The sequence below is a fragment of the Adiantum capillus-veneris genome, chromosome 22 (assembly GCF_014529385.1).
Source record: "Adiantum capillus-veneris isolate H3 chromosome 22, ASM1452938v2, whole genome shotgun sequence".
Lineage (NCBI taxonomy): Eukaryota > Viridiplantae > Streptophyta > Polypodiopsida > Polypodiales > Pteridaceae > Adiantum > Adiantum capillus-veneris.
Window position 1 is genome coordinate 116,642,387 of NC_140952.1, and position 72,089 is coordinate 116,714,475.

Sequence of the window (72,089 nt, forward strand, 5' to 3'; positions counted from 1 at the left end):
GCTCAGCTCTTAAGACTTGCTTAAAGAGTGACACATGTGCATACGGATCTCCTGAACCACCATACTTCTTTGGCATACACTTGGCTACTTGAGATGGTCTCATACGTCTATGATCTGCTACCAATCTCATTGCTCCTGTGTCCCGGCTAAAGCTTTCTCTAGCACCATGGACTTCATGGGTTACCCTTGTCGGTTCCTCTGCCCTGAATCTACTACTGGGAGGTAAATGTGATGGTTCCGCTTCAAACCTTGGACCTGGAGTGGTATAGGTGGGGATTGGAACTGCACTACCTCGATTCGTCTCCATTGACTCTCTGGAATGTAATGATCCCATTGGTCCGAGCTTCGAGTCCCAAGGTTGACTGAAAGAGTCAGCAACCTGAGTTCTTTGTCCTCCTGTTGTCATTGAGTTTCGCACTCCAGTTGTTGGTGCTGGTCTATGTGAGTTAGAAGTAACATAATACTGATGTAGTGGTCCCCCAAAGTATGTATATCCTTCTAATTCTTTCTTGCCCATTGTTGAGTATTGCCTGCCACACTTATCGTAAGCGGCAATTTTCACTTCCGATCCCTCTGTGTAGGTAAAGACATAAAGTCTTTTTTTGTCTGTCAACTCTCCGGTGTAGGGTTCTTCACATCTATAATAGAGATCTTGCTCCCCATTATTATATTTGTACAGCCCCACATAGATGTTATCAGTGTTGATCCTTATAGTTTCATTCTCTCTTCTTAACCTCGCATTAGGGAAGTTCATTATTGGTGCTTTCTCCTCGAGTTCTTCATCTATTTTGGCTTTGGTGCCCATCAATCCCCACTTGTCCACAATGTTAGGGTTTAGGACTACCAAGTACATGGTACCCTCGTCATCTAGATATCTATCTCCGCTATAGCTCACAGGCACTAAGTCCTTGAACTCACTAGGTCTCTCTTCTATCTTTACACAATAGCGGTCCATTCCATCTTTGTAGATCTTGGCACCTTGCTCATTGTCGTACTGGTATTTTATGAACAATAGCTTCATTGTGGCGGAAGGGTTTGATGATCCTGCTGCCATATTTTCTCTGTTGTTCAGGTTCAAGTGTTCCAAGTTTTCGGTGAAAATCTCGTAAGATCTCTCCGAAGAAGTATCAGAAACACTTCCTTCAAAGATCGGCTCTAATGGTTGCACCCAACTTTGGTTTACACTTCCCTCGGTTGATATGGCACTTGCTGGTTCCCCTTGTTTTGGTTGATTATTCTGGAGATTCCTGCCCGATCTCAAATTCATCAATTCCCCTAAAGGACTTTAACTTTTCCGTCTCGGCAATTTGTTTTCCTCAAGTTTTTGTGGTTAGAATTGATCCAAACTGACTGATACTTGGTCAATTGTTTAATCTTGTCAGTTGGACAACTTCTGTTTCATCAAGTGAGAATTTTGTTACTGTTATGCTGAAAAAGACATTATACGCGTATGATGTCTTTTTTCACAGATTTAGACTATTTTGGTTATGCTCACTCTCAGTGGCCCCTTTATGCTCTGTTCACTCACAAAATTCAATTTGAACTCTGTTTGAGCAAGTTATGGCTAGTTCAGGCTTTTCTTGGCAATTTTCTGCTTTGGACTTGTTCTTTGGGTCAATTGTGATCCAAATGGGATGAAACTTGAAATATAACCTCTAGACAGCTATTACAATGGATCTGTGTTAGCAAAGTATCAAAATATGTCCAAAATTAGGTCAAAGACATCATACGCGTATGATGTCTTTTTCATCAAATTGGGTCCAAATTTGATATTTATGCTTCCAACAGTGATTGTAACAATCTTGTCAGGTCAGATTTCAAAAATATGCAGTGGAAGTGCCAAAAGACATTATACGCGTATGATGTCTTTTGTCCCAGATTTTGACTATTTTTGGTTTTAAGCCTTCTCCAATGTTTATAATTGAGTTTCAAGTGTTTTTGTCAGGTTTGAATGTAAAAACAAGATTTGAATCCAAAATTTCCTATTCTTTGCGTTTCTTGGACTCCGACTTGTCTTTTTGGGTTTCTTTGAGTGTTCATGCTCTTGTTTTAAGTTGATCTTAGGGTAAAACCCCCCTTCTAAACACTCTGGCAATGTCAAATTTTCAATTTTAGTCTCTGTTTAGGTCCTAAGACATCATACGCGTATGATGTCTAAAGTTGCAGATTTAAAGTTTTTCAGCACAGAACTCTTCCAATAGCTCTTTTAAGTGCTCAGCAACAATCAGTTACACAGAAAATTTTTCTGAACTTTGTTTATTGCATATTTCACTACCAAAGAGACTTTTTCAGTGATCTAACATGCAATCAAACACATCAAGCAAATAGAACACCAATTGATAGCTCTAGATCAGGATCAAATCAGGCCCTACCTAAGCTACTTCTAATCATAAAATGGATTTTTTGCAATTGAAAATATAAAGAGATTTACTACCACACAAGGAGTAGCAAATGCTTTTTATGTCAACAACCATTTAACACCATAAAAAACAATCTAATCTAAGCTAAACTAAAAATACTGTCAACACGGAAGACCTAGGAATACACCACTTCCTAGTATCTCTCGAGACCTTCGGAGTCCACCACTCCTAGATCTTTTCTAACTAAAGTATACAAAGTAGTTTATACGACTCACCTCGTAGGATTAGTCTAAGGTCACCTACTTAGGGCTCTCGTCCCCGGCAGCGGCGCCAAATGTTAAGGCGGTTACGCCGCTAGCGGAAGCTAAATAGCGAGAACTCAACCAACAACAGAATTTGTCAGACGAGGACGAAGCTTGACCCGCAGGCGCATGGAAACAACTAGGTGGGTGTCAAATCACCTACTCGACCTTCTAATGACAATCACTACTAAGGAAATCAAATCTACGTTCTAAAATACGCAAGTGACTGAAATCCGTACTACGAACGAATGCTATACGAAACAGGATCTAGAATCATCGAATCGATCTCAAACTCAAGGGGAAGTCTATGCACTAGGTAAGAACAACACCCTAAAGACTTGAACTGTAAAATCAACCTATAATCACTCCGTGCGGTAAACGCGTATGAAGACAGGCCGAAAAATAAAGGTGACCAAAACTTGACCCCGATGGTACTAATGTGTAGCTCTACTCGTTGTGGTTCTATAGATATGCTGCACGCTCTATTCCGACACACGAGTTGGAAGAAAACTCACACCGAAGCTCGTAGGAACTTACCACACGTAGAAGCCGATAGCGCGCACTCTTGGTATCTGTGCGTAGCTCTCACCGTTGCTAACACAATGGCGGTGTCGCTTCTCCAATGGCGGCCCCGTAGCTCGCGTAGCAAGGAGATAAGACTCTCTCTCTCTCTCTCTCTCTCAGACACAGTCACGGCGCTCAAAACTCACTTTGATTAATAATTGAATCTCCCTTTAGGTTACAAAACTTTGGCTTATATACCTCAGCCTTGGAGGTGAGAACATCTCTAATTATTTACATCAGCAGGTGAAATTACGTCGGAATTACAAGCTGGAAACTCAATTGAGTCCCGTTACTTAATGAATGGCTCAAATCAAAATTAATGTCGGAAAGACATTTATTACAATCAATGGTTACAAAATGATGGGTGTGAGCAAAAATGCGGGTGTGATCCTCTGCTGGCTCAACAAGCAGTTAGAGATTGCCACTTGGGTGAAAGTAGTTTTTGAAGATGTCAAAATTGCTCAAGTGCTTTCATCCAAAGATCAAACATGGTGCTAATATCTTTGATGATACGGTCTATCTGGACAAGGTTAAGAGTAGGAAGGTGAAGCAAAAGCTAGAGCTGGGATTGTTAAATCCTGCAGATTATATGCTTGTTGTGGGGGTATTCTATGGTTCAACCGGAGGCGGTGCACATTGTTCAAAGTGCAAAATCTATAAAGGTAAGGCCAATTGTCAATTATGCTCTTTGGAGGCTTCGAGTTTGTAGAGTGCGTGTGCTAGTGATGGATGCACTTGTCAACAAAGATAAGCCTCTTGTCAAAGTGAATCAGTGTGCCAAAGAGGTAGCTGATGTAGAGTGCCAAGAAAATCTTGAAGAGGTAAAGAATGTTCTTGTGAGAAGTTTGCATGAAAAGGTAGCAAAGTGCAAGATGCCAAGATCTTAGAAGTAGATGAAGAGAGCGGGCAAAGCCAAGAGGAGGTCAAGCCTTAGTGGAGCAGCAAGAACACAAAGATGCAGATATGGTGTCCATATATGTTGCTCATGAAGATAGAGATACAAGCTTGAGTTTTTGGGAAATGAGCAAGGATGATAGAGAGGATGACTCCACATCCTATGGAGAGGATAACAATTTTGACGAGACTATGCTGATAAAGGTAAAGCTTCCTTGTTATATGTCTAATGATATGGTGATAGCCAATGTTCAAGAAGAATAGATTGAAGTGGAAAATCTTGTCACGGAGGATATGATATCAATGAGGGCATGCAATGCTGTTGGTGACCATGTTGATGGGAGTTGCAGTGACAAGTGTTGCTGCAGTGCACATGGTTTGGAGCTATGCGAAAAAGGGTAAGGTTGCATTTACGGATAGCCATGTTGACCTACCAAGTCGACAAGAGGATGATGATGAAGCAAAAACCCAAGGGATTGGGAATATTTTTGATTCTCATGATATGCTAGATGCTGACTAGAGGGAGGACTAGCTAGAGGTACCTATGGAGTGAAATGATGATGCTATGGATGAAGGTATGCAAGTGCTTGCCGATAAAAATCTAGCAAGGATACATGTGATGCAAGGGTTAGCCCCTCTACAGGTGAAGATTGCTTTGGATGAGCAGTGTGCCATGGTTATGCTAGTGGAGGCCGATGTGGAGGAGTGTTTGTATCAACCGCAATGCTTTTTGGACGAGGTTTCTTGCATGGAGGCCTGTAGTTTTTTTGGTTGGGAGGGAAGGTATGATATGTCAGGTACATTTTTCTGTGATGGTGACTTTGATGCTGCTTGGCATGGAGTGGGTGCTTGATTTCCAATGGGTGCACTAAGTGCTAAAGGTAGGCCATGGGCATTCTACAAGCATCATGGTCTATGTGCTGGGGTGTAACATTATTTTATGCAGTTACAGGCGGATGAAAAAAATCATTGCAAGGTTTTTGATCTAGGTGGAAGCGATGTGATGCAGGGGGTGGGGCAACCCACTTGAGGTTTGACAGTAGTACACATATAGTAGCTTTTTTTGTGGTTTTCTCACAGTTTTGGATAGCTTAGCCAGTTTTTGCAGTTGGTAGAAAAATAAAGATGTTTTTTGGTTGAACATGAATGTTCAACAAGAGGGGTGGGCAAATGATGATGCAACCAAAGTGTGTCGATCCTAGCAGAGGGCACATGCATGGATATATATGCTAAAATGTGCATGGCACAGGGCTAGAGAAGATGGAAGGCCTCGACAGGCAAGTGGAAGTGGAGATGTATGCTTTATGTGGATTTATAGGCCAAGGAGGGCTCTAGAGAGGTCCCGACAGGATGGCAAGTGAAAATGATCAAATGGCTAGTTTTTGGCTTGGATATGTAGAGCTTGAAGTGCTGAAGGATGAGGTCTAGATGGCTCATCAAATGGAGCTACAATGTGTAAGATACGATGCTTTGAAGTGGGAGATGTTTGCAGATCCGAGACCGATGGGGTAGGTGATGCCAGGTAGGCCGAACCATTTTGGAGCTATGGGTGCATAGTACTTGATTTATGGAGCCTATTGGTCTTTTTAGATCAGCAATCCACGTCCTAGATGCCAAGATATGGCCAATCCAAGTTTTGCCGGGGGCCAGGTTTGTGCCGGTTTGGTCGCCTTGGTCGGCATGCCATCTGATGTTCTTGGAAATTTTCCAGGGATTGTATGCATTCTATGCGGTGTATGGAGCTCTAAAGTGAATGCATAACGATCGGAGTCCAAAGCCTGAAGCTATTGCAAATTGAAGATGATGCTAGTGAGATGTAGTGTGGTAGCAGATGATTCTTTTCCGTTTTGGTGGTGTCAGTTGAGATGCTTGAAAATTTCAAAAAACGGAAATGTTCTGTTAAGTATGGAGCCTGATTTACCCTTGTAATTTTCTATGGTAAAAGCGCACATTTGTAAGGCCCCCATTATGAGGAGAAGCCATCGTGCGTGAAGGAAAATCACTCACCGGAAACAAAAAATTTTCACGGACAAGAATCAGGGGCAACTTTAAAGGGAATATTCTTTTTCGCCGGAATATTATGGCCGGACGGTGGCCGGAAAGTGGTCGGAAAACAACCGGTCGGTTGGCCGGTGGCCGGTAGTCAATGGCCAATGGCCGAATTCAATGGCCGGTGGCCGAATTCAAAAGCGGACTTGTCTTCTCAAGGGCGGCCACACATGGGCGGTTTGGAGGGTCCGATTTGGACTTATTCGCACAAGGGCGGCTACACATGGCTGTCTCTCATAAGAGAGGGCAACCCTTTTGGCCTATAAAAGGAGGCCATTTCTACAGACATTTCATAGTGTGAAGTTGATGCAACAATGTGAGTGTGAGGTGGTGAGAGTGAAGCAAGGCGGGAGCTCCATTAAGGGTATAATCCCTTTGTAAACTACTTCTTGTTTTGAAGTACTAAAGCCATTGAGTGGCTGCTTTCCCATGGACGTAGCCCACATTGGGTGAACCACGTATATCGTGTGTACTCTCTCTCTCTCTCTCTACTCTATAATCTCGTGTATATAAATCTGTCTCTCTCCATTAAGTAATCTACTCAATTATCTATTTAGCTACGTCTTATTTCCTAACAACAGGTATCAGAGCAAGGTTTGCTCGTAGCTAAATTATCTCAAGGAAAGGATTCCTTGAATTGAGTGGGAGTTATGGCGGAGGAAGGGAAGCTCAAGATTGAGAATTTCAACGGAAAAAACTACCAACATTGGAAGATGCAGATTGCAGACTATCTCTACCAGAAGGACCTCTATTTGCCACTAGGCGGTCTTGTGAAGAAGCCCGCAACAATGGCAGATGAAGCATGGATTGTCCTTGATCGAAAGGCACTGGGAACAATCCGGTTAAGCTTGGCGTCAATGGTGGCCTTCAATGTTTTGGAGATGAAGACCACGGAGGACTTGATGAAGTCACTTGACGACTTCTACAAGAAACCATCGGCATCCAATAAGGTATTTCTTATGAGCGCTTGTTCAATCTAAAGATGGCAGAGAATGGTTCAGTTGCAGAACACCTAAATGACTCTAACACAAACATAAGTCAACTTCGATCAGTGAAAATATATTTCGATGACGAAGTGCGAGATCTCCTTATACTATCATCTCTACCGGATAGTTGGGACAGCCTTGTGATGGCTGTAAGTAATTCTATCTCTGGCACAAATACTCTTAAGTTTGATGATGTTGTGGGTGTTCTCCTAAGCGAGGAAATGCGAAGGAGAAGCACAGGAGAATCATCAAGTGCACCACTATCAGTGGAAACAAGAGGAAGGCTTAAGGAGAGGTTCAAAAACCAAAAGGGTCGTGATCGCTCAAGGCGGAGCAAGTCACGCACAAAGTCAGTTCTTGAATGTTGGAACTGCGGCAAGAAGGGCCACGTCAAGAAGGATTGATGGTCCAAGAAGAAGAAGGAGACAGAGTCTCAAGACAACAAGCCAACATCGGAGGCCAATGTGGCAGGTAAAGTAGAGCAAGATGCTCTAATTCTCTCATTAGACAATGTGTCTAATTCCTAGATAGTAGATTCCGGGGCTTCATTCCATGCGACACCACACAAGCAACATTTCCAAGACTACACCAAAGGTAATTTCGGGTATGTATACTTGGGAGATGATGAAGCTTATGAGATTGTCAGCAAAGGTACAGTTTCTGTCAAAACTGCTAATGGAAATGAATGGAAGCTTAAAGATGTTAGGCATGTTCCTTCTCTTTGCAAAAATTTGATCTCTACAGGACAATTGGACGATGAAGGTCACAACATTGCATTCGAAAACAAACGGTGGAAGATCTCAAAGCGATCTTTGGTGGTTTCCAAGGGTGAAAAAGTCGGTACACTTTACTTGTGTACTGTTAGCACGCAACCTTCAGCTTGTGCAGCAACTACAAAAGTTGACAGTGCGGTGTGGCACTACCGACTTGGTCATATGAGTGCCAAAGGAATGCAAATCCTTCAAACAAAGAAGCTTCTACCAGGTTTGAAAGAAGTGGACTTAGAGTTCTGTGAGGATTGTGTTTATGGTAAACAAAAGAGGGTAAAATTTCAATAATCAGGAAATGAAAGAAAAAATAAAAAACTTGAGTTGGTTCATTGTGATGTTTGGGGTCTTGCAAATACACCATCACTTGGTGGCTCATTGTACTATGTAACATTCATAGACGATGCAACTAGAAAAACATGGGTTTATGTCATGAAGAATAAATCCGATGTATTTTCCATATTTCAAAGGTGGAAAGTCTTTGTGGAGAATGAAACAGGTACCAAGGTTAAATGCATCAGATCCGACAATGGAGGCGAATATTGCAGCCAATATTTTGAAAGCTTTTGTGCTAGCAATGGCATTCGGAGGCAAAGGACAACCCCAAGGACACCTCAACAAAATGGGATTTCGGAAAGGATGAACAGGACAATCATGGAACGAGTACGAAGCATGCGGCTACATGTAGGCCTACCGCTTGAGCTTTGGGCGGAAGCTGTAAGTACGTCTGTGTACTTAATCAATCGGTCACCCTCAACGGCATTGGATGGGGGAGTTCCAGAAGAGGCATGGACAGGTAAACCGGTGAATTATGCATTTCTCAAAGTGTTTGAGTGTGAGGCTTTCATGCACATAGATAGAAGCCTAAGATCAAAGTTAGATGCAAAGTCCAAAAAGTGTTTCATCATTGGCTATGGAGAAGGAGACTTTGGGTATCGCCTATGGAATCCTGAAGATGGTAAAATCTTAAGGAGTAGGGATGTAATTTTTAACGAACAAAATATGTACAAAGATTACTTGGAAAGAAAACAAACAAAAGAAACAGGTGATGAGTACATGGAGCTTGAGGACGGTGAAGACTCAAGGACTGCAAACGGTGACAATGTGCAACAACGTCAACCAAATGAGGAGCCTCAACCTATTCCCCGAAGATCTACAAGAGAAAGTAGACATCCAGAAAGGTTTGTTCCTTCCTTCAACCATCTCTTGATCTCAGATTCTGGAGAGCCGGAATCATACAAAGAAGCTATGCAACATGAATCCAAAGAAGACTGGACGAAGAGCATGCAAGTGGAGATGGACTCACTACATCACAACCAAACATGGGAGTTGGTTGAGTTGCCTAAAGGTAATCGGGCACTTCAAAACAAATGGGTGTACAAGCTGAAGGAAGAAGAAGGTGGGAAGAAAAGGTACAAGTCTAGGCTTGTGGTAAAAGGTTTTTCGCAAAAGAAAGGTATTGACTTCAATGAAATATTTTCTCCTGTTGTAAAAATGAACTCAATTAGGCTTGTCTTAAGCCTTGTGGCTGCTCATGATCTAAATCTCGAGCAAATGGATGTAAATATAGAATTCCCTCACGGTGACTTAGAGGAGGAAATCTACATGCTTCAACCAAAGGGGTATGAAGTAAAAGGTAAGGAGAAAATGGTTTGCAGATTAAAGAAGAGCCTGTATGGTTTAAAGCAAGCATCAAGACAATGGTACTTGAAGTTTGATCGATGGATGTTGGATCATGGATTCACAAGATGCAACTCGGATCACTGCGTCTACACGAAGAATTTGGGAGATGGGAAATTCATCATCCTAATGGTGTATATTGATGACATGCTGATTGCAAGTGCTAACATGCAGGACATCAAAGACCTAAAAGAGGAGCTGTCCAAATCTTTTTCAATGAAAGATTTAGGTGCTGCAAAGAGGATACTTGGTATGAAAATATCAAGGGACGAGACGAAGAAGACAATAAAGTTATCTCAAGAAGATTACATCAAGAAGGTACTAGAAAGGTTTGCAATGCAAAATGCAAAACCAGTTTCTACACCTTTGGCCGGTCATTTTAAACTAACGAAGGATATGTGTCCAAAGACACAAGAGGAGATAGCCTATATGTCTAAAGTTCCATATGCTGCAGCGGTAGGTTCTCTAATGTATGCTATGGTCTGGACAAGGCCAGACATTGCACATGCAATGGGAGTTGTGAGTAGGGTCATGGACAACCCAGGTAAAGAGCATTGGCAGGCTGTGAAGTGGATACTTAGGTATCTAAAAGGGACAACAACAAATGCTTTGTATTTTGGAGGAACTGATATTTTTCTAGAAGGGTATGCTGATGCAGATATGTCAGGTGACAAAGATACTCGAAGGAGCACTATTGGCTATGTGTTCACGGTTGGAGGCACAGCAGTAAGTTGGGCTTCAAAGCTGCAGAAAGTGGTTTCACTTTCTACCACGGAAGCAGAGTATGTAGCAATGACGGAGGCAAGCAAAGAAATTCTGTGGCTTCATAGATTTTTAGAAGAGCTTGGATTCAAACAAGACAATTGTGTCTTGTACAGTGATAGCCAAAGCGCTATCCATCTTGCGAAGAACTCAGCCTTTCATTCAAGGACAAAGCACATTGAGGTGAGATATCACTTCATACGCACTCTTTTGGAAGAGGGACAGCTAAAGCTAGGAAAGGTGCATACAAGTGAAAATCCTGCAGACATGTTTACAAAGGTGGTCAATAAGGAGAAGTTGAGCTTTTGCTCATCTTCAATTGGCATTCAAGGATAAGAAGCCAGAATGGAAAGCAGTCATAGGTTTGGTTTGGAGATCAGTCTCCAAGTGGGAGATTGTTAAGTATGGAGCCTGATTTATCCTTGTAATTTTCAGTGGTAAAAGCGTACATTTGTAAGGCCCCCATTATGAGGAGAAGCCATCGTGCGTGAAGGAAAATCACTCACCGGAAACCAAAATTTTCACGGACAAGAATCAGGGGCAACTTTAAAGGGAATATTCTTTTTCGCCGGAATATTATGGCCGGACGGCGGCCGGAAAGTGGTCGGAAAACAACCGGTTGGTTGGCCGGTGGCCGGTAGTCAATGGCCGATGGCCCGTGGCCGGTGGCCGAATTCAATGGCCGGTGGCCAAATTCAAAAGCGGACTTGTCTTCTCAAGGGCGGCCACACATGGGCGGATTGGAGGGTCCGATTTGGACTTATTCGCACAAGGGCGGCTACACATGGATGTCTCTCATAAGAGAGGACAGCCCTTTTGGCCTATAAAAGGAGGCCATTTCTACACACATTTCATAGTGTGAAGTTGATGCAACAATGTGAGTGTGAGGTGGTGAGAGTGAAGCAAGGCGGGAGCTCCATTAAGGGTATAATCCCTTTGTAAACTACTTCTTGTTTTGAAGTACTAAAGCCATTGAGTGACTGCTTTCCCGTGGACGTAGCCCACATTGGGTGAACCACGTATATCGTGTGTACTCTCTCTCTCTCTACTCTATAATCTCGTGTATATAAATCTGTCTCTCTCCATTAAGTAATCTACTCAATTATCTATTTAGCTACGTCTTATTTCCTAACATGTTCACCCAAGACAAAGTTGAAAACCGGTTTTGCATGCATGATTTTATGGCTTGTTAGTTGGGTTCTCAAGCCTCAAATGGACTAGATTGGGAATGAGGGCAAAAAATGCTTTTTTTGGAGTAAAGGTTTTTTTGGTGATTTGAAGGCCTTTAAAGGCAGGTCGATGGGCTGCCACCACGTGGCACCACCTCATAACCCCACATGCGAGCACATGAAGCATATGTGTAGGGTTTTTATCCTAGGGTGGCGTGGCCTCATCTTGAGTGTGAGCAAGGAGGTAGAGCTCCTGGCGTGGTGAACTATGGTGGCTTCCCTACGCAGGTGCTACTTCGGCGGTGACCCAATGTGTTTTGGCTCCTTTGGGTGGAGCCAAGCGGCTGTGGTGGCGTGTTGCAAGCGGTGGACAGTTTGATGGAGCGACATGCTGATGTGGCACCTACCTAGGGGGTGTGTTCATGCGCCCGCAAGGGACCCAATTCGAGGTCGTCTCGCAAAGCGAGCTCGTACAAGATTCCGGGTGCGTTTTCTTGCAAACCGTCTGTCCGATTGGTGATTTCTTTATGATACATGTGGGTTCACGGCGAGTAGAGCTACATTTAGGATCATACAAACCGAGAAGTTGTGACTTGGATTTTGCTGCCTGTCTTTATATGTGATTGTCACAAATTGGTTCTAGGTAGGATATCAAGTCAAAGTCCATAGGGTAATGACCTCTTGATGAGGAGTGTGTTTCCTGTGAGTTTCGGGACTTTTCACGTGTGTTTGGTCTAGTTTCAGACAACATGAACATTGTAGGCTGAGTTGTATTCACAAGTGCATAGGACGTATAGATTTGGCTTCCTCAAGTAGTTTTTTTCTTAGAAGGTCAAGTAGGTGATTGACATCTATCTCCTTGTTTCCATGCGCCTACGATTTGAGCTTCATCCTTGGATGACATAGAGTTGTTTGTCTTGTTCTCGCTATGCTAGCGTCCGCTCACGGCGTATCTGCCGCTAACATTGGCACCGTTGCCGGGGACAAGAGCCCTAGGTACGTGACCTTAGACCAATCCTACAAGGTAAAAGTCTCCTTGAATTGCCAAAATTTTATTGCTTTACTTTAGGTAGAATTTGACGATAGGACTTTTGAGATTGTAGAGAAGTGTGAGTGGCATACGGCTTGCCCAAGTCATCGACGTTTGATAGTTTTGTTGTAGTTAGTGTAGTTAGGGAGTGAGTGATTTGTGAGGTGTTAAAAGCGTAAACTAGTTCGTGTGGTACTAAAGCATTTTTCTACTCATGAATACAAAAACCCCAATAGGATGTGTAGGATTAGGGTAAGTAGAACTTGTGATTGAGATCTAGAGCTGATTATCATATAATAGATTTTCTTGTTTGCTTGTTTGCATTTGCAATCTTAAGAAGTGAATTTGGGAAGAGAATTGCAGAATTTTCATCACAAAGCCAAGAGTTGTTGGTGTAGGCCTCCCCTCTCACAAGCTTGGAGTAAGTGATAAGATTTCCATTAAAGCTTGAGAAGGAGAGAGAGAGTCTTCTTACTCCACACATGGACTTTGCTCATGCTACAACCCTATTGGCCCTTTCCAAACTTAGCCAATGAGTAAGAAGCATAAGTGATAGCCTTCTGACATGTGACCCCTTTTCCCTTTTGTGAGATCTAGGTAATCAATAAATGCAACTAAAATCTCATTGGACCCCTTTGCCTTATGACCAATAGGAATCAGTCAAGCCATTGGGCTGCTGAATGCTCATTGGACCCCCCTTGGGAGACTATCAAATAGTCTTCTAGAGAGATTAATTCTTATTGTTTCTTTTATCAAGTCTTTTTAAACTAATTAAACTAGATTTACTCTAGCCTAATTCTCATTGGTCCACCTCCATGGCCATCCAATAGGATTCGAGTACACATTGTGGGCATTCGGCTAGGGAGCTGACATGTGTCCCTCTTTCCCCTTGTGTGTAAAGGAATCTTGTGAGTGTGTGTGTGTGTGTATTTCTCTCTCATCCCCTACTTCTTGGGCTTGCCCCCTCCTTTGTAGGACTTGGGAAGATGTTTTTACACACATACAAAGCATCCAAATTTCCTAAGCTTTTGACCATTGGAAACAAACTTTGAATTTTGAAACCTTAGCATTTTGGAAGTCTTAATGGGCTGAACCTTAGGGTCTTTTAAGCCCATTGTTGCACATTGCTCTTTTTCAGATGGACCCCTCTTTGGATCCCTATTTTCCCTCCTTTGCTACTGTGGCCGGTCTGCCAGCTTAACCAATATTCTAGCTTTTTCTCCCCTGGCACTTCCCCATATTAAGATGATCAAATTAACATGAGAAAATCATTTAGGACAATTAGATATTAGTTATTATGAAATTCCAAATGAGAATGACGGGAGAAGGAGTCATACGACGGACCAGAGGATGCAAGGAAGATAGACCTAGCAGGACCTGGGGAGGAACCGCAACTAGTCTATATGGCAACCGATCTAAGTAAAGAAGAGAAAGAGGAGCTCGTAAGACTTCTTTGAGAATATAAGGACGTGTTTGGATGGTCTTATAAGGACTTAAAGGGAGTGGATCCTACAATATGACAACATACTATCCCCTTAAAGCTTGATTCGAAGCCTAGTAGACAAAGGCCATACATATACAGTGACACCTTTGCTAAGCGTATCAAGGAAGAAATTGATAAGCTAAAGGAAGTAGAGTTCATCTATGAGATAGAACACAACAACTGGGTATCTCCAATCTTTGTGGTACCCAAAAAGAATGGTAAACTTTGAGTGTTGTAAATATCAAAAAGGTTAATGCAGCCACCATAAGGGATAATTATCCCCTACCAATCATGGATCATGTCCTTGAACGAGTGACGGGCAATCGTGCATAATCCTTCTTGGATGGACTCTTTGGCTACAACCAATTTGCAATTGCACATGAGGCCAATATAAAACGGCATTTTCCATAGAATGGGGCATATTTAATATCGAGTCATGCCATTTGGTTTGACAAATTCACCTGCAACATTACAAAGATTGATGGCTCATGCTTTAAAAGAATACTTGAGGATCTTTCTAGAAATCTATATGGATGACCTATGTGTACACTCTCTCCTAAGAGAGGAACATACGGAACACCTCAAGAAAGTATTTGAGAAGTGCAAGATGTATAGAATCTGTCTTAATCCAAAAAAGTGTGTTTTTATGGTCAAACAAGGACAAATCTTAAGACGTTGTCGTTCTGTGACACGTACATAGTGGGAACGCATGCTACAAGAGTTATCTTGTAACTTTCTAGATACATAATTATATTTTCTATAATGTACATATGCATATTTAAGTATAATAATAAGCCTTCTATCTCATCCTATTATTTTTCTCAAGGGTAACCTATTCCTACTTTACCATCAGAAAATACTATGGGAAAAACGTCAATAGCTCCATCTCTTTAACTTGGGGCAAAAAGCATTGACTCTTTATTTTTACTATCTCATTATCATCTCACATCTTAGCTAGATCCTATATCTAGGGTAAACTCCAATATATATATATTCTATGTATTTTTTATGTTTTTCTTATATTTCTTTTTAAATAGCTACTAGGGGAGAATCAAATCCTAGTGGGTACTAGGTGGCATGATTTCAGAGATATACTTATTTTAATGCATTATTGCAAGCTTGATTACAAAGATTTGTCAAGAAGCAATGTCATGCTTTCATATGGCATGAGGTGTCCTTTGGAATCAAATGAAAGTCTAAGCTAAGGGGACCACAGGAAGACTTTTGCTGCCAGAAATAGACCCTATTTTGATGATTTTTTAACATAAGGTTCCAATCCGAATTGGAAAATGATTTTAAAATGAAAATCGTAGCTAATGAGCTGAATTTTTTGCCCATATTTTTACTTTTTTATTTGAAGCCACGGTTGAGGAGATATGATCAAAATACTGGACTCCAATCTGCCCACATCATGCAGGGACAACTCATTTCCAACTTTTCCAGTTTCTGTTCACATTGGCTCTTCTCTTCTTGTGTAAACCCTTGGGGGTTTGCTTCACCTATAAAAGGGGACCTCTTCTTCCTTGAAAATAACTCAAGCATTCAATCCATTGATGAGAGGAATTCATGAGGGAGTGAGTAGTAATGCCATAGCCATTAACAGAAGCCTAAGCCTACACTTTCTCCTAGAAGAAGACTAGCCATTCTTGCAACAAGCTAACCTTGGAAGATCAACTCTAATCAAAGAAGGTCTTGCACTTGGTGTATCAATCAAAGTGGAATTATCCACTCTTCTTCTCTCTCCATCAATAATGGTACCGAAGGGTTTGTCAAGTAAGATGTGTTCTACATTGATGTTTTCTTGATTTCTTGTTGTTTTCTTTTTCATCTCTAATCCAACATATATATATATATATATATATATATCTAATCTCATCTCCTTAACCAAACCTATCTCTCTCACTCTTAGTAATTCATCCTCTCTACAAATTCTAGGCTCTCTTTGCTACAGGTACATCTCTCCCCGCAGTATCCTTATTGCTTACGGGCAAGAATAGGGCTTGGGAGGGAAACTTCTCATCTCTTCAATTCTCTCATATCTACATTTCTCACATACTATCCTAGATGAATAATCCACATGATGATAATTTCTATCGCTTTCACTCTGTACGATCTATTAGAATTAACATATGGATTAGCCGTAAAATACACTTTCAACAACGTATAGTGTTTCTCTTTGGCCCAGAAAGGCTCAATGAAATACTTCTATCACCAGATCCCATCATACTACCTCTCATAGACTATAACTTTTCTTTTGACGTAAGCGTAGTTATCTTGCTATGAACCAAGAGGATTTGTACACACAATTAATCCCAATCACTAGACAAAATATATATATTATGGTAAGCATAAAACTACAATTCCAAAGAAAAATTCGTAGCCTATTTGGTCAGCCAAGATTGAATGCCATTAACTTATCTATTAACCCTTTCATACTACCCATGATACGATATGACCATAGCCTTGATGTTTTCATCTTTGTGCTGTTTTGACATTCTCTTTTGTGTTCTTTCTTTGTGTGTGTGAGTGCAAGAGAGAAAGAGTGTGGCTTCTTTGATTGCACTTCTTTACAAACCCTAGTCTTCATGGCATCTATGGTGTAACTCCTTCATATAGTTTTTGTTGAGTTCTCTCACAAACTCTCACAACCATAAGCCCGGTGCTTTCCTGGCAAGACCGCAAATTTCTCGACAACGTATTGTCTCAAAAAATGACATATCGACAAATTTGGATAAGATAAAAGTGATTATTGAAATGCCTAAACCAATCAATGCAAAGAAAGTACATTGTTTTATAGGACACTGGTTATTACAGGAGGTTCATTACACATGTATGCAATCATTGCTCAACCTATGTATAGACTGATAGTGATCTTTGAATGGACGGATAAGTGTAAGGAATCATTAAAAAAAATAAAAGATGCTCTCGTATCTGCTCCTGTGTTAAAAGCACTTGATTGGGAAAAAATATTTCACATTCATATTGATGCGTCTGCATTTGCTATAGCGCGTATTTTGGCTCAACTAGGAGACAAGACTATGGATTTCTCAGTCTGCTATGACAATTGACAACTCAACATTGCTGAAAAGAACTTTATGATGCTATACAAATCCACAATCAATCCCAACTTCAAACTAGCTTAACTTCTTCACCGTAGCTCCAATTGACAAGCCATAAAGACAAGCTTGGAGAGCACATTGAGGACTACAATTCTAGTCTATAAACTTTCATTTTTAATCACCTCAAACATAGCCACTTTTAGGATAAAAAACATAGGTTCTTGCCCTTTAAAGCCACAACTCGCATACATTTAGCTCCAACCTTGCCTGTCATCAATGTTAAGTATGGAGCCTGATATACCCCTTGTAATTTTCTATATTAGAAACGCATATTTGTAAGGCCTCCTTATGAGGAGAAGCCATTGTGTGTGAAGAAAAAATCACTTGCCGGAAATAAAAATCACTCGCCGGAAACCAACAAGAATATTCCTTTTTGTCGGAATATTATGTCCGGACGGCGGTCAGAAACTGGTCGAAAAATGACCAATCGGTTGGCTGGTGGCCGGTGGTCGGAAGTCAATGGCCGGTGGCCGAATTCAAAAGCGGACTTGTCTTCTCAAGGGCGGCCACACATGGGCGGATTGGAGGGTTCGATTTGGACTTATCTACACAAGGGCGGCTACACCTGGCCGCCTCTCATGAGAGAGGACAACCCTTTTGGCATATAAAATGAGGCCATTTCTACACACATTTCATAGTGTGAAGATGATGCAACAAGGTGGGTGTGAGGAGGTGAGAGTGAAGCAAGGCGGGAGCTCTATTAAGGGTATAATTCATTTGTAACCTACTTCTTGTTTTGAAGTACTAAAGACATTGAGTGGCTGCTTTTTCGTGGACGTAGCCCACATTGGGTGAACCACGTATATCATGTGTACTCTCTTTCTCTCTCTCTCTCTCTAATCTATAATCTCTTGTGTGTGTAAATTATCTCTCTCCATTAAGTAATCTACTCAATTATCTACTTAGCTACGTCATATTTCCTAACAATTGGTATGAGAGCAAGGTTTGCTCGTAGATAAATTATCTCAAGGAAAGGATTCCTTGAATTGAGTGGGAGTAATGGAGGAGGAAGAAAAGCTCAAGATCGAGAAGTTGCAACGACAAAAACTACCAACATTGGAAGATGAAAATTGAAGAATATCTCTACCAGAAGGACCTCTGTTTGCCACTAGGCAGTCTTGCAAAGAAGCCCGCAACGATGGCAGATGAAGATGGATTGTCCTTGATCGAAAGGCACTGGGAACAATCCGGTTAAGCTTGGCATCAACGGTGGCCTTCAACATTTCGAAGATGAAGACCACGAAGGACTTGATGAAGTCACTTGATAACTTCTACGAGAAACCATCAGCATCCAATAAGGTATTTCTCATAAAGCGCTTATTCAATCTAAAGATGATAGAGAACGGTTTGCAGAACACCTAAATGACTTTAACACAAACATAAATCAACTTCGATTCGATGAAAAGAAATTTTGATGATAAAGTGTGAGCTCTCCTTATACTGTCGTCTCTACTAGATAGTTGGGACAACCTTGTGATGGCTATAAGTAATTATATTTTTGGCACAAATACTCTTAAGTTTGATGATGTTGTGGGTGTTCTCCTAAGTGAGGAAATGTGAAGGAGAAGCACAGGAGAATCATCAAGTGCTGCACTATCAGTGGAAACAAGAGGAAGGCCTAAGGAGAGGTTCAAAAACCAAAAGGGTCGTGATCGCTCAAGACAGAGCAAGTCACGCATAAAGTTAGTTCTTGAATGTTGGAACTACGGCAAGAAGGGCAATGTCAAGAAGGATTGCTGGTCAAAGAAAAAGGAGTCGAAGTCTTAAGACAACAAGCCAACATTAGCGGCCAATGTGTAGATAAAGTAGAGCAAGATGCTCTAATTCTCTCATTAGACAATGTGTCTAATTCCTGGATAGTAGATTCCGGGGCTTCATTCCATGCGACACCACACAAGAAACATTTCCAAGATTACACCAAAGGTAATTTTGGGTATGTATACTTGGGAGATGATGAAGCTTGTGAAATTGTTGGCAAAGGTACAATTTGTGTCAAAACTGCTAATGGAAATGAATGGAAGCTTAAAGATGTTAGGCATGTTCCTTCTCTTTGCAAAAATTTGATCTCTACAGGACAATTGGACGATGAAGGTCATAACATTGCATTCGGAAGCAAATGGTGAAATATCTCAAAGGGATCTTTGGTGGTTGCCAAAGGAGAAAAAGTTGGTACACTTTACTTGTGTACTGTTAGCACACAACCTTCACCTTGTGCAGCAACTACAGAAGTCAACAGTGCAGTGTGGCACTATCGGCTTGGGCATATGAGTGGCAAAGGAATGCAAATCCTTCAAACAAAGAATCTTCTACTAGGTTTGAAAGAAGTGGACTTAGAGTTCAGTGAAAATTGTGTTTATGGTAAACAAAAGAGGGTAAAATTTTAAAAATCTGGAAATGAAAGAAAAATAAAAAAACTTGAGTTGGTTCATTCTAACATTCGGGGTCCTCCAAGTACACCATCACTTGGTGGCTCATTGTACTACGTAACATTCATAGAAGATGCCGCTAGGAAAACATGGGTTTATGTAATGAAGGATAAATCCAATGTGTTTTCCATATTTCAAAGGTGGAAAGCTTTTGTGGAGAATGAAACAGGTACTAAGGTTAAATGCCTCAGATCCGACAATGGAGGCGAATAATGCAGCCAAGCTTTTGTGCTATCAATTGCATTCGGAGGCAAAAGACAACCCTATTGACACCTCAACAAAATGGCATTTCCGAAAGGATGAACAGAACAATCATGGAGTGAGCATGAAGCATGCGGCTATATGCAGGCCTACCGCTTGAGCTTTGGGTGGAAGCAGTAAGTACATCTGTGCACTTAATCAACCGATTACCCTCAACGGCATTGGATGGGGAGTTCCAAAAGAGGCATGGACAAGTAAACCGGTGAATTATGCATTTCTCAAAGTGTTTGGGTGGTGAGGCTTTCATACACATAGATAGAAGCCAAAGATCAAAGCTAGATGCAAAGTCCAAAAAGTGTTTCTTCATTGGCTATGAAGAAGGTGACTTTGGGTATCGCCTATGGAATCCTAAAGATGGTTAAATCTTTAGGAGTAGGGATGTAATTTTTAACGAACAAAATACGTACAAAGATTACTTGGAAAGAAAACAAACAAAAGAAACAAGTGATGAGTACATGGAGCTTGAGGACGGCGAAGACTCAAGGAGTGCAAACGGTGACAATGTGCAACAGCGTCAACCAAATGAGGAGCCTCAACCTATTCTTCAAAGATCTACAAGAGCAAGTAGACCTCCAGAAAGGTTTATTCCTTCCTTCAACCATCTCTTGATCTCCGATTCTGGAGAGCCAGAATCATACGAATAAGCTATGCATCACAAATCCAAAGAAGAATGGAGGAAGAGCATTCAAGTGGAGATGGACTCATTACATTGCAACCAAACATGGGAGTTGGTTGAGTTGCCAAAGGTAAGCAGACATTGCAAAACAAATGGGTGTATAAGCTGAAGAAAGAAGAAGGTGGAAAGAAAAGGTACAAGTCTAAGCTTGTGGTAAAAGGGTTTTCTCAAAATAAAGGTATTTACTTCAATGAAATATTTTTTCCTGTTGTAAAAATGAACTCAATTAGGCTTGTCTTTAGCCTTGTGGCTGCCCATGATTTAAATCTTGAGAAAATGGATGTAAATACGGAATTCCCTCACGATGACTTAGAGGAGGAAATTTACATGCTTCAACCAAAGGGGTATTGAGTAAAAGGTAACGAGAAAATGGTTTGCAGATTAAGAAGAGCTTGTATGGTTTAAAGCAAGCATAAAGACAATGGTACTTGAGGTTCGATAGATGGATGCTAGATCATGGATTCACAAGATGCAACTTTGATAACTGCATCTACACAAAGAATTTGGGAGATGGGAAGTTCATCATCCTAATTTTTTATGTTGATGACATACTGATTGCAAGTGCTAACATGTAGGACATCAAAGACCTAAAAGAGGACTTGTCTAAATCTTTTTCAATGAAAGATTTAGGTGCTGCAAAGAGGATACTTGGTATGAAGATATCAACGGACATGACGAAGAAGACAATAAAGCTATCTCAAGAGAATTACATCAAGAAGGTACTAGAAAGGTTTGCAATGCAAAATGTAAAAACTATTTCTACACCTTTGGTTGATCACTTTAAACTAACCAAAGATATGTGTCCAAAGACACAAGAGGAGATAAATTATATGTCTAAAGTTCCATATGCTACAACAGTAGGTTCTCTAATGTATGCTATGGTATGGACAAGGCCAGACACTGCACATGTAGTGGGAGTTGTAAGTAGGTTCATGGACAACCCAGGTAAAGAGCACTGGCAAGCTGTGAAGTGGATACTTAGGTATCTAAAAGGGACAACAACAAATGCTTTGTATTTTGGAGGAACTGATATTTTTTTAGAAGGGTATACTGATGCAGATATGGCAGGTGACAAAGATACTCGAAGGAGCACTATTGGCTATGTCTTCACGGTTGGAGGCACATCAGTAAGTTAAACTTTAAAGCTGTAGAAAGTGGTCTCACTTTCTATCACGGAAGCAGAGTATGTAGCAATGACGGAGGCAAGCAAAGCAATTATGTGGCTTCAAAGATTCTTAGAAGAGCTTGGATTTAAACAAGACAATTGTGTCTTGTACAGTGATAGCCAAAGTGCTATCCATCTTGCAAAAAACTCAGCCTTTCATTCAAGGACAAAGCACATTGAGGTGAGATATCACTTCATATGCACTCTTTTGGAAGAGGGACAACTAAAGCTAGGAAAGGTGCATACAAGTGAAAATCCTACAAACATATTTACAAAGGTGGTCAACAAGGAGAAGTTAAACTTTTGCTCATCTTCAATTGGAATTCAAGGATAAGAAGGCAGGATGAAAAGCAGTTTCACAGGTCTGGTTTGGAGATCAGTCTCCAAGTGGGAGATTGTTAAGTATGGAGCCAGATTTACCCCTTGTAATTTCGTGTATTAAAAACGCACATTTGTAAGGCCCCCATCATGAGGAGAAGCCATTGTGCGTGAAGAAAAAATCACTCACCGGAAATAAAAATCACTTTCTAGAAACCAACCGGAATAGATATTATGGCCGGACGACGGTCGGAAAGTGGTAAAAAAAAAAGGGTCGGTTGGCCGGTGGCTGGTGGTTAGAAGTCAATGGCCGGTGGGCGAATTCAAAAGCGGACTTGCCTTCTCAAGGGCGGCCACACATGGGCGGATTGGAGGGTCCAATTTGGACATAAGGGCTACACATGGCTGCCTCTCATGAGAGAGGAAAACCCTTTTGGCCTATAAAAGGAGGCCATTTCTACACACATTTCATAGTGTGAAGTTGATGTACCAAGGTGGGTGTGAGGTGGTGAGAGTGAAGCAAGGTGGGAGCTCTAGCAAGGGTATAATTCCTTTGTAACCTACTTCTTGTGTTGAAGTACTAAAGCCATTGAGTGGCTGTTTCCCGTGGATGTAGCCCACATTGGGTGAACTATGTATATCGTGTGTACTCTCGCTCTCTCTCTCTCTACTCTATAATCTCTTGTGTGTGTAAATTATCTCTCTCCATCAAGTAATCTACGCAATTATCTACTTAGCTACGTCATATTTCCTAACAATCAAGCCTTGGTCACTTCCTTATTAAACACACAGGCTTCAAAGAAGCTTAAATTGCATCCCTTTGCTTATTTTTCCCATCATGAAAGCAGAGCGACACAACAACGTCGAGGTTGGATATCGGAAATCCGGCTGAGTAAAGAGTGTCGCCAATGTTGATGTCAAAGAATCATCGATGTCGAGGACAATGCTACTTGTGCACACACATTGTGTGTGTCAGAGAATGGATGTTGTATATCTAGAGTTGGAGAGACGAGGCCGATGTCTGAGATGTGGTGTCACTGTCTGAGTCGGAGCTCTCTCTCTCTCTCTCAATGCCTAAGAGTGGTGTGGATGTCGATGTCGATGTAGGAAACCCTATTCTCTTGCTCTCTCTCTCTCTCTCTCTCACACACACACACACACACACACACACACACACACACACACACACACACACACACACACACACACACACACACACACACACACACACACACACACACCGCTCTATTGTAACCCTCCGCAATCCCAAAGAAATAGCTAGAGCTTGAGCGAGTTGTGTGTGTGTGTGTGTGTGTGTGTGTGTGTGTGTGTGTGAGTGATCGCGGATTAGTAGGAGCGGAGTCGGGGAGTCGAGGGTGCCTAGAGTTCAATGGGAGTGGGCCCTTGCACACACTTAAAGAAAATTGATTTATGCAAAAACTGTTGAAACCTGTAGATAGTCAATCTCACTTTCGATCTCACAAGCAATGGGAGGACGAGTGTGTGGGTGTGTGTGTGTGTGCGCGCCCCAATCTATGCTCGATTTTTCTTGGTGGATGCAGCTTGTGAGCTCAACTACAAGCTCACTTTGATTCCAAAACTCGTATGGTCTCTTTTGCTCTACTCCCATAGCGCTGTTGATTTCTTTATGAGTGATGTATAAACATTGAATCTTTACAAGAAGCATTTATTTGTAATTGGTGGGGGATAGGTCCACTTGGTGGCCTATCCTCCACCAAGTGGATCTCTCCTCTGGGATGGGGGAGGGCCACACACACACACATACACACACACACAAACACACACACACACACACACACACACACACACACACACACACACACACACACACACACACACACACACACACACACACACACACACACACACACACATCTACATGGGCATACCCACATATGGATGAACGATTCACATACACACACTGTCACAATCTTCTCTCTCATAGTAAATTGGAGTACTAGTTGCTCAGATCTATCGAGAGCTGCTTGGCACGATACATTTAAGTATATTCTATCCAATATACTGGTAAATCTCACATAGAAGGATTTGAGTCCTGTCTGTACCTGACATATAAGTGGAAACAAGTGCTAGTAAACTAGTCCCCTCGTAAAATGAGTCCCTACACAAGGCTTATCATACATGCTGTTTGTGGAATCGTGTTAATTCTCCTTGCTTAGGTTTTTCTATAATAGTATATGAGTATGGAAAGCTTGCTTACAGTGCTAATTTCCTCATGTGCTTTGCTTTATGAGCGAGAGTTACACACACACTTACACACACGCTTACACACAAATACCCTTATGTGAGTATCACACACATGCCACACCCATCCACCTTGGACTTGCCCGCAAGAGATACCCCTCTGCTAGCACATACAGACATAGGTCTCCGGTTCTGTGTACCATCGACGCACCGCACAATCATGCTATGATATTCTTGCATGGGGGATGACCGATAAATTCTCACCTTCTCTTGATGTTTCTCTCTTGGACTTGGCTTGAAAAGATTGACTATCTCAACGATGAGCCATGAACTGTGGTAGATTGCTCTTTGTCTACCATAAGGAGGACAATATGCTAAAAGTACCCGGACAAGGTGCCCATGCTTTGTATAGAGTATTTGGTCATGAACAAACTAGTGTTCAATGATATAACATGTGAAGATTTTTTCAGCTCAATGCTCTAGAATTTGGGAGTTTTGTAGAAAAATTGAATTATGTTGTGCATATCTATGGTACTATGGGTTTGTCAAAATTTCTTTGCCTTAAACATCCCTTGGAGAATCTTGAGAAAGATGGCACCTTATTTTTTTGAGAATAGTTCGTTGTAAAGAGGAAATGATGCCCAATTTGGGTTGACGTTATATGAGGAGTGTAGCTTGGTGGATGCAACTTGTGAGCTCAACTACAAGCTCACTTTGATTCCAAAACTCGTTTGGTCTCTTTTGCTCTACTCCCATAGCGCTGTTGATTTCTTTATGAGTGATGTATAAACATTGAATCTTTACAAGAAGCATTTATTTGTAATTGGTGGGGGATAGGTCCACTTGGTGGCCTATCCTCCACCAAGTGGATCTCTCCTCTGGGATGGGGGAGGGACACAAACATACACACACACACACACACACACACACACACACACACACACACACACACACGTGTGGGTACACACACACACACACATGCACGTGTGGGTACACACACACACACACACATATCTACATGGGCATACCCACATATGGATGAACGATTCACATACACACACCCTCACAGTATTCTCTCTCATAGTAAATTGGAGTACTAGTTGCTCAGATCTATCGAGAGCTGCTTGGCATGATACATTTAAGTATATTCTATCCAATATACTGGTAAATATCACACAGAAGGATTTGAGTCCTGCTTGTACCCGACATATAAGTGGAAACAAGTGCTAGTAAACTAGTCCCCTTGTAAAATGAGTCCCTATACAAGGCTTATCATACATGCCGTTTGTGGAATCGTGTTAATTCTCCTTGCTTAGGTTTTTCTATAATAGTATATGACTATGGAAAGGTTTCTTATAGTGCTACTTTCCTCATGTGCTTTGCTTTATGTGCGAGCGTTACACACACACTTACACACACACAAACACACAAATACCCTTATGTGAGCATCACACACATGCCACACCCACCATCCACCTTGGACTTGACCGCAAGAGATACCCCTCTGCTAGCACATGCAGACATAGATCTCCGGTTCTGTGTACCATTGATGCACCGCACAAACATGCTATGATATTCTTGCATGGGGGATGACCGATAAATTCTCACCCTCTCTTGATGTTTCTCTCTTGGCCTTGGCTTGAAAAGATTGACTATCTCAACGATGAGCCATGAACTGTGGTAGATTGCTCTCTGTCTATCATAAGGAGGACAATATGCTAAAAGTACCCGGACAAGGTGCCCATGCTTTGTATAGAGTATTTGGTCATGAACAAACTAGTGTTCAATGATATAACATGTGAAGATTTTTTTAGCTCAATGCTCTAGAATTTGGGAGTTTTGTAGAAAAATTGAATTATGTTGTGCATATCTATGGTACTATGGGTTTGTCAAAATTTCTTTGCCTTAAACATCCCTTGGAGAATCTTGAGAAAGATGGCACCTTATTTTTTTGAGAATAGTTCGTTGTAAAGAGGAAATGCTGCCCAATTTGGGTTGACGTTATATGAGGAGTGTAGCATCTTATAAAGTATTATGATGATCAACATAAAATTAACTAAATTTTGACTTTCTTGGAACCTTCCTAGGAGATTTTTTAATTATTTAACACTATTTTTTTTAGAGAACGACGTGAAAATGAAAAGTGTAGATTGTGTTGACTTCATATGATTGATTCTTTTTTCTTTTAGTGCATTGAAGAAGTTATGGAATATTCATGATGGATTGAGTTTTGCTTTCAAACATTAAGAAGAAACTTGGTTGTAGCAACTCCTTTAAAAAAAGCATGTATGTGCATAAACTCAAGGAGAAAGAAGTTTACAAAGGTAAAAATAAACTCTCTCCCGAAGAGTAAGAGGCTTTTAGCAAAGACCATAAATGTTTCAAGTGACGGGAGCAAGGACATGACTATCGTTTTTGCCCCAAAAGAATTTCACGCAATGAGACTCCTAGGACTTCCATGGTGCATAAACATCTCAATTGTAGTAGTTCCTCTAACAAAAGCATGTATGTGTCACTGCCAAAGAGCGCGCAAATTTATTGTGTCAAGAGAGCTGTAGCTATCCTGTGCATGTAAATCTATATCCGAGAGTTGTCTCTGAGAAGCTATCAATGACTATGCATAGGTAATACCACAAAGACCATACATCATGTCCAAAATAATATGGAAATCCAATGAAAAACTACTCTAAAAAATTCATGAGACTTCTTTAAGGACAAACTGTAATGTGTCTCCCACTGGAGACAAATAGTCCCTCTATGTTGCTCTCTAGAGTGCTAGAGAGCTTGTGAAAATCTAGAGTTGATGTTTCCAAACTCGATGCTAATGTCAAGTGTCACTCCTCTATGAAAGTGACACACACCCGTGTTGCATGTCGATATCGGAGGAGAAGCTGATGCCGCAATCTCAAAAACGGATGAAATATGTGAGAAAGTCGTCCAAATATTTACAAATCTCAAAATTTTTGTTAGTATTTTCGGTTTTTTTCTTTGTAAGGAGGAAACTCGATTAGGAACCGCTTAATAAAAGAGACTTTCTTGAATGTTAACACTAATTGGAATCAAGCTATAAAATGCAAAACATATAAAACCATGTGAAGTTGTGAAATGTAAGGTGAAATAAAAAGAACTAATTAATATATGTGTGTGTAAAATTTATTAGAATTATGCAAGGTGAAGCTTCACTTTAGCATTCTAAAACAATAGAATACAAAAAAAACATATATGTTGTGTGTGTGTAAAATTTACTAAAATTATGTAAAGTGTAACTTCACTTTAGCATTCTAAAACGATAGAATGCAAGAAAAGTAAAGACCGGATGTGAAATGAAAGGTAAGTCTTCATCATACACTCAAAACTATGAAGTCTCCCTAATCTAACCCAACACTAAAGGTTTCTTTTAGAAATCCAAAAAGAAAGAAAGAAAACAAGGTGAGAACTCACAGTGGCCTGCAGAAAGCAAGGGAAGGTTAGTTTTTGGTGATGAGGAGGTATGTAGTGGAGTGGTCGGACCAGTAGTTGTAGTTAGTGCCGGACATGGTTTGTGACAGGTCATTGCTAACCCATATGTGGTCCATCATAGAGTTGTGTACTGTGGTTGGATGGTGTATCAATTGGTGGAGACCATGCTAGAGAATGAGGCTGGAAAGGGTTCTATATGTGCTGGTTTCCTCAAGTGCGTTAATGTTGAAATCTCCCATTATGATTAGTGGTCGCATGGTGCGGGTTGAATCAAGAAGATTGGAGATGCTATTCAGGAACCGTGGGAGCGATGATGTTGGTGCCCTGTAGAGTGAAATGACTGTCGCTAGGCACTTGTTGGCGCAGTGGAAAGTTGCATGGATCGTTTCAAGTGTTTGATTGATGCAGATGTGTATTTGTGTAGGTATTAGGTTGTCTTTCTGCAGAATGGAGATGCCGTGTAGTTGTGTTGAGGATATGCTGCGGAAGCCTGGAATGGTTGTCGCATGTTGTCGAGTCTCTTGCAGGCAGAGGACATCGGAGGCCATTAGGATTTTGTCGTGGATGATATCGTTTGCATGCTTTGCTCGGGAGATGACGTTAAGTGATTGGACAATGTAATGTGTATCTTTGTGGAAATGTAGTTGCTTTTGGGCGGGGAAATAAGTTGCTTCTGTTCTCAACCTGTGGAGCTCTTTGAGGACTGACGCGTCGGTGTGAATGTTGCAGGGCAGCAAGCTCTCCATCAAATATAGATTTGCAGTGTCACGAATCCATGTGAGAGCAGTGTATGCAAGGCCGTGAGACCTAATCCCTTTGGGGTTGAAAGCTAGTGTGTTGAGTGTAAGCCCTTGCGATCGGTGAATCGTGCGGGCCGCGGTGGGCTGAACTGGGAATTGCTTGCGTGTGAGGGTGTTGAAGTAGTTGTTGCCAATTTGGAATTCGCGTGTGATGCGGAGAATTGGCGTCCAACTAGGCAATGTGAGTGGGTTGCGAAGATGACGGTGGTCGTGCCTTTGTTTTTGCCCTATGCTAGGGTTGGTGAAATGAATCCAGAGGCATGTCGTGTCGGAGAATGTAGTGTAGACCTTGTAGACGCCTTCTGCACGGTTGACAAGGCCGTCGGGAATGTCCAGATTTCCAGCGCATAGCTCGACCACTAGGCCCGGCTTCAGACACAATGTTGCTTGGAGACCCGCAGTTTGTCTGGCATCCAATGGAGTTGCTATTGTTTTGCTGCAAGAGGCGGCACACTTGTCAATTGCTTTGAATATATGTGGCTCACCGGGCAATTGTGCGAAGACCTTTTCATTGTGTTCATCCTTTGCCTTGTTAGAGTAGAATAGGTGTGATATGGTTATGTCAGCAGGCAGCTCTCTGTGGAAGGAGTTGTTAATGTATGCAAGGTCGCTGCTGGTGTGTGAGCTAGTTCTCATTCGGTTGAGCACCTCTATAAACTGTCCATCGGTTTGTCTCATTGTCATCGTTAATTCGTAGAACTTAAGGATTTCATGCTAGTACGAAGGTGCAACCGCCTCAAGAAGAGGCTGCTTGGTTGTGAATATCCAAGAGTCTTTGACTGGGCTAGCTTGGCAGAGGTCACCACAAAGTATGACATCTAGGCCACCAAAAGGTTGGTCGTGTTTTCTCTTGATGGCACGAAGACGCGAGTCGGCCAATGAGAAGACACTTGATCCTATCAAGCAGACTTCATCAAACACTACAAGCTCTAAATCTTGATAAAGTAAGGACAATGCATCTAGCTTTTCTACTCTGAGTCTTGTGTGTGTCGTAGTTATCAAAGGAAAATGTAAAGCTGAGTGTATAGTTGTACCACCAATGTTGAATGCTGCCTTGCCAGTATATGCCATCAGGAGTGCCTTAGAAAAGTCAGGATTGTGGCCCGACTTATGCGTGTAGAAACGAATGAGGGCTTTGACCAGCAAGAGCAGCATGAATGTTTTCCCAGTGCCTGCTCCACTTGTTAGGAAGAGATGTATCTTTTCGGATGGCGCTATGCGTTTTTTAAGCTGACATCGTCGAGGATGAGTCACTGTTGTGGGTTTAGTCTCTTTATTGATGTGTGAAAATCCTCATTGGTCATGCCAATATGTTTGGAAAAATGCAAAGCAAATGGTTTCTTTGTCGGTTGGTTTGATGGGGTGTTGATCATCACATTGGCATTGTTGGAATCGTTCAAGGAACTTACACTTCTCGTGTTGCGTGAGGTTGTGATAGCTGTTGCGAGTCTATCAAGTGGAGCTGGTTCGACAACGAACTATGATTCATTTTTTTTTACCGTCTCAATGTTCGAAGTGTAGACATCGATCCAAGATGAACCTTCGGGTAGGTGCTCATTCTCATGCCTTGATCATGGCAAGAAGAGAAGGCATTGTTCTCTATAGTGGTTGTCAGGGTCTTTGGCTTTGTTGTATGACGTATCGTACGATGTGTGCCCTCTGCAGCAACTTGTCAGGCCTAGAGGGATTTTTCGTTATGGAAGCGAACTGGGCCAAGCACATGGCAAAGAACGAGTGTGGTCTGGAGGCATATTTGTCAATGATGGAGGTAGAGAAGATTTCTGTTGTGTCAGGGTGCATTTTTTGTAGGGCGTTCTTCTTTTTGAGAACGAGAGTATGCTCTTCAGGTGGGTTAGTATTTATGTATATGAATTCTCTAGAGGAGCTATGCAATGGAAGCGAGAGACATATGTAAGCAGCTTGCTGTGAACTAATTTGCTCTGTCTTAAGGATTGTGCTACCAACTTTTCATAGTCTCTCCAACGTTGTTGCATTGTTTGTGACACAGTGATCAACTTGTGACTTGATTGCTCCTATTAATGTATTGTCCATTTTTGTCATGTATGAGGTGCAATAGCTCGCAGCTCCATGCGCATTAAGCACGGACTGTATATTTGTATTTGCATTCCAAAGTGAAGCTATCGATTTGTTGAAGTTGTTTGCGAATATATCGCTTGGTTTGAACTTGAGGAAAATAGTGGGTGTTGAGATAGTTGCTTGCAATGCAAGCAAGTACTGTTCCATGGAGGGTTGTACTTGTTCTAGCCATTCTTCAAACGTAGGGGCATTTTGTAAATCAATTTGGCTGAGTTGTTTTTCGATTTGTTGCAAGTAAAGCTTGCCTTGTCTAGCTATGTTTGCCTCAAGTATTCCTTGTCGGATAATAGCTGTGAATGGCATGGGAAAACGTGGAAATCCAAAACGGCAACTTTTGCTCTTCTTTTGGCAAGTCTTATGATGCTTGTGCTTGTAAGCTTCAGAAAGGTCATCGGGCAAGATGGATCTATCTGTGCTAATGTGGGTATCTAGAAATAATACAATATCTTGATCTGAGTGTGTTGTGAGTGATGGAGCATTTTCTAGCCACAATAAACCATGATCATGTTGGCTACCGCGACTTTGGAACTCCGTGATGAAAAAGAAGTCCTGTATTTTGCCACATTTGGAGGAATCAGTGCGCAACAACCATTTTATTGCGTTGAACCTATTGATGTAGAAACGAGCAGTTGTAATGGGATCGGCACGAACGAGGCGACGTTGATATGAGCTCAGACTCTCGTCAGGCTCTTGGCTCAGCGGGACTAACTTCTCAAGTGCAGCAAGGAGCTCTTTCCATCTTCGTTCTGCGGAGGAGAACGTGACAAAAAATGTAGGCGGTCCAAGTTGTCGGATCATTGCGAAGACATTTTTTTTCATCTTTTCCTTGTAGTCGGGGGACGTGCGTCGCGCCTCGAAGTCTCTAAAGCCTAATCTTGAGTTGAGAAGCCTCTCTATGTTTGTGTCTTCTACACCCTGCCTTGCGTTTAGCATTGCACCTCCTAGCTTTCCCTTGCGCATTCGCACCCAAACAGAGGAAGCAACTTGTTGTGACATGATTTTGATAGACTTGAAAAATAAATTCTCAATGTCCAGGGAGAATCTTCTATCGACGTTTAGGAGCTCCCACTTTGCGATCGTTTGATAATCTTTGGTCGCGGCCTCCCTATGTCTTCTAGGGGACCCGAAGAAAAGAGTCGGGAAGCTCAACTCCTCGCAATACTCGTCCGTGAAGATGCTCAACGGTGAATTGCCCTCACAAGGCACAACATGAAGAATCTTGCCACTGTAGTCAACAACCTTTGCCGCACTTGTGACCCCATGAAGCATGACATCAGTCTGATCATCCTCAAGCTCAACATCGTGCGTATTGTCGTTAAGGGTATTTGCAGGAGCCATACTTAGACTGGAAAGGTGTGCAAGCCACCTGTCGTTGATGGTGACACCTTCTCATGTGTAGAGTGGTATGGAGAGCAACGTAGTGGCTGCACACATTGTGAGCAAGGGTCACACAACACCGCTTAGGTAACATCTATCGTACTCGAGTTTCCGTTTGATGCCCACAAGGACAGAAGCCTCATCCTCAATGAAGCGAGGCAGCACAGCCTGTCTCTTCTCCAAGTTGGCAAGCACATTGACAACACTACCTCTAAGCCCATACTAACCATCATACGTCAGTTCACGTATCTTGGCGAAGGGAATACGAATGGAGACAAAGCGTGCCTCTACAGGGTTTAGATCTGACACAAAGGAAAGCGTTGGATTGAACCCTATCTCTTGCAAGCTCCACAGGCGGTTGCTATCGCTTGTCAAGTGTTTCTTGCACTGGTTGCAGATGTACACATCCGCATAGCGTCTTCGCTTCCTTGAAGTGGATTCCGCAACTAAAGGTAGAAGCTGGCGTGTTAGCTGGCGGCGGAACAACAAGCGTCCACATTTTTCGCAGGGTGTAATGGGCTTGTCCTTGATGCTTTTGTTGTATCTCTTAATCGCCTTGCTCAACTTGGCATGGGTGCGTCGTATTTGAGCACCGATGACCAGGCCCTTCTCGTTCTTCAGGCGTGAAAGCTTGCATTTCACGGCCTGGGTTGTGTGCAGCGTGTGTGGGTGTTTGGCTTGGAACATGCGGACGACCTCAATATCTGGCAAAGCCTCATGCAACAAGGATAGTTGATGCAAAGTGGCCACCTCATCTTCTTCCCATCGAACACGTGCATGGTTTGAGCACGTTGTGAAGGTGGGAAGGTATGTGATGCCGGTGCTTGTTTCGGAGAGCAGAATGCCCTTTGCAAGAAATAGTTTCGATGGCATCCCCAAGATGATTATTCTCACGCTTCCATTTATTTTCAAATACACTTTTAACCTACAAGTCACAGAGCGAGCGAAGGCCGTTAATATGTCGAGGCTAAGGGCAAGTGAGTTGGTGGATGTTGAATACAAAGACGAGAATTTTGTGACTGTCATTGTGCTAGTGGCCCCATCATTATGGAAGAAGAGGCATGCACCCAGGACAGCATGTTTGTCATGTAAGAAGCTCTCAAACAAGTCATTGAGCAAATTTGATCTAAGGTCATGCGGTGCACCTGTTGAGTTTTGGAGATGGTGTAGCACGAGAAAGATGTCTGAATTGTTCGGAAACTGTGCCGCGAAAACGGTATCGACATCATGTTCGGCCAAGAGAGTCATTGGAAAGACACGCAAAGATTGTAAACATTAAGTCAGCTTGTGTGTTTGTTTGTGTACGTGTGTTAGAGAGAGAGAGAGAGAGAGAGAGAGAGAGAGAGAGAGAGAGAGTCTGTGCTTTGGAAGGTTGAAAAGATGGAGAGGAAGGAAGAGTAGAGAGCGAGTTATGGAGAGACACCACGAACTTTCTTCTGAAACGGGATATAGAATGGACAAGCCAAAATTTAGTTCATCAATTGTAGAGGGATCTAGGTAAGGAAGGATAGTTATTCGTGGTGAAAGGCCAAAAGCTATTCAATACATGCTCTCAAAGCATCTAGGTTTCCAACAGAGGAGTGAAAGACATCATAGACCCATTTGTGCCAATTTTGAACACACCCTGGACAATAGATGTTGATAAAATATCCCTCGCCTTTGGAATGCTCTCCATGTACACCTCTTTGAAGCTCCTTGGCAAGCTCAGAAGACGATCCACCATAGATCTTGACACTTGAACCGCCACAACACGTCTGTCAATGCTGCTTCGAATCTGTGCCTCCATTCTGAGCGTCGTGTTGATGACGTGATCTTTATCGCAAAGAGAACAACACAGTCGGCCTTCAAACTTCTTCACCTTCGGCGAGTCACAAAATGAGCACAGGGAATGCAAGAGAGCTCTATTGAAGTTCACAAAGCGCAAAGTTCACAAAGCGCAAAGTTCACAAAGCGCAAAGTCCCCACAACCTACAAAAAAAACAAACGTGTAAAGACCACTAAAGATGTCTTCATCCGGTTGAGTGCAAACCATGCAAAGTCACCTCTCTATTGTAGCCGAGAGTCTCACACTGTCTATGAAATGCTATGGTCAATTCTTCCTTCAAACGTGATCCTCGCACGGGGGCCAAAGTTGTGACATCCAGAACAGACAATGTGCGCACCTTGCCAACAAAGAGGCCAATATTCCTAGCCACAAACATAACAATGTCCTCCCTAGCCATCTGGGCCATGACCCGATCGTAGTCTTGCTTTCGAGAGTTGACAAAGCTGACCTACATATGACAAAAGGTTTTTCAATATCAAAAGAAAGAAATGCTGGAGCCAATGCTTCTAATACGTATAGCTGCTTTGTCGTCTGGGGTCGGGCCATCAACAACAACCAAATCCCCAAATGTAGTACCAATTCTTTGATGGAAATTACGACTTTGCAAGACAACAAACGCCAGTGTCGCTAAGGGCGGACGTGGGCTAGTAGTCTCGAAAATTGCAGCGTCAGTAAGAAATGTGCTTATCTTGGTCTAGGGATAGAAAGCTAAAGTAACAGGGAATGGGTCACAAGGTCTAATGGTTGTCGACGCATCGACATGAAAGGAGAACAAAGTTGACCCAACATCATTATGGTTTTTAGCCCTCACAAGAGGACAATCAAGCCTGACGAACAAGCCGATCTTGAGCTCCCTGGTGTAGGTCTCAATGAAGGGATCCACAACGACGACTGTGATCGTGTCGATGCACTCGGCATCGACGATGTCGAACTTGAAGTAACGTGCATTTTTCTTTTGCCCAGATGAGATGGAATGGTATGTGCCATACCAATTCAAGATTTTCCCCTCTATGGAAAAAGGTGTACTATCCTCATCTATATCACTGATCATGAATAGCGGCAAGGTATCCTTGACTAACAAGCTTTTCCCTTTGTCGAGTAGCTTGCCACTGTCCAAGACATTCTGAGCAGCCGAAGATTGGCCAACTTCAGAAAATGAGGCTGCAGCTTTCCCTAATTCGCGAGATGGGCAAGGAAGTTATTGTTGAGAAGAAGACGGTGCTTTTGCGCACTCCTCTCCTAGTGGAGAGTATCCTTTGCTTGCAAAAAAAAGCAGAGCACCATCTTAACGCAACTCGACACTCAAGAATGCACTGTAGCGAAGAACACCGTAGACACGTTAAGGCTGTTCCACAAAGAATGATTGTGCGCATGGGCGATGCCTGCACTACCGACGGGATCGGTAGAAGGGCTTCCTTGAAGCAATGCACGCCTACACCTCTTCCCAGTTGCGATCTCCTCGAAGGCCGGATCTGGCGGCGACCCGGCAGAGCTTGACACCACCCGCTGCGATGAACATTTGCCTGCAGGACATGGAGGAGACTCAATGAACCTATGCAGTTCTGCAAGAGGGAAAGAAAAGCAAGAATCCAATTAACCATAGCATTGACTAGTTGAGGAAAGCAAAGAGAGAGTAAAAAATATCCTACAAGCAGCACACTCGCAAAAGCAAAGGAAGAACGAGGCGCGGAAACGAACTTATTGAAAGGATGCGAACAAACTTGCACGGAATATGATTTCTTTTTCGGTGAGCAAGCAAACAAGCTATTTAATCTTGGAAAATGTCACGTTTCAAATCCCTCGCCAGGTTGCATACACAAGAAGATTTAGAAATTTTCTCATCCAGGAAAACAGAGTCTCTCAATGTTTTTCATACAATGTATAACATCATGAGCCTCTGCTCGAGAGGCAACGTATATGGAGGCCTCCGAGCTAGGAAGCAACATTGCAAGTTACTCAAGCGAGCATGAACATAAAGAGCGTCAGGTGGAGCCTCTTGATTCACTCCCCTCAGGCGAGCGAGAGATGCGAGCATGTGTAGGGATGCATAAGTCAAAAGCTAATGAAGGACTGATGCTCGAGCCTGGCCTTGCTAAGGCTTGTGAGCTGTTGCATGTAGAGACAACTCGGAAAAGGTATAACCAGAGCATAAGAAGAGTGGGACTATGGGATACGAGACAACTGTTGCGTACACATGATGCTACTGCTAAGCCCCTTGCCCCGAATCGTACCCAGCCAGGTATACGGTGCTCCCCTCACAGAAGCTCATGATGTTGAGGCAAGTCACGCTGTGAGAATTCTCGTGCTTCTTGTGATACGCTACACATGACATGTATGGTATGGCAACAAGGAGTTAGGTGTGTGAATGACTACAGCCTTGCAATGGTCTCCATGCTGACAAGGAGTCTACATTGCTTGCACCCATCCCATCCCAATAGAAATACGGAAAGTATGAAGGCCATCCTTTACCGACCGAGCCCCATTACTCAAGTTAATCAATGCTCACATATCCCAGTTTGAAGCGTAGATTTCCCGGTTTCAATTTATTTCAACCTTTGATTTCCAAGGTCAAAATTTGGGCAATATAGTTCTAAATACCTTATTTTGGACATTGATTCTGATTATCTATTTGAATGGACCCTAAAAAACAAGATCTAGCAGTGTTTTAGATGTAAGACACTCTCTCTCTCTCTCTCTCTCTCTCTCTCTCTCTCTCTCTCTCTCTCTCTCTCTCTCTCTCTCTTACTCACTGTGATACACAATGACAATGTCGGAGCATGCTGTCCTGGAACAAGATACATCGGTGGCATTTGTTGAGCCATGCAATACTTACAGAACAGACGATATGTTCTCAATTTGCAGCAGCTTCAGATCAAGCACGGAGGAGAACGCAAAGCAATCTCTAGCAAGAAGCAGGGTTCTAGTTTTGGAACTGCAACATCCATGGGTGCATCATGCAAAAGGTCTGCACATGGAAACGATGACTGATCCTTTAGTCGAGGAGTTGACGCAGCTGAGTAGTGGGGGGAAAAGTCGATGTACATGTGACAAGTTCACTCCTCATGCTACTCACAACTTTACTTGCCGATGTCCCCTATAGTGTAATTGCACCGGCCTTGCGCAGAATGATGGTTATAAATGCCACCGGGTTCGAGTTCATCATCAAAGTCAAGCTTCAGGCTCCCGAATCCAAGGTTGATTCCGAGATTGAATGTGTAATTGCAGTGGTGGATGAGCTGGGCATCACTGTTGAAATGGTGGGAACAATAATGCAACGTGTCCTGCCAGCTGTCGTTGCCAGCCGCCACTCGGCCATTGCCGAAGCGCTAGAAATTCTGCTGTCCCCTGCTGCCGAGGTAAAGGACTGAAGGAACTTCACATAATCTTGAAACAGTTTCAGTGGGCATGACAAAGAGCAACAACAGATACTGTGCCAGATGATTATTAGTCTAGCTCTCTCTCTCTCTCTCTCTCTCTCTCTCTCTCTCTCTCTCTCATTGCAAGATTCCATATAACGAAGAGCCGGCCAAGACTGAGATCGATAGTATACTGTAGGGCTTAGTGAACAAGGGTAGCATAACTACTTTTATTAATAACAAGTACAAGCAAGTAATATATTTTGGTCTATTGAGGACTTGAAACTCGAAGTGCAGCTAAGGCCGAGAATTAGGCTCGTCATGTCATGCTCAGTTGCCTCATCAAGTGCACGAAGCCGAAAGAAAGCAGGACCAGCAAGAACACCAGCACAAGAAACACTTCGAGTGCATCGCTCGCAAGCGAAAAGAAACCAGGACTGACAGTCAAAATCAACACGAGCATAGCATAAGCAAATCAACAATTATCGACATACATAACTTCACATAATCTCGAAACAGTTTCAGTGGGCATGACAAAGAGCAGCAACAGATGCTGTGCCAGATGATTATTAGTCCAGCTCTCTCTCTCTCTCTCTCTCTCTCTCTCTCATTGCAAGATTCCATATAACCAAGAGCCGGCCAAGACTGAGATCGACAGTATACTGCAGGGCTTAGGGAACAAGGGTAGCATAACTACTTTTATTAATAACAAGTACATGCAAGTAATATATTTTGGTCTATTGAGGACTTGAAACTCGCAGTGCAGCTAAGGCCAAGAATTAGCCTCGTCATGTCATGCTCAGTTTCCTCATCAGATGCACCAAGCCCAAAGAAAGCAGGACCAACAAGAACACCAGCACAAGAAACACTTCGAGTGCATTGCTCACAAGCGAAAAGAAACCAGGACCGACAGTCAAAATCAACACCAGCATAGCACAAGCAAATCAACAATTATCGGCATACATAAGCGTACACGAAACCGTTGAGCAAGCAGGGAAACAAACCTCCGGAGAAGTCCATGCTCTCACCACCACTAGGCGAGGCATTGCTTGCACTCCCTTCACCGCCACTAGTAATACCAGCATCCGATGCCATGATAATAAAGGATCCAGATACTTTAAGCAAAACACACAACCCTCAAACCAATTCGCAACAGATGCCCGACAAATTTCAGCTGCTCATGACCAACAACAACCTCTTCAACAGAATTCGGCAAAAGAAAACGTTCGTTCACATATGGTGACTCAAGTGAACTTAAATTTGGAATTCCAACATATCAGCACATAGAAATTGGATAGTGAAAAGAGAATCTTCCGCCAAATAGTGATAGCTCAAGGCTTAAACATCGAAGCAAAGATCAGCACTTCCTGGCATATTTACAAATGCAGGACACATAGAATCTTCCAGTAGATAGATACATCAAAATCTGAAGCAGTGAAAAAGACTTGAGACTTGTTGCTACATCTACAAAAGACTTGCTGACATATTTAGAAAAGACTTCCTGGCATATTTACAGAGGCAGGATAGAGAGAATTTTCCACTAGATAGATAGCTCAAAAGCTCGAACAATAAAAGAAACTTGAGAATTCCTGCTACATGTACAAAACCATGACACAGCATAATGACGATCGGTTGAGACAGGGGCTTCTTACGACACTGCGTTTTTCTCATCTTTTATACAAGCTACAATGAGCATCTGGATTAATATATTCTAAGCATTGCATCCCAACATGTGCTCTCAAGCACGGAGAATGAAGACGAACGCCATTCAGCACCTAAGGCCACACTTGCTGACGCCATTGAATGCAGTCGCCCCTAAAATCACACGGATCCACAACCTCGAAAAGCATCCAGACAGCTCCCGCCTTCAGCATTGAACACACAACACTGCTGTGTGAAAGATCCGCACCACTGCACACGTCCTTTGGCAGGAGCAACACAAAAACACATGTACTTGCTACGTGCCACCTTCATGGGAGGACGACACCTCCTACACGCGTCGCCTTCTCTGCTAGGAGCATGGCAAAAATCGACAGGACTTGCCAAGAGCAGGCCGCAGCAGGAAAAGACGTTGCAAGTTGTCTCAAACAACCTTTAGTGAACCTAGGGCCACGTGGCACTCATCCAATGGATATATCGAACGGCCAAAAAATTGCAACAACTTTGCAGCCCAAACCCTATGGCCTTCCGCAGGCCAAAAACAACAACAAATAAGTGAGGAAAGTGGGGCTCATTGCAAAGGCTCATGAAGGCCAAGAAAATACGTTTTTGGGAGTGGAATTTGTGAACGTAACTGTTTGAACTTTGAAGGGCAAGACGGGAACCGTGTCAACGGCCTTCACACGCAAGACCCCGTTATATTCACACGCAAATCCCCAACCATAATGCTAATATAAGGTTCACCCTTTGCATCAATTTTACTACACACATAATCCTACAAGACCCTCATCTGCAGGCCCTCCGTTAAATTAGCTGCAGCTTATAATCCTTTACAAGGCGCTACAAGACCCTCATCTGCAGGCCCTCCGTTAAAGCTGCAGCTTATAATCCTTTACAAGGCGCTACAAGACCCTCATCTGCGAGCACTCCGTTAAAGCACAGTTCTTTCTAGTCAATATGCCCTCTCTTGTGAGAAACTCTTACAAAGCAATACTGGGCTAGGAGGACAGTTCTTTCTAGTCAATATGCCCTCTCTTATGAGAAACTCTTACAAAGCAATACTGGGTCTCCTAGCCACACAAGCGGCGCACGTCCTAGAGCAGATCCTATAACACCTGCAGCCATCGATCGGCACGAGTTCCGGCCGGCGCCTGCTGCCAATGAGAGCTCCATTTCTTGCACAGATGCAGATCTCGCAACCGCCACATCCTCCGATTCATCCTCCTGCAGCTTGAGCTTTGATGTTAATAGCTCACTTGATATCTTCCTCCAAACGATGCCACACCTGAACGACATCCAGGATCAAATTCGCATCCTCGACACCGCATGCAATGCCTATTCTAGTGTAGCAAAGCCGATCATAATTGACCGACGTGTTGCAACTGGTTGCGTTGCAGTCATCCTCAACCTTCTTAGTACTCCTGAAGCTCATGCCCACTGCCTCACCGCTCCCATGGGCGCAGAGAAGGCTCTCCTGCTCTTAGATCTCATAACTACTGAATCAGAAGCCGGTTGTACCACCGTTCTTCAACGGTCCTCCTCGGTCATAAATACACTAGGAAGAAAGCTACTGCGCATCTCAGAAACCTGCACGGCATCCGTCATGGCCATTCTGGTCACCCTTTGCAGCAAATCTAATGGGGAGTCTTTTCGCCAGGCCATCTCAAAGACGGCCATCCCCAGCAAGTTGGTGTTGGTCTTGCAAGTAGCCTCCAAGGGCTCCACCAAGCAGAGCGCAGGCAAACTCCTGCAGTTGCTGCACGCGTAGCCACCATGAACAAGATGATACCACTTTACTGAAAGTGGATCATGCGAGTCGCGACTCACCACTTTAATGCTTTAGATTGGATTCACGCTATTAACTAAAGTGCAGGTGCTGATGTGCATGTATTTGATTAGCATCGCACATTGAGCAAAAGTTTGTCCGACATTAAAGGGCCTAGAATTCCTCAGATTTGACCTGGAGAGGTCAGGGACAATTAGGTACTTCACACACTCTGCTCCAAAATGGATGCTTACTCTTGTGACTTACATGGAAGCCAAACATGATTCCTTTACCTAGAACAAGGGCCGCCAAATAGTGCTCCGTGAAAAGGCAATTACCATGCCCGTACAAATTGAACTTTGGGCATCTAAATCAATAGGATATATAATCTAGCTGTCACCACCTTTACTTTATTATAAGCATGTGAGAAATTGTCTATGTATATACCTTGTATAAACTCCACCTAGCTATTTTCGAAACCTGTTGTTGGCGAGGAGCGCTGAGATGTGTCAGTGCCCTTAGACATCCTCACAAAAGTTGTATGCCAACAGAAAAAACCCCGTAGTTGATACCCTCTAACCAAACACATTGGTCATTCAATTGATGCTTAATAGTAATGGAAGACACCTCTTGGAGCGAATTCTGCACTTTGTGTCTCTTTAACTCTCCTATTTATCTCTTGTGCAATATAAAATCTACCATATCAAAGAGATTCCCATCACTTTAAAGAGCAAGTTTGCTAAGTAGAACAACCTACTACCCGACACTTCTCAAAAGCAAGGTAGGCCAAGTGTGAAACTATGAAAAGCTTAACTCCTTAATCACAATACAAACAAGGTTGTAGACATTGAGCATTTGTAGACGGTCCTACAAATAGAACAAACTGTAGAACACAATCTCTTTGAAGACTCTCTCTCTCTCTCTCTCTCTCTCTCTCTCTCTCTCTTTGAGCGAAGCATGTAGTCCTCTCATGTAATTCCGTATTGCAATGGATGTGTAAACGAGAATACAAATCCAGAGCTAAAGCCCTCATCATGATATGGTAGTGATGTGTGTGAACACAATAAAGCCACTTTTCACCCTCACAAGGAACGTTTTTTCCTCTAGCTTCTATATACATCCATAGCCTCTTGTCTAACGTCTACAAGAGATTAGTTTGTAGGTATCAACCTAATCTCCCTATTTCTAATCTCTACCCTATCCATCTAACATAAATTCTATCCTACACCTAATCTTTCTATCTACTTCTCTCTCTACACCCTATCTTTACCTAATCTACCCACCTCTATCTCTCTACACTCTCTACACCTAATATATACCCTCTATATAGAGAGGGTAGGGAGATAGAGAGGACATAGAGAGAGATATATTACACCTTATTTCTCTACCTACCTGTCTCTCTAGACCCTCTCTCTACCTAACCTACTCATCTCTATATCTCTACCCTTTACACATATTACTTCTATTTACTCTCTCTACATCGAATCTCTAACTAATCTACACACCTCTATCTCTCTACCTAAGGTAGATGGAGAGGGCATAGAGAGGGACCTAGATTAAGGTAGAGAGAGAGAGAGAGAGAGAGAGAGAGAGAGAGAGTTAATCTCTACCCTCTACACCTAATATACTCCAATTAGCCAGAAGCTAAAGAGGGCATAGAGAGAGGTGTATAAAGAGAGAGAGAGAGAGAGAGAGAGAGAGAGAGAGAGAGAGAGAGAGAGAGTGGAGCCAGATAGAGAGGGAGTAAAGAGAGAAGTGGATGTATTTTTATCCATCTATCTACCTCACTCTCTACACCTAATATCTACCTAATCTACACACCTCTATCTCTCTACCTAAGGTAGATAGAGGGGGTGCTAGATCAAGGTAGATAGAGAAGACAAAGAGACAGAGGTTGATTTGGCATAGAGAGAGAGGTAACCTTAATCCACTACACCTAATTTGAGGCTAGAGAGGGCATAGAGAGAGAGAGGGTAAATAGAGGTAGATAGAGAGGGAGTAGAGAGATAGATAGATAGATTATTATATCCCATCTAGCTACCTCTCTATCTACACTTAACTTCTACCTAACATAGTGCACCTCTATCTCTCTACCTATGATAGATAGAGAGGGCATAGAGAGGGAGGTAGATCAAGGTAGATAGAGAAGGCATAGAGACAAAGGTAGATCAGGCATAGACATAGGGGTAATCTCTATCCTCTACACCTAATCCGAGGCTAGAGAGGACGTAGATAGAGAGAGAAATATAAGAGGTACATAGAGAGGGCATAGAGAGAGAGGTAAATATATTATTATCCATCTATGTATCTCTCTCTCTAAACCTAATCTCTACCTAATCTAGACACCTCTATCTCTGTACCTAAGGTTGACAGAGAGGGCGTAGAGAGAGAGAGAGAGAGAGGTATATTAAGGTAGATAGAGAGGGTGTAGAGATACAAGATGATACCACTTTCTTGAAAATGGATCATGCGAGTCGCGACTCACCACTAATTTGACAGGCTGGATTCATGCTATTCTCCATTAACTAAAGTGCAAAGCAAAAGGGCAGGTGCTGATGTGGACGTATTTGATTAGCATCGCACATTAAGAAAAAGTTTGTCCAAGATTAATGGGCCTAAAATTCCTCAGATTTGGCATGGAGAGGTAGGAACAATTAGAGGGCTTCCACACAGTGAGGTGAGTTTCGTGGTTTTGCATTCCCACACACATAAAGAAATTCCCTTTATTTGCACAAGACCCAATTATAGAAATATCTTTTCCTTTCAACCAATAGCAAGAGAGACTTTATGAAACTACTCTCAAACTATCCAAACTATTGCAAAAATGCAAAAGTTTCACAAAAAGAACAAAGACCTCCTATATTCACGATTTCAACCCCTTTTTTGTCCTTCTTCCTTTTGAAAAGCTACCGTGTGGGAGCGCACTTAGGTACTTTACATAGTATGCTCCAAAATGGGTTCTTATGCTTGTGACTTACGTGGAAGCCTGACATAATTCTTTTACCTAGAACAAGGGCCGCCAAATATATGGACGGCCATAGTGCTCCGTGCAAAGGCAATTTCCATGTCCATACATATTAAACTTTGGGCACCTAAATCAATAGGATATAATCTAGCTGTCACCGCCTTTACTTTATTATAAGCATGTGAGAAATTGTCTATGTATATACCTCGTATAAACTGCACCTTGCTATTTTTGAAACTTGCTGGGCGAGAAACACTTAGATGTGTCAATGCCCTTAGACATCCTCACAAAGGTCGTCTAGCTATCACCACCTTTACTTTATTATAAGCATGTGAGAAATTGTCTATGTATATACCTCGTATAAACTGCACCTAGCTATTTTTGAAACTTGCTAGAGAGAAGGGCTTAGATGTGTCAATGCCCTTAGACATCCTCAAAAAAGTTGTATGCCAACATATAAAAACCCGTAATTGATACCCTCTAACCAAACACATTGGTCGTTCAATTGATGCTTAATAGTAATGGAAGGAACCTCTTGGAGTGAATTGTGCACTTTCTGTCTCTTCAACTCTCATATTTATCACTTGTGCAATATAAAATCCACCATATCAAAGAGATTCCCATCACTTTAAAGAGAATTCTGCTAGGTAGCATAACCTACCACCTGGACACTTCTCAAAAGCAAGGTAGACCAAGTTGTGAAACTATGAAAAGCTTAACTCCTTCTTAATCACAATACAAACAAGATTGTAGACATCGAGCATTTGTAGATGGTCCAACAAATAGAACAAACTATAGAACATGATCTCTTTGAAGACTCTCTCTCTCTCTCTCTTCTCTCTCTCTCTCTCTCTCTCTCTCTCTCTCTCTGAGCAATGCACGTGGTCCTCTCATGTGATCCCCTATTGCAACGGATGTGTAAATTAGAAGCCCTCACCATGATATGGTAGTGATGTGTGTGAACACAATAAGAACAACCAAGACACTTTTCACCCTCACAAGGAACTTTTTTTCCTCTAGCTTGTATATACACCAATAGCCTCTTGTCTAACATCTACAAGAGATTAGATTGTAGATATCAACCTAGTCTCCCTATTTATAATCTCTACCCTTTCTACATCTCTCTACCTATCCATCTAAAATAAACTCTATCCTACACCTAATCTTTCTATCTACCTCTTTTTGTACACCATATCTTTACCTAATCTACACACTTCTATCTCTCTACACCTAATCTCCCTATTTTAATCTCTACCCTTTCTACATCTCTCTACCCTAATCTCCCCATTTCTAATCTCTAACCTTTCTACATCTCTCTACCCTATGCATCTAACATAAACTCTATCCTACACCAAATCTTTCTATCTACCTCTCTCTCTACACCCTATCTTTACCTAATCTATACACTTCTATCTCTCTACACTCTCTACACCTAATTTGTACCCTCTATATAGAGAGGGCATAGAGAGATATATATTCACACCTTAATTCTCTACCGCTCTCTCTCTCTCTCTCTCTCTCTCTCTCTCTCTCTCTCTCTCTCTCTCTCTCTCTCTCCAACAAAAAACGCAACCGTTTTTTGACCTAGTAGACAACACTCTTTTGATCATAACTTCTTCATCCGAACTCTGATTTGGGTGATCTATAGCCTTAACCAAAGAGAACAAAGCCCTCTACGCATTGATGTAAAGACATAAATTTTCAGAGTTATGGAAGGCATTTCTGTAACAACACTTCCAAAGTAAATAGGTTCAAGAAAATTGACTCTCATATCTTATTTTACATACAATGTCTTCCGGCACTCGCAAGGGTTATTCTTCTTCAACAAGGTACACAACCATTGTAGAAAATGATCCAAGATCTCCTAAGTGTGGAGATAGAAACACAACCACCCAACCAACGACATCGGAAAGCATGATCATGGCATACTTGGTATCATTGCAAGAGACCATAAACAAACAAGGTGAAGACTTACGAGCACTTGCAATGGAGAATGGCACACTAAGGTTACTTATGGTTGAGAATGAGAATCTCAAGAGGAAACATGAGATGCAAACAACACGTTTGATGCAAATTGAAGAGGAAGTCAAGGAATGTAAACTCTCTCTTGTGGACTTGAATGCTTTGAAGGAGCGGATGAGCAAAGTAGAGAATGACCATGTATTGAAAGAGGAGAAATTCGACGCCATGAGCCGAGATGTATGCGACATGAAAAATGTATGCACAAAAAAGTCTTGGGATGATGTATGTGGTAGCAATGTGGCTTCTAATTCCTCACTCATGCAAGATATGGCTCAAACAAAGAATGTTGAGAATGTGGATGTGGAGGAGATGAAGGAACGGGAGCGACGTTCCAAGAACATTGTTATTCGTGGAATTCCCGAAGAGAAGCTAGAGACACTTCCTTCTCTTGCCATTGTTATTGAAGATTTCTTCAAAACCCACTTTGTCATGTCTGGAGTTATGGTCTATGGAGCACATAGAGTGAGTAAGCAAGGAGCTCCTCGCTCGGGAGAATGGCCAATTTTATGCACCATGTCGGATGAGCCCAAGCAAAAGATGCTGGATCTATTTGAGGGATACAAAATAATTTGTATGTGAAGATCGCACTATTAAGCAATAAAATATGTGTCGCAAGGCATATGAGGAAAAGAATAAGAAAAACAAGGAGGTCTCTCATGAAGAAAATGTACCCAAGGAGAAGGCAAGTCCCTCGACCAAATAGGGATGCGTGACCTATGAGACCGAGATAAAATTGAAAATATGCTTTTGGAATTCTAATGGGTACCCAGGGAATGCGGGGATTGGCATTGATGAAGTAGCAAGCAAAGCCAATGTTGTACTTCTTGTTGAAACTTGGAAGCATGATACACAAAGGATTAACGGCTTGGAGAATTACAATGTACATTCATTGATGTGGTCAAATAATCTTAAGCAACAAAGAGGACAAGGAGGAATAGCATGTATGGTTAAGAAAGGATTGGAAGATTTTGTATCAATTGTGAAAGATGACAAGTACAAATGTTATGTATGGATGAAAATTATGACACCAAAAAGAGCACCCATTCTTGTAGTCGGTTGCTACATTCCTCATCATGATTCTCCCTTTTATGCTTGCATGGATAGAGATCAACCATTTTTTGATTTAGAAGAGGAAATTTCTTATTTCAAAGGTGAAGGTGATGTTATTGTATTTGGGGATATGAATGCTTGCACAAAAACATTGCAACATGATACTCAACAATTTGATATGCCATACATTTCAAGGGAGTTGGAGGAAGTTCACTTGTATGATAGTTCTTCAATGGATGAGAAAGATCCGGATCACTATGGAAAGTTTCACATGTGTAATAGCACGGGTATGCTCATTGCCAATGGTGTATCTTTGTGGAGTGGAACCAAAGGATTTACATGTAGGAGACATAATGGGGATAGTGTGATTGACTATATGCTACTCTCTGAAGCCATCATGTATCACATTAAGAGTTTTATGTTTGGCCAATGGACCCCAGAATCCGACCATCACACCTTATATATTGACCTTTCATGTGGAGAAGTAATTAAACATGATAATTTTAGCCAAAGGAAAGAGAAATTATCACTATGTATGGACGGGCACCAGTGTACATTGAAATGGTTGAGCAAAAATTATGGATGAAGAAGCTTCAATATGATGCACCATTGGAAACTAGATGGGAAGCTTTCAAGAAAGTTATCTCCATGGTATCAACAAAGATAAGTCATGCAAAATGTGGTTTGATAAAGAATGTCAAGATGTTTGAAATTCCTTGATAAAGCTTGATGCAACTATGGACAAAGACAACTATCAAAGTCATTTGCATACATACAACGCACTGATTCAAAAGAAGAGAAGAATATGGGAAGTAAGGCAACAAATTTTTCAAGTCCAAGAAAAGGTACATGCATGTGGAAGATTTTGGAGAAACTTGAGGGGCAAAAGGGTTGAGAATTTTGGTAACTTGAGTCTTGTGGATATGTACACACATTGTAGGCAATTATATGAGCAAGAAAATGCTGAAAAAATACAATTTTATGGTTCACTCCGATGTATGCCCTCCTTTTTTACTATTGAGGATGTATGTGGTGGGCTTGAAAAGTTGGCCACTCACAAAGCGGGAGATCTTCAAGGTATCAAGCTGGAGATGATCAAATGGACGGGAGATTTTACCCATGAGTGGATGTGTGATATGTTCAACCTTGCACTTAAACATGGTATGCCTTATGATTATAGTACTAATTGGGTTAAGCCTTTGCACAAAGGAGGGGATGTAAAGAATGTAAACAACTACCGGACTATAATGATTGGTTCTCTTATGGCAAAGTTGTTTGGGTGCATAATGGAGATGAAATTGAGTGATTGGGTTGAAGATAATGACAAGAGTCCAAAGGGACAAGAGGATTTTTGTCAATGCCATAGCACCATTGATCATCTTGTCACTCTTCGTATTCTCATGGAGGAAAGTCGGTTAAAAGGTAAGCAATTGTATTGTTGTTTTGTGGACTTTAAGAAAGTTGTACATGGCGGAGGCAGTTTCACTATGTGGGACCCAGCTCTTGGAAAGCGGCGAGCAGCGGACCATTCAGTAATTACCATGAAAGTTACCACAGTAACTCCAAAGAGCTATAAATAGGACCCATTACATTGTAATCGGGTTGGCAATGGTTGGCTATACTTTTGGTTTGTTTTATCCTTTAACTTCCTACTCTTAGTGTGTGGTTGTAGTCCTCAAGCTGTTCCTACGCTACATTATTCCACTTGTACTCTTACTCTGTAATTTCTAATACAGTAGTCAAGTACACTTCAGGCATATATTCTTTGTATCCATTTCCTCTCAATTTGAATCTGAATCCAGTCATTCAACTTGTCTAATTGTTAGTAGATGTATTCTAGTTCATATAACTGTTCTAGCTCAGTTTCTATTTTTTCTCCAGTTCTATTGATTGAACTAATGAATCACCAGTAGCTGTAAACTCAAACACTGGAATCATCTATCTAAAGAGATCAGCTCCAATTCCATTTTGGCGATCACGGTGGCTAGAGTTGTTACTCATTGACCAACAGACTCCTCTCCCAGTTTGAGTTTCGGCTGTAGTAATGGCACCCAAACCCAGTCGTGGCCGAAAACCATCCTATCGTATTGACCCTATTCTTGAGGAGTCAGAAAGAGACTCTGATCCCAAGGATGAACAAGTAACTGACACTGAGGCTCAGGAGGAGCACAGTCATGCTGATGAGGCACATGAATCTCAACATTCCAGTCAGCCAGACGACACAAAGCTAAAAGGAAAGAACGCAAGGCCAAGAGTTCTCAGACCAAATAGGGAGACAAAGGTGCCAAAGGCAGTAAAGGAAGTCGTCATAGTTCCAATAGAAAAGCTAGAGAGGAGACAACAACTGAGATGGAGGCAGACATTAGTTGGGATGCAGATATGGACTATTGTAAGAAGGCTGCAAAAAAGAGTCAGGATTCCGAGGTGAGAAGAGGAAGAAATGAGGCTGATAGACATGACTACACATCTTCATCGAAAATATCTTTTCCCATGTTCAAAGGGGGAAAGAAGGAGGACTCGGATGTTCATATCCAAGACTTTGAGCAGTATGTTGAGTTAAAAAATATTGATGAAGATGATCGGGGTGACTACTTTCCGCAAACATTAAAGGAGGTAGCAAGGAAATGGTGCTGCCATACCTGGCTTGTCAACTCAGATCATATAATAAATTGCTTTAAGCTTTCCGATTGGAATATTTAGACAACAGAGGGGATGAGGATATACTCTGTGAGTTGGATAAGATAAGGTAGGGAAAATTGTCAGTCAGAAGCTATGTTAAGAAAATCAAGGAGCTAACTAGACAACTGCAGAAACCACCATCCGAAAAGCGGTTGCCAGCATGGTTTTTGAATGGGTTTTGCAATAAGAAGCTTAGGGAACAGGAGGTGCCGACACCAACCAAGAAATTCAATGATCTGGTGCAGTGAGCCCTGAAGCTCGAACAGGAAGCTAAGAAGGAAAAGAGTCATAAGAAGAGAAGGTCCAGTAGTAGCAGTATTTCTACTGAAGATTTTGAGTCCAGTAGAGCCTCCAGTAGCTCTGAAAGTAGTTCAAATGAAAGAACCAAAGACAAGACTAAGAAAGGATCTTGGTCTAGAAAGATTGAAGAGATGGTTCGGCAAATTGCTGAAATTAGCCAGACCAAACAGCCCGGTAAGAAGAATGGAAACCTGGTGTTCAAAGTGTAAATCTAAAGACCATGTTTCAAACGAATGTCCACAGTGTACTTATTGCAAAGCCTATGGCCATTTATGGAACAACTGTGTATTCAAATTCATCATTTTAAAAAGGGAAAAGATTTATCAGTGGTAGCATTCACCAATAATGAACCAGTAAGAGTAGAAACTACCAGTGTTTCTCAAGAGGAGAAACCAGGTGCAAGTGCTGCTCGAGCAGGGCGTGGTAGATACCAAGCGGGTACCAGCCAAGGTTGTGGTAATTTTCAGAATCGAAGCCTGAATTGTTATACATGTGGTAAGTATGGGCATTTTGCGGCTCATTGTCCAGAAACACCTGAAGCTGCGGATACCGGGGACGAAGGTTCCAGAATTGGTTCCTGTACGAGCAGTTACATGAAGCGAAGGGGTGGTGATTGAGGAAATTCCAGAGACCAGCAAAACCAGTCAATCCTGAAAGTAGCAAATGGTCTCAGCAAAGAGAGGTATGGAAGGCCAAGGGTAAAGAAAAGGTGGTTGATGAATGGCAAGAGAAAAGAGCACTAGCGGCGAAAATCATTGAGTATTTGGCCAAGAAACTCCCAGAGCAACCAAAGAGTTCTGATGCCTAGTCATTCATAAGATACCTACCTAGTTGTCTGAGATAGCACAACCAAATTAATCGAAGACTAGGATGCCTGAGACCAGGTTGGCTGCAGTACAAGGGTTGATGGAAGAGTTGGGAACTGCTAAAGGAGCTAGAAGCACTGAACCAAAGGAATGGTATTGTGAAGATAATACCAGTTCTTCAAGTTCTGATGACAACTCTGAGCATGAGAAAGAGGAAATTCATGTCAAGATTTGTGACAGAATTCAGAAACTCACTGTGGAGTTAGATGACATTAGAAGAACTCTACCTGAAGCAGTGAAATTCATCAGGCAGCGAATGAAGGCTGAGGTAGAGGCCATATCAATCGACTTGACAGATGTCAGAGATGATGAAGTGCCTTTGATTCAGTTGGACTACAAAGTGAGGAAACAGTGGGAACCACTCTCAAGAGTTATACTAGATGGAGGAGCAGGGGTAAATATTTTCAGCAAAGGATGGGAATTACTAACCTAAAACCAACACCTTTCAAAGTCTGAATGGCGGGTCATTGAGTGGTGCAGGCAACTGGAATGGTGGAGGATATGCAAATACGAGTGGGCAAAGCAAAGTTCGAAGCCAGTTTCCTAGTACTGGATGTGCAAGGAGCTTATGGGACACCCATGGCTGCGAACGGCACAGGTTATTCATGATATGCTAATCAAATTTTGACAATACAGGGGGCCAGTGGCAGGATCCAGATTCAGACGAATAACACCAGAAGTTGGAGAAAGGAACTGAGACCCAAGGAGCTCTGCCAGAAGTACAAGGTGAAGAAAATTGAGAAAATGTTGGCAGCTATGAATATTTTTCCGTTAATAGAGATAGATCTCAATGCAGTCTTAATAAACAAAGATGAAGCTAAAAAAAAAAAGAAACAATTTCCAGAACAGTTCACTGAACTGAATTCAGGAGAATGTTCATTGAGATTAACTGGAAGACCAGAAGAATCGGTCGAGTTCAGCACACCAACAAAATCAGTATGCTCTGGAGTAGCTACTGGAAATCAGAATGATAATTCAAAGCTCAGGCAATCGTCCTGGGATTATGCTGAGAATTCAACCAAGAGAAAGGGTGGAGGGCCTAACTGGTTGCTTCCAGATGATCAGAAGATAGAGGACTAGAATTTAGGGTCTGAAGAAAACCCTAGAATGATCAAGGTAAATAAACATCTGAATCCTACGATGAAATCGAGGGCGCACAAATGTTTCAGCACTATAAAGATGTGTTCACATGGGAGCATACTGATCTGAAAGGGGTGGATCCAGAGGTCTGTCAACACAGAATATCACTCAAAATCGATGCCAGGCCAGTACGACTGCAGTGCTATCGAATGAATCTAAATTAGGCTAAGAAGGTCAAAGAGGAGATTGACAACCTTCTTAAAGCTGGGTTCATCACTGAAGTAGCCAGTAGTGATTGGTTGTTTCCTATTATGGTTGTGCCTAAGAAGAATGGGAAGCTGAGAGTATGTGTAGATGATAAGAAACTGAATGCTCAAACCATTGAGGATCCATTCCCATTACCCTTCACAGATATGTTACTTGATGAGATTGCAGGATATGAGATGTATAGCTTTATGGATGGATATAGTGGCTATAACCAGTTACAAATTGATCCTAAAGATAGGAAAAAGACCAATTTCATCATGGATTGGGGAGAATTTATGTATCTGGTAATGCCATTTGGCCTTGGAAATGCACCGGCAACTTTTCAGAGATGTATGATGGAAATTTTCAGTGAATTTCTTCATCAATTCCTCGTCATATTCATGGATGACTTCACTGCATATTCCACAGAGGAAAAACATTTACTATTCCTGGAGATGGTTTTTAAGCACTGTCAGGAGAAGCGGATTTGTCTAAATCCATTCAAATCTATTTTCTTAGTCTGGAAAGGACAACTACTGGGACATGTGGTGTCCATAAATGGCCAATGACAAAATCCAGTGTGTCCAACAGGACAAGGTGCCTAGGAATGCATCAGAATTAAGTTCTTTTCTGGGATATATTAATTTTTATAGAAGGTTTGTGCATAAGATTCCTTCTCAAGCATTACCATTGTATGAGCTTACAAAGAAAACCAGCAAGTTCAATTGGACTGCTGATTGTGAGGAAAGTTTTCACAACTTAAAGAGTGCCTTCATCAGTCCCGGGGGATTCACTCTATATACAAACTGGGATGCCACCTGCAAGTGGACAACTTTGATAAAACCCCTATATACGATTCATATTAGAGAATATGATCCCCCCTTTCTACGCTTATACAATAATCAATGCAAAAAACTATCATACCCCTATCTTACATATAAAATGTAGGTCTCACATTATCTAACTGAATAAAACTAGTCAAAGAGCATGTAGCATAGTGAACGGCAACATACAAAGGAACCACTTATGTTGATAACTAGATGTACCCTCAATGTGTCTTAGTTTGACTTTCAAACTATGTGCCCGTTTAGCCTGCACTCTAGCTACTCGTCCAATTTGGACCCATCTAAATTACTCAAAAAACATGGTTATAAAGTTGTGTTAGGTTCTCCGTGTAAATTTGCATCTATACAAGCTCTTTATAGCTTTCATCTCTCAACAAATGAACTATAATCACAAAACAAGAAATTGATACAAACCAATGCTAGTTCTTGCATGTATATTTGTAGCTATTAACTCACAAGTTTGAGGGAAGACTCTTTTGGGAAGCCATGATTTTGAAACACTAAAACTTCCTCTCATCCCCCCCAACCAAATATGATACCCCTTCCCTTATTTTTAAGCTTGGGAGATAAATTATTAGGGGCGTGCTCCCTAACTTATACGCTTATGTAACTTGTTAAAAAAACCCCCTCCCCTGCACTTATGTGGTGCGGTAAGTTTCCCATGGTGAATCCCCCGAGTCATCAGTAAACCAGTTCTTCGCCAACTGAATTGGGATGTCATCTTCCATGTACATGTGGATGCTTCGGGACTCGCAATGGCAGTGATACTAGCTCAGCCAGATGGAAGAACTAATTTTCCTGTATACTTTGCTAATCGCAGATTCAGCCAGGCTGAACAAGGATATACAACTACTGAAAGAGAGGCTTTATGGATGGTTTTCAGTGCTACGAAATTCCAGAATTATTTTCTAGGAAAATTGTTTCATTTCTATGTGGATCATCAAGCCCTTTATTCTTGATTAATAAAGTTATTATTCAAGGCATGCTAATAAGGTGGATGATGTTCATTATGGAATTTGAATTTCAAATTTTCCATAAACCTGGAAAAAACCACTGTGGTGCTGATTTTCTCTTTAGGAGTATGGAGGGCTACTCTGAAGCATCTTAAAGAGACGAACCAGTGGAAGCGGTGGAATCAATTGATCCTGAATTATATGAAGTATATCAGTTTCTTTCGTAGGGCGGATTCCCAAATGACTGGAAACAGAACTAGAAGAAGGCTCTGGTTATTAAAAGTTTAAATTTTACCATTATTGGTGGCTCACTCTACAGATTGGGTGTCGATGGGATTCTTCGTCGATGTGTGCCTATGGAGGGCAGACTGCAAGTTATTTCAGAAGCACATAATGGGAAATCTGGTGGACACTTTTCTACTGATATTACTTTCAAGAAGATTTTGTAGGCTGGGTTATGGTTGCAAACATTGATATCTTATGTCAGAAGGTTTTGCAAAACTTGGGACATATGCCAAAGAATGGGTAGACCCATAGTAACAGACATGACTCCTTCAACACCAGTACATCCACTGGGTGTTTTCATGAAATGGGGTTTGGATTTTATGGGACCTTTCAAGAAGGGTACTCCTAGGAAGAATAGGTATATCTTGATGGCTACCTGTTATGTAACCAAGTGGGTAGAAGCTAAGGCTACCTGTCATGTAACCAAGTGGGTAGAAGCTAAGGCTCTTTCTGACAATACATCAAAATCTACTACAAGGTTTTTATTTGAGAATATTGTATGCCGTTGTTAGAAGTTTTTTCAAGCAAGGGATTGCACATATGTATATACACATGCATGGTGCCTTGAATAAAGGATTGCCCATTTTCCAGAGCCAGGTGGTTACGTGGGGCCCACATGTGTACAGGTAGGACAACATGTACATAGTGCATTGATTTTCACTATCACTAGTACCAGTGTGTTTTTTCTATAATAATGAGGAGTTGGTAGCGTGTAAAACTTCTCGAGGAAGCTATCCGTGGGCCGACGACATGAGGTAAGCAGGCATGTCAGATGACATCTAGTGGCGTCAGGAGGTCGAAGGGGTCAATACTTGCACGTGGGTAAGCAAGGACACAACGTGGGTGTTTTCTTGTGATAATTATGCTAAAAGGTCATCATGAGAATTGTATTTGGGGTCCACTTCATGTGATTGCGGGATACATTATTGTAAAAAGTTGAGTGCCAGGTGTGCGGATGGATGCAGCACGGTGACAACTTTGCACTACGAGGCCACTTTTTGGCCTGTTCGGGTCCGTTTGAGGTCAACTAAAAGGCCAAAGGTGCCCAAGTAAAAAAGCTAAGTATGGAAACTGAAAAACCAGAGAAAAGACCAGAAAAAATGTGGAGATAAGAGGAAGAACAGCGGCAAGTGAGTTTTTACTGTTTTTTGAGCCTGTTTTGGTCGGATTTGAGCACTTTGACATTGTAGACTGGGGTTTTGGGCCGTTTCGGACGTGATGACACTATCCATTTTTCCAAATTACTCACTATTTTTCTACTATTTTGGCTGTGTAAGTTTTTCCTATGAGGGAAACCTCTGCTCCAATTTGTGATTGTATCTGGCATATTTTACCCACATTACCTAGCAAGTTGAGGCTGAGATTCTTCATTAAATCTACCACTTGCCTCATGTCTTGCCTCAACCCATCATCTTGCACTGCTGTAGTGACCATTGCTGGAATAACCTGAGGAGTAACAGAGACCACTGGTTCATGATGAACCCTTGGCATGTGACCTTGCAAAGAATCCATAGGCTGAAATTCAGACCCAATGGGCAAAGACTATACTCCTAGTTGACTCATTCTTCTCAGCTTCCACTCTTTGTTCCTTGCTACCTCCAATGCATCTTCATATGTTCTAGGATTCTTTAGCTCCACTCTCCAACGTATATTATCCCAAAGACCAGCCAAGAACCTGTACTTCTTCATCATGTCAAGTGGGGGTACTTGTGGTGCTAAGGCCTTGCACATCCGCTCCCATGCCAATGAAAACTTACGTATGTACGCATCTACTGGCTCACCTTCCTTTTGCACAAACCTTGTACTTCTTGCCACACTTTGTCAGGATCTTCTGTCTTCACAAACTCCACTTCCAATCCATGCCTTAGATTGTCCCAACTCAATCTTACAGGTGGATCAGCTACACGCAACTCCTCTTCAAATGCTTTGGACCAAACTCGTGCATCACTCTTCAAAGAGATTTGGAGAAGACGTAACATCTGCACCGGGTCATGAATTTGATTGCTAATGCACGCAACCTCCATCTTTTCCAAAATGTCTTCTACATCTTCATCACTTCTTCCATGAAACTCCGGATAAGAGAAAGCCATGGCTACCCAAGTTGAATGCTTTGAGAACCCCTTCAAAGACACGTGCAAGAACCCAAACTTTTGACTGACTCAATCCCTAGAAACTTCAATGGAGCTTAACTTTAGATAAGGCAAACACATGCACATCAAATGAGTTTTCATATTTAATCATTGGGATAACAACAGGCAAAGGACATTCCAATATTTCTCTTAATCTTCTTGGCCCAAACATAAAGACTATGCGCTGCTGGAAAAAAAATCTTTCTGGACACATGAACATTTATCTAGATTCTTTGAGTTAAATGAAAAGGAGTGAATTGAGGTCCGTTTTGATCATCCATTAAATCCAACCATGCAGCTCCCAAGAAGGCACATCTGACTTATCCTCTGATTTTTTCATAATTTCAGCAACATAACAACATAAATGGCTTAAAAGACCAAAAAACCAGCCATCACAACTTGGAAAAATTTTGGTAGAATTTTCCCAGAAGTAGAGTAGTGAGAACCCAAAATATAGACTGTATATGTATGCATAACCTGCCAGCAATAGAACTCCAGCATCAAGTAGGAATCACTAGTACATAGACTATGGAGAGGTCATGAAAAGGGTGCTCCAGCCACCTGTATCACCGAAAGGATCTCACTCCACTTGGGGTGGTCATCGACAAGCATCTGAGCTTCTTCCGCTGTTAGTGCAATGCCTTTGTAACCCCCATCTTTGTTTTGTGGCAAGGCTGGCCGCATCTTTTCTTTCCACAAAATCGCTTCATGGCATAGTAGAGGAAACCGGAGGTACTCATGGCCAAATCCTTCCACCTGCTCTTCTGGTTGTAAGTATGCCAGGGCTGCTGACTCCATTATCTTCTTTTCATAGAGCATGTACTCCTTTGTTGGCCCCTCTGGCATGTCCTGAATGCTCTCATTGAGCTCATCTCTTATATCCAGATCTGGCCCTTCAAACTCATGCTCCTGTTGCCCTTCGTGTGATGTTCCAGGAAAATCTGGCACTTGTTGTCCGGGCAGTAGTTGTGGTTGAGTTTGGGTTTTGTCTGCTTTGATTTGTTGTTGAAAAAGCAGATCTTCTTTTTCCTTTAGCAGCATGTTACCAATCTGCTTCTGAATCTGTAGTTCGGCGCTTGCTTGAGCTAGTTGCTGTTCCATTTCTTTTAGCTTTAGCTCATTTGCCGCCATCTGGGCCACCATTCCTGATACGACCAGCTGTCTTTGAAGCTTTTCTTACTCTAGCTCCGCTTTTAGTGCCGCTATAGTGTTCACTGTTGTGGCATCGTCAAATGTGGAGACCAATGCCCCAGCACGTTCCTGATTCGCCATCAAAGTTGTCAGAGTGCCTTTGACAGTATTGTATGAACTGCTAAGCCTCAGAAATCTTGCGCTCTCGTAGGCAAGCTGTTCTGTTGCTTTCTGTACTCTTGTCGTCACTTCTTGGCACTCCTTTTCTTTGGCGGTCAAGTCTGTCCTGACGTCCACCAAGTCTTTGATCAGAGACTGAGCCTGTTGTCGCTCAAGGTCTCTCTCCTCCGTTATGCGTTCTAGTTGCGCCCTTAGGCTTTCTAACTCCTCTTGCCCAGATGCTTGTTTTTGTTGGGCCTCCTATACCTGCCTTTCCTTTTCACTTAGCACCACGTACTGACACTAGAATTGCCGTTCTAATTTTCTTAGAGTTTTCTTGTAATCAAAACCAGCCACTTTCTGGAAGGCTTCGTGGTATCTGATTGCTTATGTAGGAGGTATAAACTCCTTTTGCGAGGGAGAAGGGGGAGGAGTTGCTGTTTTTTGTTCGATGGAGAAGGGGGGGGAGGAGGAGATTTTGGCGAGGGAGGAGGTGATTTGGGCGAGGGAGGAGGTGGGCTTGATTCTTGTCGTACATGCCTCTTTTTTGAAGTTTCTTCCCCTTGTTGCGAAGCAGATGCTTCCGCTTTTCTTTTCTTTAAAATTATGATGATTCTTTGGCGAGTGAGATCTGCCGCCCGTCGCGCTTCCAGATTCCTTTCTCTTTGGATCTTCTTTAGCTGCTCTGCCTGGTTTGTTTCATCAGCAGCGTCTTTCTCCTTCGTTCCTTCAGTGGACTGCGAAGAGATGTCCACTTCCGTAGCCTTTTGCTCTGCTTCTAACCTTTGCTTCTCCGCACGTATGCGAGTTGCATGATCTATTCTTTCTTGCCTCTCCCTTTCAAATCTTCTTTTTTGTGCCTGTTATGTTGCAACCGCTCTAGCCTGTCTGTCAGCCCGTAACTTGGTTCTTCTTTCCTCGACTCTTTTTTGAGCTTTCGCATATGCTTTTTGCAGGTCCGATTGCGGTACTGCACTTCTCTCCCCTCTTTTTCTCTCAAGCGGCTTTGTGGAGTCTTCCTCCTCGCTTTCTTCAAACTCTGATGGCCCTTTGTCTTTCGACTCTTGAGATTTTCCTTCATCATCTATCTCTGCTTTTCTTCGTCACTCAAGATTTTGTTGGTGGCCTTTGCTGAGCGCGATGATGTCGTGCCAGGGGTCGTCCTTACGGAATGAGCAACCAGCTTGGCTTTTTGGATCAGGGCCGTTTGAGAGTTGGCAGCTGGAAAATCTTTGATCATTCCCAAAGCCTGGTATGCTATTCTAGTTAGCATTGGCCCTGCGTTCATGTAGCTTTTGTTTTTTTCCAAGCTTTTCAAATTTTCTTCAATTAGGTTTTCCAGAATGTAAGAACCGTAGTCGCAGCGAATGGTTCTATTTTCGGCCGTCGCTAGAGCCATGACCACGGCAATGGGCAGGATTGGCTCGGTGTAGCGAGGAGGCTTTTGTACTCTGAAATGCTGAGAGATCAATCTCATAGGCAATTCCAGCTCTCCGTATATCATGTCACTGTATTTGTATTTGTTTCCCTTTGCTTTGACTAATGCCTTCTCATTGTCCAGTGACTTTGTCTTCGCCAGCAAATCGTGTTGCCCTAGGAGGAAATGCAAAGCTTCGTTGACGATTTCCTTCATGATCTTTACTTTCACCTTTGATCCATCCTTGTCCGTGAGCAATGCCTTCCCATCATATTGTATCGAGCTCATGAGATCGTGGGCCCTCATGTAATCTGTTCCCCATGGATGTAATCTGAAAAACTGCTCCAAGTGTACTTCTCGCACTGCCTCTATTACCTCCGGCCTTCAGGGGAGGTTCCATATCTCTCGTGGCATGATAGTTGTTTTTACCAAGTCACCATCCGCATCCTTAAACTTTGAGATGAATATGTGGGCAGGGATTTGAGCAAGTATTTCATCCGAGATGTGAGCCTTTTCATTTGTAGCGAGCTCCTCCACTTCATATGGTGCTACTGTCCACTGCCTTTCTTTCTTTTGGCGAGGCATTCTGTGTCAGGAGAATCACAAGCTATCAGGATTTTCCCTTCGCAATCAATCGCATTTAGACTTTTAGTAAAAAACAGTTCAAAAGTTAAAACTGATCATAACTTGAACAAATTTCATCCATTCTTGTCCATATTTCACCAGTGGGACTAGGAAGGCTAGAGCTATGACTGATAAAAATCTGAGCCAATTCTGGAGCTGAGGTACACCGATCGCGATTGTAGTACAGAGGCCAAAATTAGATTTGATCACATAAGTGGGTTTCTGATAGTTGGAGGGTCATTTTGGTCCACTTTGTGTTTCATTTGAACCACTTTTGAGTTTACAGGTCCCAATTCTGGGTTACAAGGGAGTTTTGGACTAGACTCTGACTTTTTATGAGTTTTTGATGTCCAAATGGCTTGAAACTTGGTTGGTGACTTAAACAAGATGTATACAAGGGATCTGATAGGTTTTGGTCATACTCTGATGCTAAGGTACACCGATCGCGATCGGTGTTCTGGGCCTTTTTTTGGTGAAAACTAGATGGTCATGGACCCCTATGCCTGCCTAGCCCACTGATGATTTATTTCCAAGTTTGAACTTAAAATGAACAAATTAGAGCAATTTTTCATTGTTTGACTATATTTTACTAAGTCTAACCATATTGGGTTTTCCTGATGAAATTTGGTTGGATCCTGGAGTTACTTGAAGTTAGTTTTAGAGCTCCCACTGCTTCCATGAGGTTCTGCTACCATCAGCCTACTCCATTGTCTGATTTTGACTTTATCAGGCACTTTATACCGTGTCTCAGGAGGTTTTCTAGATTTGTGCATTTTTCAGGCATTTCTTGGATATCCATGTGATGCTTGAGTATCCCTAAGTGACCTTTTGGTTTTTGGAATTGGATCGGCTCCAATTCTATCTTGGTGTGATCATTCGAGACTGAAATGACTATGTATGTACTTGTAGGAGATCCTGAGATCCATTCGAGGTTTTCTACAACTGTTCTGACCCTTAGTCGGACAATTGTACCTTTCAGACCATCCATAATTATTTTCAACTGGATTTTGATAGTTGTAGGTCAAATTTTCCCTTTTCGGTTGTGTTTGACAAATTAGGCCCATTCCATGAGCAAAATTTGTGCATTTTCCTTGAAAATTCAAGAGAGTGTACTTTTAATTGAGTTCCAAGCCTGGGCCAGATCAAAAGTTGTAAAACCTGCATATGGGGGCACCGATCGCGATCGTACCATGGAGGCCAAAATTGATTTTGACACTAGCAGATTGTAGGTGAGGCTGAGGGGAGGTGTTTTGCATGTTCTGTCCCCATTTTTGTCAGAGTAAGGTACATAGATCGCGATCGGTGTACCACCACCAAATTGTGATTTGACCATATGTCTTTGTTCCAGACCTTGTGGGGAGCACATTGATGTGTTCTGTGCTTGAAAAAAGTTTTGTTTGGATGCCTCTAAGGGCCCTTGACCTCTTTGACCCGATCCAACTTTGATTTGATCCCTTCGCCCGTTTGTGCAATGATTCGCGCTTGCATGAGTAATAGACTTGATCTTTACTTGATAAGGAACATACCTGTGAAATCTGGTGTGAAATGCTGACTCTGACCGTCCGTACGAGGTAGAAACGTGGCAGCTCGATCTAGGTCAAAAAAGCTCTCTCCTTCTCTCTCAAAAGGTGAAAATGAACAATGAGTTAGAGTTTGGCCTACCTGGCCTATATCGTCCCGAGATTTTCGTGACACAGGGCTGATTTTCCTCACCTTTGATCCCGATATAATCTGCATACCACCTGTGGGTCGAACCGCTTATCGTTCCGGCGTCGTATGACCATTTGATGCGATTTTGGCGAAATGTAGTCATGACTATTAAGGCTGAAACTCGACATCTTCAGATTAGCTTCATATCTTCCATGCTTGATAACCTTATCATGATACTTCGGCGTTTGCTTCGAGAATTTGATTCCGACACTTGTGAGCGAGAGTTTTTAATTTTTGATGTTTTATTAAAACGAAAATCAAACAAAATAAATTGAAAATACTTATTAGCTGGCAAAATTTAGTCAAAATTATTATACTCACCCCTAAGCATATATTTTCTCTAGGAGCATCCCAATGCTCCGGATTTTGTCATTACAGCTCATTATTATGCTGGCCGGATGATACAAAAAACGCTAAAAATGCCAGGTTTTGATCGCATATGTTCGAAACTGAACTCTAAATAATGAAAAAACACACACATTATGTACATATATACACGTTGAACTTCTTAATGGCCCTGAATGTTACTAGATTCATCAATTACTCCCCCCTTCCTTGTCTGAGTTGTCCCGGGTGAAGGTTGGGTGCATGTGCATGGGTTTTGGAATCTGTGTCTATGCATGGCCGTGTAATGTGGCCCTATTCTGATGTTTGAGACAATGCGTTGGGTAACAAGATGCTGTGCAAGATGCGGGGACTGAATGTAGTTTTCAGTGACTTTTGATGGCAAGGGTAGCTGTTTATGGAACAGAAGAGCTTGCAGTCGAATTTCTCTTTCCTTGATTGTTGGTGTTGTGATGGCAACTATTTTTGGAACCCATTTGTATCTGGTTTGTTGCATCTTTACATATTCTGCTTTAGTTTTCACAGGTTTCCAGTGCCATTTTGGAGGTTCAGTCTTCTTGTTTTGAGTTTTGGTTTGCTTTCGAGCTCTGTCGTCGAATCTTTAGTTTTCTCCAGTTTTGGTTGCCATTTCTACTTTGGAGTAACTTCTGAAGGTGTTTGAGATGATGTTGCTGCCGTCTGGAGTTTGTCCTTAGGTAGCCATATCTTGCTCGGTTTGTTGGTCAACAATCTTTTCTTTATCCATACTTTTCGAATAACCTTTTGTGGTGTATTTGGCTGATTAGCCGGTTGCTTTTTGTCGATGGGGATGCTCGGCCACGAGTGATCTATTTTGGCGAATGGAGTCATGTACACGTTAGAGTCGTGTGTGTACCTTAACGCATGTTCTGACCATTCAGTGAGGACTGCATTGTACGTTCTCATCCATGGAACTCCCAAGCATATTGATTCTCTGATTTCTCCGTCTTTCATAATGAAAAATTAATGAGGACAACTATTTTCATCAAGATTGATTGGTAAGTTTACTATCCCCAATGTTGGCATTGTTGCACCGTTTTGCTGCTTGTAGATCACGTGTGGATTGCACGAGGGGTTCATCTGTAAGCATCCTGTAAGTGGAGAAGTTGACCACATTGACTCTTGCTCCTGTGTCAATCAATGCTCATTGATATCTGTCATGCGGGAGTTTGACATTGATGCGAACATCGATTCCTGTTTCCCATTGCTCATCAGTTTGAATTATAGACAAAGGAATTTGAGCCGTATCTGCTAGCTGAGGAAGTCTTTGTTGTTGTAAGGTTTGTTTTCGCTTTAAAATCCTGACTTTGGCCTCTTCCTGCGCTTGAGCTTTTGTTTCCTTTTCTTTGTTCTTGAGCTCCTTTGTAGCGTGTATTTTGGCAAACATCTCTGTGGTGAGTGGTATGTTGTATTTCTTTAGTCTGCAACCACTAATCTGTGTTTTCATTTGAGAGAACAAACCACCATATAAAGTAACAAATATAACAAATACTAGATTAAAATAAACTAATCGATTCAATGTAATTTGACAAAAAATGGGCAACATTTCTCTTGTAAACCGATACAAATCTCAATCTCATGACAAATAATACTAGCCACCTACTTAGTAGGCTTCCCACATGGGATTTAAGGCACACATATGAAATGGATTTTTCTCTAAATAAAAAATAATGGCATGCTCATAAACAACCATGGAAAACTTCACTTATCAAATTAGAACACATTACAAAACAACCCATTAAAAGATTAAAGTTTTTGAACAAAAACATTACACTTGATAACACTTGGTGCATCAACCTTAAATGATGATCTTATCTCTCTCTCTCTCTCTCTCTCTCTCTCTCTCTCTCTCACACACACACACACACACACACACACACACACACACACACACACACACACACACACACACACACACACACCATCTACCAAAGTCAAATGTTTTTATTCACTCAAAACTTTTGAAAGTAACGTGGATTATATCCTATTATAGACCGCAGTCTAGAGATGGAGCCACCTTGTTGATGTTGGCAACTTGCACGCAGCAACAGATAGAGCTAAAAGATCACGGAAAAAAAGGATGTTGGTCGAGTTCCTATGGCTGCAATGTCATTGGCGATGTATGTATGTAAATTGTGATGCCAAAACGATCTTGGCTATTGCAGTGAATGTGAGGGGAGAGCATCTCTCCATTTTCAATCACCTACTGTTTCAACTTGAAGGCATGTGGTACTACACAAGTAATGTCAAATGAGATGTACTTTAGAGCTTCCTCCTGGGATGTTGTCTCTTTAAACACACTACTTGTAGGGTATGCGCAATAGTAGAACGACCAGCAAGCACTAGGATGATTTTAGCAGATGCGAGGCGAGGGCGCCTCTCCCGATGCAATCACCTAAGCTTGCATCTTGAATGCATATAGCCCTACATGAGATGCTAAAAAGAACTGTTAAAAATGATGTCATGGTTGGAAATGCCTTGGTTGATAGGTATACCAAACATGGTGTACTTCAAAAAGCACAAAAAGTGTTGGAGGAGCTTCATGTCGAGATTGTCATCACTTCGAGTGCATTGATTGTTGGATATGCCCAACATAAACAAACATAGAGAGGAAGAGAATAGTTCAGGCCTCACCGAACCTTTACTAGAGTGTTCTTTGATGATATCATCATCTACTCTAATTCATTAGACGAACACAAGCAACACCTCCAAGTAATATTTCAAGTTTTAAGAGAGAATAACTTTATGTTAATCGAAAGAAAATTGAATTTTTCTTACAAGAGATTCAGTATTTAGGTCACATTATCTCTCAAGATTGCATCCAAATGGATACATCAAAGTTAGAGGTAATAAAAGGATGGCCTAAACCAAGGAATCTTCATGAACTAAGAAGCGTTATAGGTATGTGTGCATCCTATAGACGTTTCATAGAAAAGTTCTCACTAATAACAGGACCATTACATGACCTAACAAAGAAAAACGTTAGGTATACATGGTCTACCAAGGAGAACAATGCTTTTGAAAATCTTAAAGAAAATCTTATCTCTCAACCTGTGCTTACGCTACCAGATCTCTCAAAGCCATTTGAGGTCCACTGCGATGCTTGTGGTGATTGCCTTGGAGCTTGTTTGCTCCAAGAAGGGCACGCCATAGGCTATGAAAGTCAAAGGCTCGACCCTGTTGAGCAAGCTCTAGGCATATATGAAAAGGAACTCCTCGCAGTTCTACATGCCTTAGACTCATGGAAGCACTACTTATTGGGGACTTCTTTCATTCTATGAACGGATCACCAAAGTCTTAAGTACTTCATGACGCAGACCAAGCTCTTAGATAAACAAATGAGGTGGGAAAATTTCCTTTCGCAATTTCATTTTCATATTGCTCACATTGCTGGCAAGCATAATCAAGTAGCCAATGCACTCTCAAGACGGCCGAGAGTGAATGCGGTTTCCATAGCAACTCACAATGATCTATCTTCTATGATACATGAGTATGCTATTGATCCCAATTTTAGAGATGTGATTTCAGCTCTTGCATTAGGGAAGAAAGAGGAACCATTTACCTTACAAGATGGTTATCTTCTCTATGGCAATAGACTATGCATTACTAGCTCACTACATGAGAAAGTAATGTATGAATCTCATGCTCCTCCTTAAGCGGGGCATAGACGGATTCAGTCTACCCTAAAGGGGATTGAAACATATTTCTATTGGCCTACCATGAAAGCAAACATACAAGAGTATGTTTCTAAAAGTGTGGTATGCCAAAAGACGAAGTTTGATAGAGGGAAGCAACCTAGATTGCTTCAACCTTTGCCAATCCCTAATTCACCATTGGAGAGCATATCCATGGATTTTATCTTTGGATTGCCTAAGTCTATACATGGGAATACGGATATATGGACGATAGTAGACAGGTTCAGTAAACAAGCTCATTTTATACCTGTCAAAAAGACTACCAAAGCCCGTCAAATGGCAACCCTCTTCATTTTACAAATCTTCAAGTACCATGGCTTGCCAATGTATATAGTGTCGGATAGAGATCCTAGAATGACCAGTAATTTCTCGAAGGGTCTCTTTGAGAATTTTGGAACAAGGCTAAACTTCTCTTCGGCCTATCACCCACAAACGGATGGCCAAAGTGAAATAGCTAACCTAACAATTCTTGATCTACTAAAAGCCTATGTAACGGAAGTAGATCAAAGATCCCAATGGAAGAAGTACGTACCCTTAGTGGAGTATGCCTACAATAACACTATACATACTTCCACGAGAAAAGCACCTTTTGAGGTAATTGAGGGAAGATCACAAATTCCCCTGCTACTTAAGGTACATGGGAAGATCTTCACTGCAGATGAGTATAGCCGAGACCTACAAGAATCTTTCTAAAAGATTAAGGATGTTATCTCTATCTCACAGCAAAGGCAAAAGGCTGTTGCTGATAAGCACAAAAGAGCCCAAGCCTTTAAAGAAATGATTGGGTCTTACTTAAATTTCCCAAGGCTTGATTAAGGCACACGATGGGCAAGAATCTTACGGGACACCAAAAGTACTATGCTAAGTTAGCAAAAAGGTATTATGCTCCCTTCCAGATTCTTAGGCCAATCAATGAGATGGCCTATCAACTCAAGTTTCCCAACCATTGGCTCATACACAATGCTTTACATTTGAGCTTATTAAATCCTTACAAAGGAGAGCCACCTCAAGAATCAACTATTGAAGACCCACTGGAGATCAAGGACCAAGAAGAGGTGCTAGCTAGATTCAAGGCATACAATTAAAGGATAACCTAAACTTGTCAATGCTTCCAATGCTTCCTAGAGTAAGTAAATGTACAAATGTTAAAAATGAACAAAGTTTTTGTCTTATAAGAATCTTTTTTTTTTATTGTTCACAAAAATGAAGTAGTATGTAGGCTTAGATCAAGTTTGCGGAGACGACATCTCCCAAACACCAAGTAGAGCCATTCACTCTACTATGGAAGATCCATAGGACTAATGTGCAGACATGCTTGTGGCAGCTTAGGTTCTTAAGGGTAATATAAGGATCCTCTACCCGCTAGAAAAAGGACTAATGAATATGCTTTATCTTCTCAACCCCATAGTCGTGGAAGACTATGATTTCAAGAGAGAGGTAATGTCATAAAACTAATATCTAGTTCTCTTAAATGATTTTCTCATGTTGAACTGATCATTTAATATGGAGAAGTGCCAGGGGAGTAAAAGCTAGAATATTGGTTAAGTTGGCAGACCGGCCATAATAGGATTCAAAGGAGAGAAAATAGGAATCCAAAGGGGCGTCCATCTACAAAAGAGCAATGTGCAACAATGGGCTTAAAAAGACCCTAAGGTTCAGCCCATTAAGACTTCCAAAATGCTAAGGTTCCAAAATTCAAAGGTTGTGTCCAAAGGTCAAAGCTTAGGGAAATTGGATGCTTTGTGTGTGTCCCAAAAGCCTTCAACTATCCCTACATAGGAGGGGGCGAGGCCTAGAAGTAGGAGATGAGAGAGAACTCACATACACACACACACACACACACACACACACACACCCACAAGCTCCCTTTACACAAAGAGAATGAGGAACACATGTTAGCTCCCTAGCCTAGATGCCCACAAGGTGTACTCAATTCCTATTGGATACCTTGGATGTGGACCAAGAGCCAAGCTTCAATGGATGCTCATCTCCTCTACCATGCTAACAATATGTGAGGAGATGTATATCTTTCTCGTAAGAATACTCCTTCTTCCTCTCAATCTACTCTCATACCCCGCTAGCTCTCACCATCTTCGAAGGTGTGTGAGGTCTTGGGTCTGAGACCATGAGGGAATTGATGTTGTGTTTAATAAGTGTTGTCCTTAGTGCTTGAATTTTCCATCTTCATAGCACTATCTAGTATTGAAGGAACACAAAGAATTGTATTGTAAAATGTCTCTCTTGAAGGGATAAACCATAATACAAATGGAAGGGGGACCGGCTCCATGCAAATCCGGTCCTCAACTATTGTCAATTGCTTAATTTCTCTCTCCTTTGAAGTATTGTTCATGCTATCTAACTAGGTGTTATGCTTTTTGTTGCTCTCTCCACCCAAGCACTCTTGTTATTCTCATTAGGAATCTATTTTAATGAAATGCTCACTATGTTCATGCTATTTTTGGCTACACACAAGTTACTAGGCCATTAAATGTTACATCCCAACTATCCCAGATCAACACACATGGATTGTGTTTGCACAACCATCCCCTTGAGCAACAAGGTCCACAAAAAGAGTTTACAAATATGATGAAGAATCTTCAGAGAGCTCTCATGAAGCACAAGCAGCGAAAGCTACTTGTGCAAGCAGCGAAAGCTACAATAATGAGGAAAGAAGAGCCCGCATAGAGGAGATGAAAAGAAAAGAAGTGGCCGCACATCAAGAAGAGCCTCAGCAAAAAAAGGTGAGGTTTGAAAGGGAAAAAGAAGCCTACGAAAGAAGCCGCCAAGTTGCAGGTGAGGACCCTAAAAAGTGGGTACCAAAAGAGTTAAAGGGGCCGAGAACAAAGAAACCTACATGGAAAGAAGCAGAAGACCCAAAGGATTTTTTGGAAAGAATGTGCACGGAAGGGGAATCATTAAAACTAAAAGAAGCTCAAGAAGCTCAGAGAAAAGCTAGAGAAGATGCGTCCGAGCAAGAAAAACAAGCTGAAGCAACACAACAAAGTGAATCCCAGCATGAACAAAGTGAGATGTCTCCAAGACCATCGTCACTGGATACGGAACAGCACGATCACCCCATGCCAAGCCCTCCACCATCACCGACAGATAGACCCACAGAGGGCGATCACACCGAAAAGGAGCCTGAACTGCAAGAGGCAGCAGAATATGAACCACAGGCAACAACTACCTCCGAGCAAGCCAAAACAAAAGAGCCAAAATTAACCAAAGGAGGCAACAAGTTTTGAGCAACCAAAAACACAAGAAACAGAGGCCACACCATCTACCACCACCCAACAGGAAATGTCCGAGCATCCACAAAGCCTTAAGAAGACAAAGCAGTAGAGACAAAAGCATAGCCTCACGGGGAGGAACAAACTCGGCCGCTAGCACAAACAGCTGCCACAACCCCACCAAAGATATCACAAGAGATTGTTGAAACATCTAGGCACCTCATAGAGACTGAAGACGGGCAACCAAATGATAAAGTAATTCTCCAAGTAAACGAATATGCAAAGAAAATGTAGGAAATGACATAAAAATGCGATCAGAAGCACTTAGCCACAATGCTAAGGCTAGAGAGTTGGAGATGGTGATAGATGCGCTCCAAGCAGAGCTAGAGGATAGATTGAATGTCATCACTAACCTGTAACAAATTCAAGAGTTGAAAGTCGAAGCTGAACAACACCAGCTAGCCAGAGAAAAGCAACACAAGAAAATGGAGGATCTAGGTGAACTTCTCACGAAGTTGTCAGACGCCTGCAAGACCAAGGACGAACAACTAATAGAGGTTACCAATGAACTCTAAACTACAACTCTGTCAGTTCAAAAGATCCAAGTACAGCTAGACGTAGCAAACGATTCATTGCAATATTCAGAGCAGAGTATCAACGATCAGGAAACCTTCTTGCGATAGATACGAGAAAATCTTGTACTTTCCTCAATCAAAGGTACATACAAGTGTATAAAGCACTAGAGAAAAACAATCAAGATCTCAAGCTAGAGCTAAAGGTAAGCAGTCACAACGCAGAGACCTGGCATTAATGCGGGTACAAAGAGAAGAAGAGTTGCTCAAGAAGATAGTAAGGCTCAAGAGAGTTAATCAGCTACTTCAAGATGGACCGCAAGAGACACAGGAAGAAGCAGATACATCAGAACAACCCCACATTGATATTCCCTCAGTCTCTTTCACTGAGATGGAAACACAACCGGCAGAAGGGCTAGGTGGAGAAGACGGCTTTCAGGTACTATTAACAGAAGCCGATGAAGTGCCAATGGTCCAGCTGTCAAAAACTAAGGAAGATGCACTATGAAGGAGGTTGCCAAGGAGATGGATGAGCAATGGAAAGCAGCGATAGATTGGGAGATGAGAGTTCTTCATTCAATCAATGTTACCCAACTCACTCCCAGCCAAGTCAATGCACTATGGCATCAACAGTCACTGCCATACCCCTTGATCAAGGTAGAGTTGCTACAAGTCAAGGAACGACTATATAAAGACATGAAACTGATGCAAGCAGAGGGCGCAGAGATGAAGTCCACCCCAAGTGGAGAAAGAGCTGGTTGAACAAGAATCCTAGATACTTGATTCTGTTCACAAGAGCACATACAACCCTTTAGAAGGACCCGACTTTTTGTCATGTATCAAGAGTAAGGACGTGGCAAGCACATAAGGCAATGACAAAGAAGCGGCCTACATGGCTAAATTATCCGAGATTGCCAGCTCCAAAAAAGGGAACGCCAACAGAGGAATACATGGTTAAAACTCTAGCGAGCACCATGTCATTCTTCAAAAGTCTCCATGATCTCTCATGTGCTATGCTCTACAAAATTTGCCGAATGCTGCTCACATGCATAGAAGCCTTTCACGAGCCAGAGCAAGCAATAGCACCGTGGATGTCCTTCCTCGAGGGAAATAAGGGTCTACGAGCTAAGTGGACAACCTTCCGAAGAAGTCCTCTATGGCTTCTACGCCCGCTGCATGTTCTTGCCATCTCATAATATGTTGGCCTTTGAGGAAGCGTTCTACAGAGGTTTTTTCATTTGGCGAACGAAGATTGTTGGGCGAGTGATCAGCAACCTGACTTCCAGATTCGTAGGCTACTCAGACATCAAGCTCAAGAACAAAGTCACCATGAAATTTTTGCAGGTTCCAGATAAAAAAATAAAGATCAGATATGAGAAAGCACTCCATGCACTTAAAGACCGCCTCTCCAGCCGTCAACCTAAAGATTATTTCAACCCATAAAGCTGTGTCAAGGGACGACACAGGCAAGGAGGGGGGGAATGTTAATAGCAAGTAACCCGGATATCATTTTTCGGAGCTCTCTTGGAAAAACATTTATTATTTTGATGAATCGGGAATATTGTAACTTCTTATATTTTTCGGATAAACCTTGTAATCGATGAGCCGGGGCTACAAGCTTCCAGATTGTATCAACTTGTCTTTAGTTAGAGCTCCCAAATTATTAGTTTTGACCACCAAAAACCTTGGCTAAGGTATAAAAGCCAAATTTTGTAAGTTATTTTCAGGTTTTGGATAATGAAATACACAGTGTGAGCTAACGACGCTCACTTCTCTCCTTCTTGTGCTTCCTACTCCCTCCCCGGTTGTCACATTGCAATCACGTCTATTGCATTGCAACCACAGCTAAGAGCTCTACGCATTGACATAAGAATTTCACGGTATTTGGTAGGTGTTGGCGTCGTCGATAGCTCTACGCATTGATGTAAGCATTTCACGGTATTTCGTAGTTGTTGGCGTCATCGACCCGCGGCCTAATTTCATCATAAGTAGGAATTTACATTTCAAAATCAAAACTAAGCATAGACGGGGTATTGGGGCATCATTGCTAAGGATTTAGATGCATTCTGGGTCAAAAATGAATAGGTCAAAAATCCACTGCTATTAATAATCGCGATTTTTGCGCTTGACCTAAAGTGGGATTTGAGACCATAAGCATGTGTGCAGGTCTTATAAACATGTTCTAGAAGTTTCATTACGTTTGGATGTCATTTGATGTTGTAACGGATGTGATTTGTTTGCCGATGAGCGATTGGCTGTTGGTTATTTCAGTCACTTGAGTGTAGCCTGAGTTAGATGCGAGTTGTTTGTTGTTTTCCAAGAGATTGACAACCTCTTGTAGACTCTATGCACTACTCAAGTCAGCTTCTTCCCATGGATTGACAATTTGATCATGGTTCTCGCTACATTTGCAATAAGATAGGAGTGAGGTTAGACACCCGTCCTACAGCATTTATAGGCAAAAAAAAAGGGAAGGGGGGGGGGGGGGGGGGGGGGGGGGGGGGGGGTAAAGAGAGCATAGGGGCAGGGAAAGTTGCAGACAAGCGGCGCGCGCAAGGTCAGGGGCATGGGCGGGCAAGGTGCACGAGCACAAGGGGGACACGGGTGCAGGCACAGGGGGCGCAGTACAGGGGTCAACAAAGACAAATAGGGGGCACATCTACATGGCAATCCACATGGACTCCCACAAGGATGCCACCATGTCGCTGCCCGCTGACGCTGTTTCATGTGAACCCCCCATCCCCAGTCCCCCTCTCCACGTGGTCGCCTCCTGTCGCCCTCACTCCCCCCCCCCCCCCCTCTCTTTCCCGTGTAAACCACTCCCATCCCTCAAGAGAGAGAGAGAGGGGAGGGGGGTGCGGTTCATACGTGGAGAGAGAGAGAGAGAGAGAGAGAGAGAGAGAGAGAGAGAGAGAGAGAGAGAGAGAGAGAGAGAGAGAGAGAGAGAGAGAGAGAGAGGGCGGGGGGGGGGGGGGGAGAGGGGGCAGCGGTTCACACGAACGGAGAGAGAGAGAGAGAGAGAGGAGAGAGAGAGAGAGAGAGAGAGAGAGAGAGAGAGAGAGAGAGAGAGAGAGAGAGAGAGAGAGAGAGAGAGAAATGGACTACTCAGACAATGGTTTAGGTTTTGTCCCAGACATGTTATTCATTGCTATGTGGTGGATCGTAATATAGAACCAAGGCCAGCTCCTCCTCCAAC

General features: G+C 42.2%; 3 protein-coding genes and 1 pseudogene across 3 annotated transcripts; 2 read left to right on the forward strand and 2 right to left on the reverse strand.

The window, feature by feature from the left end:
• Window positions 1–32,189: 32,189 nt before the first annotated feature.
• On the reverse strand, window positions 32,190–33,215 carry LOC147430083 (uncharacterized). The gene has a single exon (XM_086495100.1). The coding sequence runs from the start codon at window positions 33,213–33,215 to the stop codon at window positions 32,190–32,192; it is 1,026 nt and encodes a 341-aa protein (XP_086351226.1).
• Window positions 33,216–33,528: 313 nt separating this feature from the next.
• On the reverse strand, window positions 33,529–35,827 carry LOC147430084 (uncharacterized; annotated as a pseudogene).
• Window positions 35,828–36,909: 1,082 nt separating this feature from the next.
• On the forward strand, window positions 36,910–37,216 carry LOC147430085 (uncharacterized). The gene has a single exon (XM_086496066.1). The coding sequence runs from the start codon at window positions 36,918–36,920 to the stop codon at window positions 37,158–37,160; it is 243 nt and encodes an 80-aa protein (XP_086352192.1). The 5' UTR covers window positions 36,910–36,917; the 3' UTR covers window positions 37,161–37,216.
• Window positions 37,217–39,785: 2,569 nt separating this feature from the next.
• LOC147430086 (U-box domain-containing protein 30-like) lies at window positions 39,786–41,219 on the forward strand. The gene has a single exon (XM_086496262.1). It carries the CDS (start codon window positions 40,084–40,086, stop codon window positions 40,573–40,575), a length of 492 nt encoding a protein of 163 aa, XP_086352388.1. The 5' UTR covers window positions 39,786–40,083; the 3' UTR covers window positions 40,576–41,219.
• Window positions 41,220–72,089: the final 30,870 nt, after the last annotated feature.

Excerpts from the sequence above, each read along its gene's own strand:
- LOC147430083 (XM_086495100.1), bottom strand. The coding sequence starts at position 33,215 with ATGACTCTCTTGGCCGAACATGATGTCGATACCGTTTTCGCGGCACAG.
- LOC147430085 (XM_086496066.1), top strand. The coding sequence starts at position 36,918 with ATGATGGTTATAAATGCCACCGGGTTCGAGTTCATCATCAAAGTCAAG.
- LOC147430086 (XM_086496262.1), top strand. The coding sequence starts at position 40,084 with ATGCCACACCTGAACGACATCCAGGATCAAATTCGCATCCTCGACACC.